The sequence below is a fragment of the Artibeus jamaicensis genome, unplaced genomic scaffold (genome assembly GCF_021234435.1).
Source record: "Artibeus jamaicensis isolate MK-2021 breed Jamaican fruit bat unplaced genomic scaffold, CSHL_Jam_final contig_519, whole genome shotgun sequence".
NCBI lineage: Eukaryota > Metazoa > Chordata > Mammalia > Chiroptera > Phyllostomidae > Artibeus > Artibeus jamaicensis.
The window spans coordinates 57,250,115-57,318,175 of NW_026521871.1; the positions used below are offsets into that span (position 1 = coordinate 57,250,115).

At 57.2% G+C, this 68,061-nt stretch overlaps 3 protein-coding genes and 1 long non-coding RNA gene across 10 annotated transcripts in view; 2 read left to right on the forward strand and 2 right to left on the reverse strand.

The window, feature by feature from the left end:
* The first annotated feature begins 12,544 nt into the window (after positions 1–12,544).
* On the forward strand, positions 12,545–38,961 carry CRBN (cereblon). 3 transcript variants are annotated; one of them, XM_053669204.1, is made up of 11 exons: positions 12,545–12,596; positions 28,152–28,264; positions 29,022–29,224; positions 29,901–30,050; positions 30,719–30,878; positions 34,995–35,057; positions 36,140–36,224; positions 36,791–36,906; positions 37,256–37,320; positions 37,794–37,925; positions 38,781–38,961. In XM_053669204.1, the coding sequence occupies exons 1-11, from the start codon at positions 12,560–12,562 to the stop codon at positions 38,959–38,961; spliced, it is 1,305 nt and encodes a 434-aa protein (XP_053525179.1). In that variant the 5' UTR covers positions 12,545–12,559. The 3 variants fall into 3 exon arrangements, with proteins under 3 accessions (XP_053525179.1, XP_036984299.2, XP_036984300.2); XM_037128404.2 differs by lacking the exon at positions 12,545–12,596 and adding an exon at positions 24,911–24,998 and having other exon boundaries at positions 28,149–28,264; XM_037128405.2 differs by lacking the exon at positions 12,545–12,596 and adding an exon at positions 24,911–24,998.
* Positions 38,962–39,453: 492 nt separating this feature from the next.
* On the reverse strand, positions 39,454–51,518 carry TRNT1 (tRNA nucleotidyl transferase 1). Of its 5 annotated transcripts, XM_053669206.1 has the most exons (9): positions 50,806–51,436; positions 50,493–50,634; positions 48,146–48,339; positions 45,757–45,895; positions 44,081–44,207; positions 42,379–42,572; positions 41,375–41,628; positions 40,903–41,175; positions 39,454–39,595 (listed from the first exon to the last, which is right to left on the reverse strand). In XM_053669206.1, exons 2-8 carry the CDS (start codon positions 50,632–50,634, stop codon positions 40,927–40,929), a joined length of 1,299 nt encoding a protein of 432 aa, XP_053525181.1. In that variant the 5' UTR covers positions 50,806–51,436; the 3' UTR covers positions 39,454–39,595; positions 40,903–40,926. The 5 variants fall into 5 exon arrangements, with proteins under 5 accessions (XP_053525181.1, XP_036984304.2, XP_036984305.2 ...); XM_037128409.2 differs by lacking the exons at positions 39,454–39,595; positions 50,806–51,436 and adding an exon at positions 51,465–51,518 and having other exon boundaries at positions 40,514–41,175; XM_037128410.2 differs by lacking the exon at positions 39,454–39,595 and having other exon boundaries at positions 40,514–41,175; positions 51,143–51,436.
* A 703-nt stretch (positions 51,519–52,221) lies between these two features.
* LOC128628017 (uncharacterized) lies at positions 52,222–57,271 on the reverse strand. Its single transcript, XR_008392329.1, has 3 exons — positions 57,121–57,271; positions 56,682–56,836; positions 52,222–55,763 (listed from the first exon to the last, which is right to left on the reverse strand). It is a non-coding gene; the product is annotated as an uncharacterized LOC128628017 (long non-coding RNA).
* Positions 57,272–60,037: 2,766 nt separating this feature from the next.
* The window catches only part of IL5RA (interleukin 5 receptor subunit alpha), a 25,491-nt gene continuing 17,467 nt past the window's right edge, over positions 60,038–68,061 (forward strand). Inside the window, exons 1-5 of the mRNA XM_053669290.1 lie at positions 60,038–60,371; positions 61,288–61,409; positions 64,832–64,911; positions 66,629–66,774; positions 67,701–67,839. Of these exons, the coding sequence (XP_053525265.1) occupies positions 64,842–64,911; positions 66,629–66,774; positions 67,701–67,839 (355 nt within the window). The 5' untranslated portion in view covers positions 60,038–60,371; positions 61,288–61,409; positions 64,832–64,841. The remainder of the gene's footprint in view (positions 60,372–61,287; positions 61,410–64,831; positions 64,912–66,628; positions 66,775–67,700; positions 67,840–68,061) is intronic.

Sequence of the window (68,061 nt, forward strand, 5' to 3'; positions counted from 1 at the left end):
GCCAAAGACTGGGACGTGACGGCACCTGACATCCCCGAGTGCCGTCTGGTCCAGGAGAGCCCAGCCACGCTGGGCCTTCACAGCTTTGGGAAACGGGAGGGCCAGGTGGGGCAGGGCGACCCTGACCACCAACACCTGTGCGAGCCCACACGGCCCTGACCAAAGCGCCCCACACCCCTCTTACAGGTAAAACTAAACCTTCAGAGATGACACGGAGCACCAGGCTCCGGGCAAATCCGAGGTCGGCGGCGTTGTGCAATCTGAGGGGTCCTCCGGCCTTTCCCCTCCACCTTGGCGCTGGTCTCTGGCCCTGGCCTGCACTTCCCCTTCTCCCTCATTTGGTCGTGGTCAAGTCTGGCTGCATCTCTGTTCCCATTGCCCCTTCCTTGGCTGGGGCCCCTGTCTCGGCCGCCCGGATGAGGACCTCCTCGGTCTCGTCCCCCATCCTTCACCTGGCGACCGGAACTACCTTCTCAAACCCGGAACCTGACGGGGCAGCCGGTCCGCCCTGCCCTTTGGATCAAGTGTGAACCCCTCGAGCTCTGGACCTGGCAGACTCCCCCCAACCCCCGGCCCAAGCCCATTCCCCACGCGGCCAAACTGAACCCCACTCCGCCATCCCCACACGCCACCTGCCACAGCACATCACTCGTGTTGTCCCCACTGGTTTTGATGTCCCCTTCCCGCACCCGCTTTCTCCCGGCCCCGTGACCCTCTGTGGACCCCTCACCGTGGTCCCGCTCCCCCACCCGCCTCGGCCCCCCTCGCTTCATACCGCATATCACACTCTGCTGAATTTCTCTTTTGTTTCGGGAAAGTAAGTCTCAGCGTCTGTGACAGACACACCAGGGTGCCCAGGGCCATCCGAGTGCTCGTTAGCCTGGCTCACACCAGTGCGCTGAACCCCAGGCAGCCGGGGGCTGCCATCTGCCTCGATAGCTTGAGAGTAGGGGCTGCGTTCCTGTCTCTATCTCCTGGTCCACACTTATGAGACAGAGAAACAGACAAGAGGGAACCCCCCAAGTCCCCAGAACTGCGTTCCGGAGGGTGGGCTCCTGGCAGTACAGGTTTACCCCTCTAGGTGAGTGTCCTAGGAACCCATCTGTGGCAGTGACCAGCTGGCGTTGTTGGGAGAGGATGCATTCGGCTTCAGTGACCTTTTTTTAAGACTCTTTCACACATTTGCCTTGCCTGGGAGGGACTGGACACCCTGACGCCCCAGGGTGACGAGGTCCCAGCGGAAGGGGCAGGTGGGCCCCATCTGCCCTCCGGCGAAGCGCCGTGTCCCAGCGCTTAGAGGTCATTGAATCTCGCCGTTCACCAACTCAGGAGGTGATGCTGATTTTTTATGTTCTTCCTCCTTAAAGAACAAAGCCATTTGTTTATGAATTAAATCTTCATGGCAAATTTTCTCTCTGTATTGTGATTATAACACCTAATTTCGTAATGGACATGCTAATTGTCAGTTACCTGACTTTACTGCAAAGCAAGCACAGGAGTATAATCTGTAACAAAAAGCGTTTACGAAACTTCTGTGGGGAAGAGGACGGATTCCACCACTGAGGGGAGACCTGTGCCTCCTCAGAGCCCCTGAGTCCCAGCCCCCGAGTCCCCGAGTCCCCGAGTCCCCGTGGGGAACAGTTTGGGCAGCTCCACCTGGGGATCCCTCAGGGGTTAAGTCGGAGAGAGCCTCTTTCTGCCCCTGAGGGCGCAGCGACCAAGCACCCCCTGGTGGAGAAGGGGGAACCTCTCTAGGGACAAAGGGTTCTGCCCTTCAGGGGAGTCAGGAGCCCAAACCCCCCTGCATGCGGTGCCTTCCTACCCCTGGGGGACTGTGCCAGGGCCCCTCCCATCCCCCACCCCCATCCACCCACTGGCCCAGCAGAGCCTTCCCGACTCCAGTCCCCTCACCTGGCCCAAAACCAACTCCCGAGCGAGCTGCAGACCGGGGAGGACCACAGGCAGCAGGAGAGCGAGGCGGCGTGATGGACGCCAGGCAGGGAAGGAGCGGCAGTGGAAAAAAGGCCAGGGGCCGACTGGGGAGGCTTGGCGACTGGGGGTGAGTGGGAGCTGGGACGTGCAGAAGGGGCTTGGGAGGGCTGCTGAGGGCCGCTGAGAAGTTCTTTAGGGGGCACACATGCGGACTGGGATTTGTTACTTTTTCTTCTGAGCTTTATGTATTGACTTAGAGAGAGAAGCATGGGTTCATTGTTCCACTTAGCGATGCGCTCATTGGTTGGTTCTTGAGTGTTCCCTGGCCGGAGTTCCCTGGTTCTTGTGTGTTCCCGGGTTCCCTGAACCCGCAACCTCGGTGCATGGGGAGGCCCTCTAACTGGAAGGCAGATTTGTGTCGACACCGGACCACGTGAGGCTCAGTGGTGCACTCAGGTCACGTACGGTCACCTCACCCTCACTCGTTCCCGGGAAGTCAACGCATTAAATCCCCCCATTCTCTGCCTCCCCGAGCGTGGCCCACTCACCCTCGGTCTCTGCAGGTGCACCTTGTCTCTCAGGGGACTCCCAGGCCACGCCGAGCCGCCACGTGAGTCTCCGGTCAGTGACAGTTCCTTCATCTTTCCCTGTCCTGCACACTTTTGAATCCTGCTCGTCGGGTGTTTTGCAGGAAGTCCCGTGATCTGCACCTGTCCAGCATTTGTCACTCTGACCTGGGACCTGTGCACTGTTGGAACGCAGACCCCGGAGGGGACGGCCCTTCTCTGTCAGGTCGGGGGACCTGACCACCCATGGGTGTCCTGGGTGCCAGAACCCTGGCCGCTGGTCCGCGGTGGGCCTCTGCCAGGGTCTCCGCTGTGGTCACTGTGCCCCCTTTGGGGTGTCTCAATACTCGGGGGAGACTCTTTGAAGCGACGCATTCATTCTGCTCCTGCGGGAACTTTCACCACCGAGTGCAGAGCCCGTGCGTGATCTCGTGGGCGACGATTCTCGCTGTGCCGTTCCCACGGGGACGCCGCTCCATCCGCACAGTTTGTGAGTTTCCCGGGGACTCTTCTGTGAAGGGCAGCGGCCACCTCTCCCTCTCGATGCGTTCAGTTCCTCATTGGCTCTTGGGCGTCTGTTCGGTCCCTTGGGTTGGCGTCCAACAGTGTCATTCTTTTCGATGCTCCAGCTGACCCGCCTTCAGCCACGCGGCGCTCCCGGGGGTCGCCGTGCGCCCTCTTCTCCGGTTGTCTCCGCGGTGCGTCCCCACCACCCGGCCCCCGACGGGCTCCGGCTCTGGCACCAGCCGGTTCACGGAAGAGCCCCTGGTTGCCTTCATTAGTGAGTGGCGTTCAGGGCAGTGCTATCAAAGGTCCCAAGTTCACGGGGGTCGGTGCCCCTGGCAGCCGACGTGGTGGGGTGCATGTTGTGCCCCCCCCGGAGCCGTGTGTCAACGCCCTAACCCCCCCTGTGAGGGTGTTGGGGGGGGGCCTTGTGGAGGCCCTGTGGCCTGGACGGCTGCACCTTCCCCGACCTTCGCCCGGGCCGCCCTGGAGGACAGGCCATGACCGCCCTTGGTCGCCAGGTGTTGAGGAGGGACGGGAAGGTGGAGGAGGAAGGGGGACCCCGCAGCGTGGGGACGGGCCAGGCACTCGGGCCCCAGGGCAGCTCGGTGCCCAACCAGCAGGGCGGTTCCTGCATTTCGTGATGAAAGCAGCCCTCATGATGCTGTGGTTTATAGTGAGAAATACAGATGTGGTCTTCCTCCTGTTTCCGGCACAGGATGCTGAACACCGTTCCGCGTTTTGTAAGTGACGAGAGCCGTAAAGCTGTCCTTTGTTGGTGAGGTGACTCTTGGAAAACCCCCAGGTAACCGAAGGAGGGGGGCTGGTTCCTGGGGGCCCAGCCACGTGGTAGAGACAGAGCCTTCAGCCCCCCACTCAGACCCTGGGAACAGGGAAAGGGCCAGGGGTCGAATCAGTCACTGACGGCCGGTGATGTGACCCACCACGCCTGTGTGACGAGGCCTCCAGAAAACCCAGAGGACAGGGGTCAGAGGGCATGGACACTCCGCGACCCTTCCCCGGGCCCCACCCCACGCGCCTCTCCCATCTGCCTGTCCCTCGTGTGGCGACAGCCGTGGGTGATAAATGGGTCGTTTAGGAAGGACCCGTTCCCCTGCCTTCGGTCAGCTTTTTGAGCCAGTGGATGGAGGCCAAGGGGGAGGCTGTCGGGGCCCCATCGCAGCCCGTCGGTCAGATGCCCAGCTGACCACATGGACTCCCAGTGGGGTGGACGTGCACTCGGCTCCTGCAGCGGGCAGGGCGCCCCGGCAGGACCGAGACCTTAGCCTGTGGGTTCCGACGCTGCCTCCAGGTAGGCGGTGTCAGAACGGAGTTGCCCTCCCTGTAGGACACCTTGCTGGTTTTAGAGAATCGATTGGATGTATGGGGACCACTCCACCCCAGTCGGAATTGGATGAAGAATCCTTAGCCATAAATACACATCGCACCTGGATGTCAGCTTCCCGTCAACACCGGATGGGGCCCTCCCTCCAGACGCTGGACACCAGCCCTGAGCAGAGCACTGCCTGCGAGTCCCGGGAACCGTCCGGCCCAGAGCCCGGACTCCGGAGTCGGCTTTTGGACCCCACTCGAATCCCATTTCTGGGGCGTCCTGGGTGCACATTGCTAGTTGGGTTAGTTGGCCTTCCTGAGCCTCGATTTCCTCGGAAGAAAGGGGTCATGCGGGTGCCCACATCACGCATCGCACATGTAATGGGACCCACGGGAAGCTCTCCGCACCGTGGCCGGCACGTGGCACCCGCTCAGCAGGTGTTCGCACCGCGGCGACGGCTGCTCCTGCCAGTGCGGAGCACGAGGCGTCCTGAGTAATCAGGACGATGATGTTAGCGGGTACCTCCTCTGCCGTGGGGAGTTAGTTATTCCTCCTGCCCCTCAGAGAGCCAGCAAACGCTCACAGAACTCACTGTGCGCCCTGGCCCGGGGCGGGGGATGCTACTTTGTCAAGGTGACGCAGCAAAAAGAGATGGACGGCTCGGCCGGTTAATAGTTACCCGGCTTGTTCCACAGAGTGGCTCAGCGTGGCGTGAAGCGGTGAGACAGTGAAATGCTGCTTTGCTTTGTCTTTCTGAAGCCAGAGTATGGATGGCACCGGGAGGCTCGGTCGCTGTGGCGTGATTCGGCGGGGAGTGAATCAGCTTTAACGCCGTGACTACCTCGGCCACAGTTCTGAGGTCTGCGGCCCCTGTAATTACACCCCACAACACTGGAGGCTAAAGCCATCGCGATGACAGTTGTTCGACAAACTCGTTTTGCTCAAAAGACAACCGCAACCCAGAAAGGTACAGTGGCTTCCCAAGGCCACAGGCAGAGCTGGGTGTCCAGCTCAGGGCCCTGCTCCCTTCTGACACCGGTGCCGCTCTGCCCGAGGCTCTGTCCCCAGCTGACCTGAGTGTTGTGCCGTGTGCGTTCCAGCCGGCAGCCTCTGACCAGGGGAGCAGAGAGAGATGCGTAACAGGGCAGTTTCCACAAAAGCGAAGTCGCCATCTCGCCAGCACAGCCGGCATCAGCACGCTGTGGTCGAGGAGACATGCGCCGCTGAGTCTGGAGTCTGGGATGGAGGACTCCTCGTGTGTCAATCAAGGAAGACTTCATGGAAGAGGGGGCATCCTAGCTTGGGCTGCTGTAACAGAATACCCCAGACTGGTGGTTCACACCACAGCCAATTGCGTCTCGCAGTTCTGGGGGCCGGAAGTCCAGGACCAGGGGCCATCGTGGTGGGGTACTCGAGGGTGGCCCTCCTCCTACGTGACAGGTGGCCTCACCCGACAGGGAGAGAGGAAGCCAGCGCTCTTGCCTCTTCCATACGGGCACTAACCTCCCTCAGGAGGGTCCTCCTCCTCCTGCCGATTACCTCCCAGAGGCCCCGCTCCCCACACCACCCCAGGGGGAGTTAGAACGCTCGCTGCGAGTCGGGGGGCGGCCCACCCAGCCTGGAACAGGTAAGCACTGGAGCTGGGCCTCGGAAGATAAGCAGAATTTTACTTCCTGGACCAGAGCAGAAAGGGGGAGACGCCGCAGGCAGCGGAAACGGGGTGCGCCCAACGCAAGCTGTGTTGGGGTGTTGGATCGCACACTCCCCCGGTGACCGACAACGTGTTAACTGCTGCGTGGCAGCCCCCAGAGAGGACCGCCTTCCCCATGGCTGTGGAACTTCAAGGGCTTGTCAAACGGTTAAGGAGCAAAGATTGTGTACATTTTGTGGTTACAACTTTAACTAATAGGCAGAAGGGGAATTTGAATTTTATCTTCCAATGTCCATAAAACAGAGTCATGGTATGTGATTATTAACATAATCATTATAAAACAGTTTGGTTAAATTGAAGAAAGCCGAGACACACGGAGACAGTGTCTTCTTCAAGGCAGCCCGGGTCCAGACAAAGGGAGCCTTCCGCGTGGACTCCGACGCTTTGAAATAAAATCCTTGGAGCGCCAATTACCGCGGTCTCCGAAAAGCAATTATTGCCGTGCCGCCGCTCTCCACCCTGCATTCTAATTTAATTACATCTTCTCTGTTTAAGATGCAGGGCCGTCCCGCAAGGTACCGCCCTGGAAGGGGAGCCCAGACCGCTGAACAAAAGTATTTTCTTCACCGAAGGTAATTAGTCTCGGTCCTCACGGCCTCCAGGAGAGACACGGGATGGTGAACTCATTAATTTCGAGTGGTCACGGCTGCGCAGGAATTTTAATCTTCAGTCAGTCTTGAAGGGAAGAGGCAGAGGGTGAGCTCCATCTGCCCCTCGCCCTGCTGGCTGCCTGCCGGGGCCTCTCCCCGCCAGGATGCCTTCTCCAAGCAACATCAAGTCCATGGACCTACTGTATCGACCGTGAATATCTAACCATTGTGCTTGGCCTCCGACTGCCACTGGTGAGACAGCCACTCACACGCCGTGCGGCGTGGCCTCTCGTGGTTCTGTCACCGGGCCCAAGAGTGGCTGTGGCGGCCCTGGTGTGGACATCTCCTGTAAAGGTGCGTCCGTCACTCTCATGGATCACCTCATACCTGGCGGCATGAAAACCCTCCTCTTTCTAAATTTGCCGCCACCCTGGACAGTGGTGAAGAACCACTGCATTTTGGGGGTGGGAAGTGTTATTTTGATGACAAGCCCACTGATTTATGCAGATGAGGTGACAGAGGGATACGGCCATTAAATGCACTCCTTGAGGTCACCAAGGTGCTGGAGGAGGGACTCCTTCCAGGTCACCTGCCTTTCAGTGCATTGAGGAGGGAGGGAAGGAGGTCGGCCTTTGGCCTTGACTTGCATGGCGGAGAGAAGCTTCGCCCCTCCACCACTTTTTCTTAACCTTGACCAGTCCCTGCTCCATGGAGTCTCTGAAACAGTATTTGAAGCCCCCTGTGTACATGTCCCTTTAGGAAAGGACGGTTAACTGCACATTCCTGGACCTTCCCCAGACCTAGTGGGTCAGAAGCTTCTCACTGAAGCTTCAAAGCGCTGCTCTGCCCCCGCCTCTCCCTGTGGGGGGAGGTGCCCCTGCGAACCTCACCCACCGAGTAGCCCCCTGTCCTCACCCCCGAGGTCACACACCCGAGTGGACTGTAAAGAGTATGTTCCCCAGAATGAAAACCAGTGACCTAAAGGGCATCAGGAACCAAGGTATAGCAGGTTACATATTCAAAAAATAGAATGAAAGTACTTGCTTTTAGCTACTTACAGTGAAAGACACAGCTGTGCTAGAGTGATTAAAAACAAAGAAAAAAGAGCAAAATCAATGTAATCGAGATGTCCTTGCAGAGAACAACATCTACAGAAAACCAAGGTCAATGAAACCCAGTAAGACAGCCAACGGCCACTCCTGAGCTCCCTGGCGGCCAGTGCAGAAAGGGAAAGTGCACTGCACTGCGGTGTTCTCCCCACCTGACAGCAGCGCAGAGGCGTGCGGCGTTTTTCTAAGCACGACCTGCGGCGAGCATTGAATGGGGTGAAAAGTGGAGCCAGGGGCGTCCTCACAGCTTTGGAAAGATACAGAACAGAGGCGGGCTCGGCTGTTCCAGCTCCTGCCCCCCACACAGGACAAAGCAGGAGGTCTCTGGCCCCTGCGTGTCCCTCAACCTCATCGCCTTCTGCAGAGAAGGGCAACTCGGAGGAGAGGCACCGCAGACCTGGGCATTCCTGCACCATGCAGGTAAAGGTTGCCAGGTGGCCCAGTTGCCAGGCACAAGGACCGAGGCAGCAGCCATGTCAGCCTCCAGGGCGGTGATGCCAGGAGGGTCCAGTCAGGGCGGCTTCCATCAGACGCCTTGCAGTTCACTGTGCTGTGCCCCGCGGATGGGGACATCAGAGCCTCCGACACCAGCCTGGCCTCCGCGATGGAGCATCCGGGCTGCAGGCCACTGGCCGCAGAAACCCTCACTTCACAGCTCCGGCGTGTCCACAGAAAGGCCGCTGAAAAAATATTTGACAGACAGAACTACACAACCTGGCCTCCGGCCTTCCCCTGCTCCTTCCCACCTGTGTGAGGGGACCTTAAAACGAGGCGAGACTACCCTCCGGGGACAGAGGCGACTGAGTGGAATCCAGGCCGTCCGCGTTAGTGATGGTTTGGTGCAGGGCCTGCCCGACCTCTCCCTGCCAGCCGGGAGCTGCCGCGTGTTTTAATTTCGTGTTTCAGCCCAGGGCCTGTCGGGCCACACGCTCTCGTGCGGCACATGGAGCAGCCCCTCCCAGGAGGGGGCCTCCTCAGAGGTGGCCGGCAGTTGGTGTGAGATGCCAAGTGCTCTGGGAAAGAGGGGTGTCGCTCCCCGACCAAGGGACTCTCCTCAGGACCATGACTCCTCCCATGAACTGCTCTCAGGTGGATTCTCGGGGCGTGCTTGAAATCACCCCAATTCGTTGGGGAGCTCCTGAGAGGTTTTTCACGTCGCAGCTCTGACGCTCAGTTAAGATGAAGGTACGAGTCCCCATCCCCTCCTCTCTTTACGGTCTTTGCGATGTCCTCAGGGACCTCTGGCAATCCGGACACACTTTGGTTGTCACAGTTTGGGGGTTGGGACTGAGAGCTTTACTAGTAGCATTGAGTGTGTGGAGACCAGGACCAGGGACGTCACCAATCCCCCTTCAGCACCTAGGACCCTCCCTGCTCAAAGCTCCACCCACCCCGCACACAGCTGTCAGGGGGCGAATGCCTCCTTCCTCGGCCTCAGCAGCTTGGAGGATGCCCACCCACACTGGAGACAGCCACCGGTTCACCACACGCCCCCCTTCAAGGCTCCCCTCACCTGGACACACCCTCAGAGACACCCCCAGCTACCTGGGCACCGAGGGGCCAATACGATTGCCCATCCTGGGGTTCTTGCTGTGGGGACGAAGCGTGTGACTCCGTACATGAGTGATGGCCGAAGAGGAGTGTGGGTGGCTTCATGGACCGAGGGAGCTGCCAGAGGGGATATCCCACCAGCATCTGGGAGCCCACTCCCCGACTCTTAACGCTGAGAACTCTCCTGCAGGACCACCAGAAACACGAGTGTCAGAGTGTTTCCTCCCAGTCCTAGACCTTTCCCAGGGAGGTGCGGGTTCCGCCAGGAGCGTGCGTGGGGAGGGGACGAGGCAGGCCGAGCAGCGCCCTCCTGTTCAGTGCTCAGAGCCCTGGGGAGTTTATTGACGCTTTCTCCGCCGACTTCCTGCCTCCTCCTCGTGCTTGCTCCTCCTAAGGAGGCCTCGCGCTATCGCAAACTGATTTCGCTTAAATGGAAAAGCGCACCTGCTTGTCGTGATAAGAGCAGACTAATGTCTTTTTCCCCTTCCCAAACAGAGAAATCTCGAGACTCGGCGGAACCGTTGATAGCGGCCTCCTGCTCCCAGCAGATGTGCTGGATGTCTGCCTGGCACCCTGCCTTTGGGGGCGGCACGGAGGAGCTGCAAGGTCGAGTCCCTAATCAACGCTCTGGCGGCATGATTTTAAATCCAGCCAGTCACCTTTGGGATGCTGGCCGTGGAGGAGAGTTAAAAGCTCTCTGGCATGTTTATATCTGACCTTCATCTATTAACCTCCAGGAATGGTAATGAAACTTGCCCTCCAGAGAGATGATATTATCTACTTCAGGGGAAATCTATATAATGAATAAGTAATAAGCACATTTTTAAATAAAATGAAAGTCCTGGGGGCTCTTTGGGAAAAAAAATTAAAATCGCAGTTTGGGGATGTGTTTACCCTGTAACTGTGTAAGTGGCAATTAGCTCACAACTTCTGAGGCAGAACATTCCTTTGCGACTAAATAATGCAACTGGGAAGCAGGCGCGTGGCCACTTTGGAAATCTGCCGTGGCCGCCACCGACCGGCCATGGATGTCTAGAATCTTCTTGCAGCCAGCTGCATTAAAGGGCCCTTGTAATGACACCAAACCGCTGTGTGGACACTTGGAAAGAGGGCGGAATAGATCAAAGTGCAGCCTCTGTGATCGAAACCTCTTTGTCCTGAGTCATCCGTGGGGCCGGGGAAGGGACAGGCAGTAATTCACGGCGTTGAGGGGGACCCATAAGACAAATGGAGTGAGTGAGCTTATTAATGTCTTCCTCGGCCCGGTGAGGGCCCCCACCCCCACCCTTGCAGGAAATCTGAGACTCCTCCTGCATTCAAGGCCCACCCCCCACCTACCTGGCTTGTGCTTCTGTTTTAAACCGAATCCACACCACTCCCCCAAGGAAGAGCTCGGCAGAGGCTCTGGGTTCCCTGGGCTGCGATTGCTCATTCGTCCCAGCCTGGAGGTCTCTGATCGTAAAGGGAGGGGGGTCACTCATGGTGGGCTCAGAGGAGGGCTGAGGGAGACAACCTGTGTCATGAGATGACTTTCCCCTTGACCTCAGGAGGCAAACCCAAAATGTGGGCCATCGGGGAGGTGACTGTCCCTTCCCTCGGTTCCCCTGGAGCTCTTCTCTGAGTTGGTCCGTCCCCGCCTCTTCAAGTGCCCCTCCGCCCTGCAGGTCCCTCTCCATACGGCTCCTGGCCTCCTCGTGTTTCCCGGAAGAGGCACCCTGGGCAGTGGAATGCAGCTTCCTGGGGCAGAAACCAGGCCCCGGTCATCTCTGTTGTGGTCCCTGTGCCAGCCCGGTGTCCAGAGTGCTGCCTCGGCGCTAGGTGATGGGACACAGAGAGAAGGAAGGGGAAAATGAGGGGCAGGAGTGAGAGCCGGTGGCGGAGGGGCCTGGGAGGTGGGAGCGTGCACAGCCACAAGCAGCCAGGCAGCGAGGAAGGGCTGGTGAGCACGGGGCTGGGGCGTGGGGGGCTCTGTTGTCCCCTGCTGGCTGCTGCCGGCCCTGCGGAGGGGGCTCTGCGGGAACAAAGACTCTCTGTGCAAACAGCATCCCTGCGTGGCCACGGGGAACGTGCAGTGGACCCTCCAGTGCAGGCAAGAGCAAGCCGCCGGAGGAGGCGGGCGCGCGCCCCCTGGCGGTGCGCTGCTCTCATGAACTTCAGTTTGCTTCCACGCCAGGCCTCTGGGACCCTGGGGCGGGGGGATGGTGGGGTGGGGGGACCGTCTGCAAGGCTCCTGGCTTCTAAACGCGACCCCTCGGCTTCCACCCTGCCTGCAGCCAGCCTTGGTCCACGGCCACCATTGTCATCCTGATGCTGGTTCCCCCTCACATTTGCACTCCGGCATAGTCGCGGCCGCTACTTCCTTAAAGGGTGGATTTGAGGGAGTTTATCTGTTTGGAGCCATTCTGTTCAAGTTCGGTGATGCTCTTGCAGGGGTGGCTCTGCCTGAGCTGTTTATTGCTTGGTGTTCCCACCCGCCCAGGAGGGGTCCTGAGGACAGAGGGGAGGCTGGGCGTGGCCGGGCGTGGCTGGGGCGGAGCGCAGCCAGCCCTCCCGCGGGTGGTGGGGCGGCTGTGCCCTCCCACAGCTGCGGCTCAGGAGCCAGGACCCTTGAGCTCTGCTCCCCCGTTTGCCCCTCACTGAGAACAGCAACAGATCCTGCCCTCGTCGGGGGTCTACTTCACTCATGGTAAGAGGTCAAAGTGAATTTAAAAACTGTTACTTGTGGAGGGGCGCGGTTTCTCAGAGTCTTACCGAGGGTGCAGACCAGACAAATGAGTGCACACAGGGAAGATTCTGGGGTTCAGCTGCTTCAGACCACAGTTCCAGAAAATGGTGCAAAATTAGGCCTCTCCTGACCTTGGCACTGGATGACTCAACTGGATCACACCCCACTGTGCTATCCTCCGGGTGGGGACCCCCCCAGGACCCCCAGAGACTTCAGTGGAGTAGAAGACAGTCCAGAAGTCTCTTGAGGGACGTTATTAGCACCTAACATTCTCGCACAGTGGTGGGCATGCTGAGTTCAAAGTCAGGCCTGGCTGGGGAGAAAAAGTTTTCACAGACGTGTTTTAGCCGAAACCTTCTGTCATTCGCCAGAGCGTCTCCAGGCACCACTTCCCGCGGCAAAAGCACCGGAGGGGGAGCCTTATCAGGGCCTCCCTCCTCCCTGGGCCTGGCCACCAGCCTGACTCAGCTCGTTGTGATGGGACCGTCCAAATTCGTCTTTCCAGTGGAGTTGCTGAGGCCAGGAGGAGAGAGAGACCATGTGGGGAATAACAGAAAATAAAGCGTTTCGCTCAGGTAACAGGAAGTAGGGGTGGGGGAAGGGTGGCGGGGAATCACAAGAGCAGTAACGTACATCTGCACGAATTCACGAGAATCCATCCAAGGTCCTTTGCCTGGAGAAATGTCTCAGGTTTTGGGGCAGGCACGGGGGTGAAGGGGAGAGAACAGAGAACTTTCAGCTGGAGGGAAGTCACTTTTAACCTCGGACGCAATGATGAAGAATGTAATAACCTTCTGCAGCACCACCTACGGCCCATCTGCAGCCGCCAACCCTACGTCCCCCATGGAGACAGCTGGCTGCTTCTTCAGCGTGGCAGCCAGCGGCTCTCCTCTCTGAGCCTTAGGTGCATGACCTCTTGGTTCGTCCAGGCAGCCAGCTACCTGGGGCTCCTAAGATGTGCAAGACCCAGCCCTACCTCCGACAGTTCCCAGTCTGCAAGCCGCCAGGTCCCAGACACCTGTCCCCGAGCTCCTGGCGGCCTCGTCTGCATCCTCTCTCATTTGTCGCTGCTCTTGTGAAATAATGTGGCATCTGGGGTGGGAACCATTCGGGTGGGCCACCCAGTGCGAGGTGGGGGACAGAATCCGCCCCGGTCCAGTTGTGTGCTTTTATTAACAAACCCTAAAAGCCCCCCGGCTCTCAGAGAGTGTGCGGTCGTGTCCAGCTCTCCGGTCTAGATGCCCATTGTGCATTGGTGTGGTTCACTCCCCTGCACCTCAGTGAAAGGCTAGTCCATCAAGACACCTGAATGGGCTTGTTGGCATCAGAAATGGCCGAATCTGTAAGAATGTCTATGGGTTTATTTGAGCCAAACTGACGACAACGGCCAGGAAGGGAACTCTCAAGGGACGGAGATGATGCCCCAGAGAAGGCAGGTTTGCAGCTTGTTTTACACGTTAGAGTCAGAGGAGGCGGCGTGAGGGGTTACGTTCACCGGTGGGGGGAGAAGGGGGCCGGAGGAAGCAGAGCGGGAAACCCCCGGGTTGGACGCCGAGTGGAGTGGAGAGACGTGCGCCCCCTTCGCGTTGGTCGGGCACTGACCGGTTAACGGTGAACGTTCACGGCACCTGGAGATGGTGCGGGGACAGGACGATGACGACCAGGGGCTCTGGGGCCTGTGTCCTGGTGCCTGGCTGTCCTGCAGGGGCCTGGGCACGGGGTCCCTCTGGCGTCCCGGAGGCGTGTTATCAGATGCACTGAGACTGGGCACAGGCTCAGTCGGGGCGAAGGCCGACCTTGGTCAAGGGCGACACCTGCAGGCCTAGGTCGTGACCCCACCCTGACCCCCTCGGAGTGCGGAAGTGTTCCTTTCAGACCGTCCTGGGTGGTCACTCTGGTCTCCGAGTCCCTGAGGCGCCGTGCAGGCCTCCCCTGAGCTTGTCGGGCTCAGTGTGTGGCCCCTTTTTGTCCATCATCTGGACTCTTGCTTTGCGGTTTGTTAGTAACGAAATTAGCTCCAGATGTTAGACCCAAGTCCCTTTCTACGCGGAGCGCACTCCCCTGGCCAGAGGAGCATTAATGCCCCGTGAGCAAGAAGTCTCAGACCCCTCCCTGCCTGCGAGGCTTCAGGAAAGGTGAGGGCGGAGTCGGGGTTCAACGAAGGAAAGAGGGTGTGCTGCAGCCTCTGCCTCGGAGGGCAAGAGGGGGCGCCCTCTGTGAAGAATTTGCATGTTCACCTGTTTCACAGACAGAAATCTAAATCCCCCTGATGGGGCCCGGTGTCCAGCAGGAGGGCCCCAGGCCGACTTGCCTGTAGCTGCGCCCGTGGGCACCCGGCCGGCTGGAAGGCAGTGGCACTTCCTGGAGCCCTGGCTCGGAATTCGGGGCTCCCCCAGGAGCCATATTTCTCAGGGCTCCCAAGCTCCCCCTGAGGTGCTATAAAAAAGGAAGCTTGCCTCACTAGCTCCCGGGAAGTGGAATTTTTAAAAGCCTGATTTACGTCCGATTTGTATAGTAAAGCATTCTGATCGGCCCCACGCGGCTCAGAGAAACAACAAGGCTAGAAATCACGGCACGGAAATTATTTTCCAAAAATTGTTTCCTGCCTCCATCAGGATGCGGTTCAGTAACACGCAGATGAGGAGGCGCCAGTGCGGTGATGATGTTTGTTGATGTCTTCACGACAGCTCGGCGTGCCCGGCCTCGGTGCTGCCTCGGCTCGGTGGTCACTGCGGAGGGCTGAGTGACCGCTGGACCTCCGGCCAGAGCCCTTGGAAAAGCCGGTTAAGATCATGCAAAGCATCTACTTTCCATTGCTAATTGGTTTTATAGTTATTTTTGCAAGGGAGAAAAATAGCATTCTCTCGGGGACAAAAAATTGGATCAAATGCAAATGAATCCATTAGAAACATCCTGATGAGGTACAGATGCCCTCAGATTCTAACCCCGCCCTCGCCACCCTTCCCAGACCCGCTGGGCACAGTGGGTGGGTGCACCTGGGTGTGACCACAGGTCATCAAAGGCTCCAGCCCTGGGTGAGGCTCACAAACACTGTCGTGTGTCAGTAAGTTTGCAAAATGCATCGGATTAAGCAAAGGCAGCAAGTCCATCCCTGGAAGATGCTCTTGAACCTGGACGTCTGACTCAAGGGCTGCCTCCCAAAGGCAGGTAACATGTGCAGAACCCCCAAACTACCTGGAAGTGGAACCCCGTTTTCACGGACGGTCAGGAGATCGATGTGCTGCGAAACACTCTTTGGGGCTCATCAGCTGCACTGACTCCTGATGTTGCAAAAATACACCTGAAGATGCTCTTCTGAGAGGCCCCGGAAGGCGATGTGGGTAGAACCGGAAATAAAATTTCTGGGCAGCTGACCCTCACAACAGCCCTCTGTCCCCCCACCTGCCCACTGCTGGACGATGGCAGGCACCCCTCTGATGCTGACCAGCGCACTTATAAACGTCCACTTTTAGAAGATCCCATCGAATCCTGGTGTGCGCTTTTCATATCCTAAAGGAATTTTACAGTTTGGGAAAAAGAAGCATTTCTACTCCTAAGTAATTGTTTCCATAGCTGCGCCCCTCTGTAACAGGGAGCCAGACGCCCCGGCCCCAGGCCCGGAGGGTTCTGCCCGGGGACCTGCTGCGACGTGGCCAACTCCAGCGTCGCGGGAATCTGAGCCCTTGGGGACCAGGTCCGCTTCTGGGGAAAACCAAAAGTAAAAGTTGTTATATGACACTTGTCGACGTTAAATGTTAGCAAATAGTTCCAATTGAAACCTAGAACAGACCGCTGGCCGCGCGTTGGGATTGCGTTCGCTCCCTCCCTGGGCCCTGAGCGGAGGGCAGGCGCGGGGGAGGGAGAGGAAGTCCAGTGGCCTCGGTTCAGAGTCACGCTGCTCCACGGGCCGGGCTCTCGCCAGCTGTCCTCCTCCATGACAACCGAGTGTCGCCCAAGAAGGGAGAGAAACAGAGTCAGAAAGTCGGAGATAAAGAGGGGGGGCAGAGCAGGTAAGATCCCAGTCCACAGTCACACTGTTTTTTAAAAATTTAAATGCATTTTAATAGGCTTTATTTTTTCAGAGGAGTTTTAGGTTCACAGCAAATTTGTGTGGACAGTGAGAGAATCCCCAAGGCACTGACACAGCCCCCTCCAAGTTCAAGGTCCAGCGGGTGGTATAGGCGACAGTCCCGCACGGCTGCACCACTGAGCCACAGCTTACAGTTGGGGTCCCTCCTGTGTCGAGCGTCCTCAGTGGCGCCTGTCCGCCATTTCCACATCACAGAGAGGGTCTTCACTGCCCTACAAACCCTCGGGGCGCCCCCGTCCATCCCTCCTGCCCCCCTGCCCTGGCCACCACCGGCCGCTGGGTGGACTCTGCAGTTTCTCCTCCTCCAGACCAGCAGTCAGACTGGCTTCTTTTGCTTGGCAACTACTATTTAAGGTTCTTTTGTGTCTGGGTTCCCTTTCCTTCCACCCAGAAGATGAAAAGGATGGTGCTTTAACCAGGAAGGCAAAGCACACAGATTTGCAGGCGGGGGCAGGGAGAGGAGGGGGCGGTGGCCCAGCGGAGAAGGTGGAGATCAGTGCAGACATCCGTGGTCACCCAGGGTCGACCCATAGAAAACTACGTGCCCCAGACAAACCGCGGGGCTCTGGGAACAGCCACGAGGGCACTCGCCCTGCAGAAAGTTTGCTTTCTCCTTTTTCTCCTTTTGTCTCGCCGAGAGGGCGTGAGGTGACCCCGGCAGTAAGTGGGTGCGAGGGATGGATGCGTGCACACAGCATCGGCGTGATTATGTAGGTCAGCCGAGCCCAAAGCCGTTTTTGCAAATAAGGTTGGGGGGCATCTTCCTCTTTGAAAACTTAGTCGAGCATCTTGGTAATGCCTTTCGTTCCTCACCTGCTTTCCGTTCCTTATTCGTTACCTGCAGAGAAGTGTGTGTGTGTGTGTGTGTGTGTGTGTGTGTGTGTGAGAGAGAGAGAGAGAGAGAGAGGTCAGCCACCCACAGGCTCTGTGAACGCCAACCCTGCCATCTGGTGGACAGTGGGTGTTTACGCACCTGGCTGACGTCCCACCAAAAAACGGACATCGAATTGGGAAAATACCTACACTGGGACCTACACTGGGACTTCTCGGTACCGCCAACCGTTACATAACTCGGGTACTCCGATGCCTTAAATGTTAGCTGGAAACAAGGTATAAAAGAACAAGATGCTTGTTGTAAGTTATGTGTTATGGGATGAAGGGCAATGAAAATGTCAGTCCTTTCCCAGACTCTGCCCCAGAACCCGAAACTGCAGGTTTCCCCTCCCCCCAAAGCCGGCCCCCCACCCTTCTCTCCTTCAGCCCCTTATCATTTCGCTGGACTTTTGCATTAGAAATTCCTGCTTTATCTGCCAGTTTCTTCCAGAACGCAGCCCATTTCAGCAGCTTGGCGACTGCGGGATTCACCCCATGCTCAGTGTCGTTCCTGGCGTGTAGTGAACACCCCATGAAAGCTTCTCAAGGGCATTGGACTGAATTAAAAATACTTAAGCCAACTCTTAAATTTAAAACAGCAATTCTGTGAAACTAGTACAAGATAATTCTGAACGCAAACCGTAACTGAAAGTAACACTTAAAACATCCATGGGCAGTTCTAGGAACACAGATGAGAAGGGGACTCGGGTTCCTCCAGAAATCCGGGCAGCTGGTCTCCACGCTCACCTCCCACACCTGCAGACACAGCCTGTCTGGGGTCCCACCGAGGGCAGGGAACGGCCAGAACGTGTCCCTATTCAGCAAGATGTCATCAGCGGAGGGAAGCCCTCCTGTCCGGCCTGGGGTCTTGCCTTTCAGAACCAACGGTCAACCTCAAAGCCCGCCGGGACACTCGCGTTCCGTGTTTGGCAGATAGTGAGGGTCAGTAAGACACGTTTAAATACGCGATTTTAGCCCCAGCGCTAGGTAGGAGCTTCGTGACTGGCTGTGCTCAGGTGTCCGGGCACTGGAAGCCAAGTGTGGCGCTGTGACTTCTTGGCCACGAGCTGAACCATGTCCTATAAAACGTCCTTTAGATCATAGCTCCTCATCTGCAGCTTCTGACGCACTTTCCTGTCCTGGGCGGAGTTGCGGCGACACCGGAAGAAGTGGCGGAAGGGTGGGAACCGGAATGGCGTGTGGATTTGAATTTGCGCTCTCAACTTGGGGGTTAGTTGGCTCCATTCAACTCAGAGGGCAAGTGTGTGGGTTCCCAAAGTTTCCTCCAGGGGATTATTCAGTTGGAGGACCTCCCCAAGGAAAGTGGGGTGCAGAGGAATCGATGATGGTAGTGAACATATTTAGGGGAGCGGACGTGCTCTGCCCAGCTCGTCCTTCTCCCCCCCCCCCCCCGGAGCTCCAGGAGAGCTTCGGAGAGGGCACCGAAGTGGGCTCCCCTGCTGGATTGTGCTGCTGCCCAAGGTCCCGTCCGAACTGTAATGTGTATCAGGACCACCTGGGATGAGTCCTACACGGCAGAGCCCCAGGCCGGCCCCTCTGCCCCCCGGGAATGTGGGAGCCAGAATTGGTCACCAGGTGACACCCAGGACGCACCTGGGGAAGCCCTCCATTTAGAACTTGCAGCCCTGCGAGTGGGGGACCGTGACCTTCACTGCGGCATCCGAGGGCCCCCGATGCTGGGACAGAATGCACCGGCAGACCTGTAGGGTGGGGACGATGGAAAGTGGGTGGGTGGAGTGACTGATTTGGGGACCGGAAGAAAGGGTGAGCGAGAGCAGAGGAGACACCGGTCAAGTGTCCAAGGTCCGAAACCCTCTGAACTTATGCTCACGTGTCCGACGCGCCATATATCCCGGTCACTCCCCGATTTGGCGTGACCTTTATTGAAATACCAGCCGCCTTTGACAAGAGTAATTTTGACACTTGGGATTAAAAATGATATTTTTATAAAATGGCAAACTGTCTTGACATTTCATTACAAGCCTTTGACAAATTTCTGTTCTCCCTCAAAGCTATTTGTCCAAGTAGAACAGAGGTCCCCCTCAAGGTTTTGTAAAAACAAAGTGCTCTTTCCTGTGGCAAGAGCCGGCTCAGAGGGGTGCAGGGACTGCTGGGAAGGGGGGGGTGGGAGCCGGGGCCTGGACCGTGCGACCTCGAGCAGGTCACGTGCCTGTCTGGCCCCGGTCTCCTCACCTGTAAAGGACAGCTTACCCAGCTGGTCCCCTTGGCCCTCTGGGCTCATTTTGAGGCTCCGTGTTTCTGCACCGCCTCATCCATGGGTGCGAAACAAGAGACTTTCTGGGGGGTCTTCGCCGATTGTGCTGTGGGCGGCAGGATCAGGACTCCGCCCAGGGTGGCCCAGGCGCAGTCCCCAGAACCTGTGACTGCGAGAGCTTCCGAGGCAAAGAATCTCTGTGGGTGTGACTAAGGTTAAGGACCTTGGCAGGGACAGGTGAGCCCGGTCATCCGGGTGGGCCCAGTGCCATCATGGCTCGTCCTTCAAATCGGAGAGCCCTTCCTGGCTGTGGTCAGAGAGAGGTGTGGTGTCGGGAGACAAGGGTCCAAGGGGACATCGGCGGCTTCGAGGGTGGCAGGAGGGCCCTGAGCCAGGGCCCCTGCCCAGCCTCGGAAGCTGGAAAAGGCCGGAAGAGTCCCCGGTGGGGCCTCCGGGAAGGAGTGCAGCCCTTCGGACCCTGGGCTTCAGCCGGTCAGCGGTGGGCCTCTGGCCTGTGGGACTGTGGGGGCCGGATCTGCGCTCCCTCACTGGGGCAGCAGCTGTAGAAAATAACAAACACGCCCTCATGCGGTGATACTGGGCTGGCACTTGGCACCGTCAGCAGGGGTCGGCTTGCTTTCTGGCTTGAGCAACATTCAGTGAGAGCTGTCCTCTGAGGAGGGGCTTGTTCTAAGCACCACCCCCCCGCCCCCTGTCACACAGCCGGCCCATGACACCCTTTAAGGGCAACAGCTTCCCGATTCCCCTTGAAGGGAGAGAAGATAAAGCAACCTGCCCCAGGTCGCACAGCCCGAACACGCCAGGCAGAGCAGGGAGCGGTCAGAGCGACCGGATTCATCTGGACCCTCACGCTCCAATTCAGAAGTGCAGAGGGGCATGCAGGAACGCCCTACGGGGTCCTGGTGAGTGGGACGGGCACCGAGGGCAGGTCTGCAGACTGCAGGGGACCTTTACGGGAACCCACAGTTCCCGGTCACGGCAGCCCACGGGCATGTGGCAGGTGGCGTCAGACACACCCTCCGGGACCTGCTAGGCAGCCTCCGTCTTTTTTTACCTGGTGTTTCAGGAATGCACGGTGCGGTGGTAAAACACACAAACAAGCCCCACAGATTCCGTGGATCCATCGATGCAGGGGGTGGAACCGCAGTTACTGGTGTGGCCCCCATGGCGGCCCTTCGCTCTCACAGGCCACGACTCCCTTTGTGGGAGTCGCAGCCCTTTCCTCCTTAGGGTCTGAACGGGGCCCAAGCTGCTCTCGAAGCCGGGCCAGAAGGAAAGCCCCAGTCTACCCCACCGGCGAGGGATCGTCCAGATGCCGCGGCACTGCCTCGGGGCAGAGTCACCTCCCTTTCCTGCCCCTCCGGCAGATGCCGCCTGGACACGCCAGCCTGCCTGAGGGTCTCGGAAACTTCGAGAATGCCTGCAAGCATTTATCTCCGGCTGAAGTGCGGGGCGAGCTGAGGGCCTGACTTCCTGTAAAAGCCCAGCCCGTGAGGCCGGCTTGTGGAATCGGAAGTGGGAGCTGGGACTCAGTGGGCACCTCGGGACCTCAGGCACCCTGGCCACTGCCACTGCCCCTAACGGGTGTCTCATCTCCTATCCGCCCCTTGGCTCCGAGACCGCTCCTCCGCCTGCAGCCCAAGGCTAGTTGCCAAATGCAAACTCATTGCTTTGGGGAAGGCACAGTCCCCAGCAAGTTGACCGGCCTGCTTTCCGTGGCCGCCTCTCAGCAGGTCCGGCCTTCACCCCGACCTCCAGCCTGCCTCGGGCTCTCTCACACTCTGTTCCTGCGGCACGCGCCCCTCCCCCCACACACCCCCTTCCCAGAGACGACTCTTCCTGAGGCTTCCCGGTCAGTTCCTGGGGGAGGTCAGCCCCCCAGCCTTTGCTCTGCAGCAGCCCCCGACGCCAGGCGCCCCCGTGCGTGCTTGCCCACGTCTGGTCTGTTCCCCTCACGCCTCCGTGGGATCTGGGAAGCGCGAGCCTGTCCTGTTCCCCAGCTGATACAGCCCTGGAACACGGTCACCCTTCATGAAAGGTGTCACAAGGGGTGACTAAACCCCACGATCAGACCTGGCCTGACCTTCCCCCACAGAGGCTCAGTTCTGTCACACTGGTCACTGTCATTTATCTGCCTGCACAGGCTGTAATTGACTGTCACTCTCGGGTCACAGCAGCACAAGGGAGGCCGTGGGGGTCACTGAGTGAGCAGTTGGATTGGGAAGTTACAAGCGGGGCCCAGGGATCTGCACTTGAACAGGCTCCCCAGGCCCAGACCAGCCGACCTGGAGTCTCCTCTCTGGGTCAAGACCTCTGGCTCTGCACGTTCTGCCTGCCCTGAATTCACTTCCTGTCGCTATTGTGACAAATCGCCACAAACCAGTGGCTTAAAAAGACATGGATTTATTATCTTGCAGTTCTGAGGTCAGAAGTCCGGAGTCCATGTCCCTTACGAGGTGTGGCAGGGCCACGTCCCTCTGGGGCTCGAAGGGAGCTTCCTGTCCTCCCTGCCCCCCCTGCGCTCACTGGCCCCGCCTCTCTGGCCCTCTGTCACAGGTGTGTCTATTCTGACGATGACCCTCCCACCCGGTGCACAGTCACAGGTCCCGGGGTGAGGACGTGGACATCCTGATGGAGGATGAGGGCCTCTATTAGGAAGCAGGGCCATTATGGACAGGGAGGGACCCAGCCCCTCCCCCAGCCCCTCCCCCAGCCCCTCCCCACCTTGCCCTGCCCGCTCAGCTCCCGCCCCTCCCACACTGCCTGCCCCACCCGGAGTCTGAAAGCCCCTCATTTTCAACTGTGGCGATCAAGTTGGGGACAGACGGGATTTGAATCCCGGCCGTTTGGCTCCTGAGCCCTGCGGCCTCGGTCCTGGAACTTCAGCTTTGGTTCCTCCCATTCCCCGCGCCCCCATCCTGCCCAGCTTTCTGATGCTGACCCTGGGGCTCTGGGAGGGTGGACTGAAGCCCTGGGTTTGAAGGCTCCCTTCCAGGGCCCATGGGTGGATGGCATGCAGCTAAGGGGGGGCTACGCAGTCTTTATGTTCAAGGCCCCCCATTGTCTGCCCTGCTTTGGGGCCTGGAGGCCTGCCTGGTTTTCAATGTGGCGGGTTCCCCCTGCAATGGCTCTAGGAGCACAGGCCAGGACCCAGGACAGGACAGACAGAGGCTGGGTTTCTCTGCTGAGTGCTCTTCTGAGTCGGTCAATCCAAGGACCATTTAGCCACCCCCTCTCCCCACTCCCCCCACGCCCGAGCACGCAGAGGGGAGGGAGGCAGGACTCCGCCGGCTCTCAGACGCTCCACAGAGCTGGGCAATGGGGCCAGGAAAATAACACTTCTGGCCGATGTGGCAAATGCCGCGGTCCCTTAGAGAGATGAGTAAGGAGTTCTGGCTGAAGGGAGGTACACCGAGTGAGGCAGGATGTACTTTCTGCAGGGAGCAGGCAGGTGATGGCTCTTTGTAGCCATCGATTGTATCACTGCCCCAGGCACTGAGCCAAACTCTACCATCAGCAAGATTGCTGCTTGAAAGGTTCAGAACAGTAAGGGCTTCACCCTCGTTCTTTCAGGCCTGAGCCTAGCACTGGCAGCTGATGGATCCCAGGACGCCCGCTGTTCCAGGGTCGAGCCTGGTGCGAATTTAAACCTGCACCCTCCGTGTGCCTGATTGGGGTAGGGTGGGGGCTGTCTGAGCGCCTGTGTCAGGCACAGAGCCCCCTGCCCACAGGAAAGTGGCCGTGTGACAAAGCACAGAGGCCATCATCAGTTGGGTCATGCTGGTGGCTCTTTCACTTTTGAGATCTTCACTCATCACAGCCAAGCCGAGCCCCGTGTCCCTCTGTGCACCCGGCTTTCTGGAGCAGCAGCGAGGCAGGAGACAGGCAGGAGAGAGAAAACTCCGGAGGTGCCCCAGGACTAAGACAAAGGACATCGAGACAGGTCAGAGACCCTGTTCTAAGACAGTTGCCCCTGCTTTCTGGAAAAGTGCTGGATCCTGGTGACTCATGACCGCACCTACGCAGAAGATGCAACGTGACTCTCGCTTCATTACAGCAGTATTATAATAAATTAACATTGTGCGACCTCCTTCCCCGGTGGCCAATCAAGGAAAATCATGGGAGACCACATGCGCAGTAGCTTTAAAGTGAGACAACTACTTGTACATGCACAGTAAAAGCCCACCAAAACCAGCCAGGGAATATCCACCCTGTAAGAACAGAAACCTTCTCCCCTTTCCGCCCCAGGTCTATCTCTGCTGGGAGCTGGCTCCTCCCATGTTCTGTGGAGTGGTCTACCCCTTAATAAATCTGCTCTCTCTCTTTCTGCCATAAATTCTCGGTGTGTTCAGTTCAATTCACTGTCCGTGATCACCAAGCACCTGGTTGCCTGTGCCCACCTTCGACGACGGGAGCCCCAGACAGCCAAGCACCAGAATGAGCACAGAGACAATACAATCGAAAATGCACCCCCCAGCCAGCGTTCTGAGCAACAAAAGCAAATGCGAATGAAAGAAACAGTGTCTCTGCGGTATTAATTCACGCCACAGTAGGAGCAACGACCCCAAACCCAGGCTGACTAAAGGCTGCCGGACCCTGTAGGGAAGCACAGGGCCTTCCGGAAAGCCGGGGGGGCGTGGCTCCCCAAGTGCGCACGCTCAGTGGCAGCCTGGCAGTATTGCCCAAGTCCCGCACAGAATGTAGCGTTCCAGCCTTCTGCAAACTCAGATATTAATTGTAGTTTATGCAAACCAAGTTTTGGCCGTATTTTTAACTTCATTAGTACATTGTTCTTGGTCGTGCATCGGAATGAAAATCCATGGCTTTGTGTTTACTGTTTTCAAAGAAAGACTTGGTTTTGGGATTCATTCACCAGCCCTGGGAAGAACGAGCAGGGCTCTGAGTGAAGCCCACCTCCCTTCCTCGTCTGCAGCCCACAGGCCTGGTCCCCTTCGTGTGAGCCTCAGGGAAGCCAAGGAGTGTCACTCGGGGATGGGAGAAACAAGTCGGGGCGGGAGGGGGGGACCCTGGAGGGCGGGTGGCCTGACCGAGGCCACGGGTGATGCCGGGTCACAGCCCCACTGCTACTAGGCCCGAACTGCGTGCACTGCCACCGCGTTCGGGCTGCTCATGCTGCCCGGGTCTCGGGTCCACGGGGGCTGTTTTAACTGGCGATCGGTGTCTACTCTGTGGAACCAGCATCTCGGCTCTCTGTTTCTGATTTACACATGTTAACTGCGGAATATGCATGGACGCTGCTGAAGATGGTTGGTAGGAAAGTCAGTGACAGTCCTGCCGCCGGGGAATAATGACACACTCTTCCAGTCTTCCTGGCAGGCATCTTAAGAGACTGGAGCTCATGCTTTGTAAGCGGGCTGTGTCGGCTGCAGGCCGCCTCTGGCAGGAGCGAGGTGGGAGCAAAACTCTGAACCTCTGTTTCCCAAGGCGAGTGCTCTGAACGCCCAGCGGGCAGGAAGTCGAGGGTGGCCGGGACAGCCCTGGGTCCCCGCAGCACCTCCTGCTTGCAGCCCCGCGCCCCCAGCGGCAGGGCCCGCGGGAGCCGCCAGGGGGCGCTGTGGCGCATAGCCGCGCCCCGCCCGCTAGGGCTGCCCGGGAGCGCCAGGGCGCGTGCGCGGCGGCGAGGAGGGCGGGCACCGCCCCGTCCCAGCATGCTGTGCGGGTAAACAGACATGGCGGGCGAGGGCGACCCGCAGGACGCTGCGCACGACATGGGCAACCACCTGCCGCTGCTACCTGGTAACGGCCGGGGCGGGGCAGGGCGGCGGGCGCGCGTCCGAAGGCCGCGGGCTGCGCGCGGGATGGGTGGGGGTCCGAGACGTGGGGGCGCCGGGGGCTCGGCCGGGGCCCGTGCTGCGGCCAGAACCTCCCGGACGCGGTCCCTGGGCGGTGACAGCCCGCGCGCCCCGAGCGCGCACGTCCCGCCAAGCCCCCAGCATTGCTGCCACTCCGTCCTCGCGACCTGGCGGCTTAGTTCAGTCAGAGTCGGCCCAGGCACGAAGGGCGCACAGCCAGGGCCCCGCCCTGTGTCTGTCCGTGTCTGCCTGTCCGTGTGGTCTCTGTCTCTTGACCCCCTCGCCGTCGAGACACCGAGTGATTACTGTGCACGGCCTGACCTCCAGGCGCCTCCGCGCCTCGGAGACGTTAGCTCGGCCCCGCGGGTCGGCCTGGTCCTGGAGCGGGTCTCCGGGGTGCAGCCCCCACGGGTGTGGCTGCGACCCGGACCGGTGCTGTGCGGTCTTCGGAGGGGCGGGGTGCGTCTGGAGGCCGCTGCAAGCAGAGGGAGCGGTGGTTGGGCAGCTTGCTTTTCATGCCGCTGACTTCGGGGTTTTCTCTCCAAGACACGATTGTGGGTCCATGCAGTTGCCTAGGGAAAGCTGTGCTTGGCGGGTCACTGGTGCCCCGCGACCTGCGTGGGTTGGAGGAGCGGGAGGCAGCGTGCACGCACCCCATGCAGGAGTGGCCTACTTTGCACAAATGAACCGGGGTCGGAGGCTGTTCTGAAGCCGGCAGCGGAGCCGACAAAAAGCTGAGCGTGTCAGTCCTGCCGTCGGCCCCTCGCATCAGACTTCACTGTGGTGGTTCTCCGCAGGCAGTCGGTGGGGTTGTCCTCAAAGTCCAGAGGGCGACAGGCTGTAGATGCGAAACCAGTGTGTTTCTGAGTCACCCGGGAGTTACTGGTGAAGACGCACTGGGTTGCCCTTCCATCAACCCGTGCGGTGCGCGCTGTTTACGAGAGTGCCCCTCTTTAGGTGTCAGGGGAACCAGCTCCAGTTCAGATGCAGAGCATCCGTCTGGGGGCCAGGGAAGCACAGGTGAACAGCTGAGCGGGAGAAGAAGGCTGCTGGGCATAAGGAGCTCCTTTAGCGACCAGCAGGCAGGACAGTTAAAACGTGTTTTAAAACGAAGGGTTCCAGCCTGTGAGCTAGCAGCCAGCCATTCAGCCTTCTCCCCAGGAAGCCTTCAGGGCTGCCCACCGGCCGGCCAGGGGACTGCCTGTGGTCGGGGCTGTAAATACAAAGAGTTGACTCAGTATTTGTACTGGCAACTTGTGTTTTTCAGTAACTCCCTCAAGTGAAACGTCTGTGTTCTCAGGACAGCTTCCTACCCACCCGCAGTGCTAGGCCAGGGCCATGTGAACATGAGATGGAGTGACCGGTTCACTTTGACAGAGCTTTGTGTCTGGGAGCCCCTAAGAATTAGCAGGAAGCCCAGCACAATTACCGTGTTGAAAGACATTTGTATTTTCTTGTCAGGGACCTGGCTGGAGGGAGTTTCAAACGATGGCACAGAGGAAAGGAAATGACTCTGCTGTGGTGACCCTTTATGTACTTTAAAGATTATTTGGGGTGTTTAGAGACACATGAAATATGGGGTGAAAATGAGGCTCCCACATCTCTGTGGCTATTCTAGCCCAGGGTCTCTCGGTCACAGCACCTCTGCCATGGGGGCGGGGAGCTCTCTGCCGCCGGGCCTGTGAGCAGCATCCCCGGCCGCGCCCTCTCCACACCGGCAGGACTGCCCTGGTCCTGGCACCCACCGACATTTCCAGACATTCCCCACAGCCCTTGAGGGGCACAGTCCCCGCAGCTGAGCACCAGCAGTGTAGGGTAGGGTCCCCCATAGCTGGCATGGGAAGGACAGACCCCACCAGACAGAGCAGCATCTGTCAGTGACATCAGGTTTTACAGTAGATCAGCTTAGTTTTCATAGTTTTAAACTGTGTGTGGAGAAAACTTTCTAAGACACTTCTTTGCAAATGTTTTATATTTCATGTAAACTTTTTTGTTGACTTTTTTTACAGCAGGAGAGAGGGAAGGGAGAGAAACACTGATTTGTTGTTCCTGTTATTTGTGCGTTCGCTGGCTGCTTCTTATATGTGCCCTGACTGGGGATCGACCCCACAACCTTGGCGGGTGGGGACGACGCTCCCACCCACTGAGATACTGGCCAGGGCCTCACGCAAGCTTTATAAAGTTCCAAAGCACACTGATGGGAACGATGGCCGATGTTTCAATTTCAAATGGCAGTCACAGCAGGAAGTGATGTCACTGCCAGGAACTCAGCCTGCCAGGCCATACCTCCCTCAGGTCCCCCTCCTTCCTGTCTTCTGTGGGGACTTCTTACAGGGGAGTTTGAAAGACCCTTAGAGATCGTCTCGGTCATGCCCGTCCCTGTGCCGTGGAGGAGACTCGGGTGCAGCCGGGTGTCAGAACTCCTGACAGGGAGGGGAGTCCATGGCTCACACAGGACAAAGTCCGCTGGGTCCCCGCATGCCTTCCGCACAGGAGCCCCTCGGGCACACCCTTCCCACCCTCAGCTGGGTGGTCGGGGTCGGCTCCGCAGGGACCAGCAGGGCCGGTGGCAGCCTTTCGCCTCTGGGGTCCTCCTCCCAGGAACATGGAGGCCCAACCCGACCTCGAGAACTCACAGGACGGAACGCCCGCCCAGGGCCCTCACAGCCGGGCAGTGCGAGCCCGCAGCCCCGAGGAGGCCAAGGAGAGGGGAAGCACAGCGGGGTCTCCTGGGTGGGGTCCTGGGGCCCAGAGGCGCGTTGGGCACAAGTGGAGGAGACCCAGACACAAGGCGGGATGAGCCAGCACTGACGCCTTAGTGCAGCAGGCGTGAGCTGCTGGGAGACAGGGAGGCCACACAGGCCGCAGGGCTCCCGCGACGCTGAGCCAGTCGACTGCAAACACCGGGCCAAGGAAGGGGCTGGTGCCAGAGCCGGCGCCGACCCAGGCCCCCGGGGCCTCGGTCCGATGGCGGCGGTGTCTGCAGCCCCACACTCCTCCGGGGCTCAGGGCCTGCAGGGGGGGCCGTGCCTTCAAATGGGAGCGCGGCTCTGACGGCCACACACCTGGTTTGCTCTCCCACTGTCATTCACAGCAGAGAGTGAGGAGGAAGAGGATGGGGTCGAAATGGAAGTGGAAGACCAGGACGGCAGAGAGGCCAAGAAACCCAACATCATAAATTTTGACACCAGTCTGCCAACGTCACACACGGTACGTCACTGCCTAACAGACAGACCTAAGGACACCTGTCTGGTCGGCCACAGGGTTCTCGGTTGTGTCCTCACGCCGGCTCCGGCAGCGCTTCCTCGTCTTTCCCTGCATTTGAGACAGTTTCGTTCGGTCGTGTGGTGACGGCTGTCCTGTCAATGTGCTTTAACAGAAAAACACAGGGGTGGTGAGTGTTCGTGTGGCCATCTTAGTATTGAAGGTGGAGGAGAACCGGCGACATCTTCAGTACATGAACTTTGTTGTTTCGAGAGAGGCCGCCCAGCTGAACGCAGCTGGGCCTCAAGGGTGTGAGCAGCGTGTGGAGAGCGTGCGGGGATTGAGTGAGCGTGGCCGAGGGGTTTGTGCACTTGGGCCCTGGAGTGTCTCGCTGACGGTGCCCCAGGGGCAGGTAGATGAGTTGAACTTGACAGCGATCAAATCGAGACATTAATTGAGAACAATCCGTGTTCTACCGGGTGGGAGATAGTGGACATACTCAAAATATCCAGCTCGATAAGGTTATTTGTGAAAATGAAACATGCACATTTTATGGAAAAGACTATGCAAACTTTTTGGCCAACCCAACATTTCAAACTAAAAACTGGTCTTGAGTGTGTACGTGGGAGATTCTTACAAAGTGTTCGAAATCCTTCTGAGAGTGGAAGCCAGCGCTTCCAGTTTGTGTGCACGCATGCGCTCTGAGCACCGAGCCTGCGCACCGCCCCCCGCCCGAGGTGACCGCGCTCATGTCCACCCGCAGTACCTGGGCGCCGACATGGAGGAGTTCCACGGCCGGACGCTGCACGATGACGACAGCTGCCAGGTGCTGCCGGTGCTGCCGCAGGTGGCGCTGGTGCTGATCCCGGGGCAGACCCTGCCGCTGCAGCTCTTCCGCCCGCAGGAGGTCAGCATGGTGCGCACGCTGATCCAGAGGGACCGGACCTTCGCGGTCCTCGCCTACAGGTGGGTGCACGCAGGGCGGGCTCTTCCGCCTGCCTTCGGGCCCCTGACAGTCACTGCGCATGCCCGGGAGACTGGCTGGGTGGGGCGCGTGGGGAACGGCCCGGGGAATGCTGGGGTGTTTTCGTACTTACTCTGCCTTCGCGCACCCTCGGGCTTCCTGGCGTGCACGGCCTGTCGGTGTTTAAAGAGGAGCAGGGCCTTCACGTTGTGACGTAAAGGGTGCCTGGCACGGAAGAGTGGCTGTCGGCTGTGCGCTGTCCCTTACAGACTGTGCGGTAGACCGCGGCCGAGTCTCAGGAGCCCTGGTGGGAATGGGCCGCAGGGGGGCAGGAAGTCCCGGCACAGCTAGGCACAGCTAGCGGATGCCTGCGCAGCAGGAGTGAGGGGCTCCCGGCACACGAGTGGTCCCCGAGGGCGGGGAGAGTTGCCCGGCGCGGTAGAGCGTTTCAGCGACTAGAGGTGTTTTCCTAAAAGCGCGCTCACTGTTCTCCTGGAGGCCTCTCCTCCACCAGAATCCCGCCCCCGCCCCTCCCCCCCATGACAGTAAGGGGCAGCAGCTTTGTGGTGGGGGGGGGGGTCGTCGCTGTGTTCTTGTGTCGCAGCCACCAGCTTCACATATGTAGACATGAAATATGAAATGCTCAGCACTGTCTCCTTTTCGGAATCGTCCGGGCAGTAACGTGCAGGAGCGGGAAGCCCAGTTCGGAACCACGGCTGAGATCTATGCCTACCGCGAGGAGCAGGACTTCGGGATCGAGGTGGTGAAGGTGAAGGCCGTGGGGCGGCAGCGGTTCCGTGTGCTGGAGCTGAGGACGCAGGCGGACGGGTGAGGAGCGCATCTCTCCGGGCCACACGGGCATCTCAGAGGGACTCCGGTTCTGGCGTGATGGCTGGGGGAGGGGCTGCAGCCCGGTCCAGGATTTCCTGGTGTTTTGTGTCCCTGTTGACCGGAGGGCCCTCGGGCAAGCCCAGAGGACATCCTGGGGGGTCACGTAAAAGGATCGTGTGCATTTTGAGTGTTTGCATGTTCAAGTTAAATGTTTGGGAGTGAGGAGGGAAACACAGAATTTGGGGTTGCAAGTAATGCCCTCATGTCATTTAACTCATACCTGTGGGCGGTGTCTTGAGTTTCTCTTTCTTGCTCCCCAGGGTGGGTGACAGAGAGAGCGGCGTGGGGGTCAGGCCGCAGGGAGTCGGGGCAATGGGTGATGGGACAGGTGGGTGGCTGAGAAACTGATTTTCAGATACGAAGATGAGCAGTAGTGGTTGGCTATATGTTGATTTTAAAACTTAGTTTCATATGTAGACTGTGTATTTATTCATCTGAGCTTTGAAAACCTTCCTTTCCATTCCGAAGTGAGATCGAAGATCCGTCCCTTAGGTTAGATTTGGTTTTAACTTCGGCTTACGAAACCCGGTCGTTTTGAAAGCCTTGCGGTTGAAAACGAGCCCGTGTGAGAGACTCAGGAGGCTGGGTGGGCCGTCCCGTTTCAGGATCCAGCAGGCGAAGGTACGGATCCTGCCCGAGTGCGTGCTGCCCTCCACCATGTCCGCCGTCCAGCTGGAGTCCCTCCGCAGGCGCCAGCTCGTCCCCGCCCCGGCCGGCTCCCGGGAGGACCGCCGCTCCTGCACGTGGTGGCAGAAGTACCAGAAGGTGGGCGCTGCTCTCCTGGGGCCTCCAGGGGTGGAGGCCACCTGCTGCTTCTCCTGTTTGTGAGAAGGAAACACCAGGAGCTGCCGGGGGGCGGGGGGGGGGGCGGGGGGGGTGCAGTTCCGAGACACCTGCACGGTCCTGCCGACCATGGCCGGGGCGCCTGACCACGCTGTGTTCCCATCAGCCGTAAGCTGCACGGGGCGGTGAGGTCTTCTCACTGTTGTGTGTAAACAGTTTGTAGTTTCTTTTCTTTCTTTCTTTTTTTTTAATTTAAAGGTTTATTTATTTTATTGTTAGAGAATGGGGAAGGGAGAAACATCAATGTGTGGCTGCCTCTCGTGCGCCCCCTACTGGGGACCTGGTCTGCAACCCAGGCGTGTGCCCTGACTGGGAATCAAACTGGCGCAATTGAATTGACCCTTTGGTTCCCAGGTGGGTACTCAGTGCACTGAGCCACACAGGCCAGGGCAACAGCTTGTGGTTTCGACCCTGCAGGGTCTTCTCCTCAGACTGGAGTCACGTCAGATGTTTGGCTCGAGTCGTAAGCCCAGGACCTGAGAGGAGGAAGAGTGAGTCTGACTCCCTCTGGTTTCTGGAAGCAAGGCTTCCGCTCTCTCCGCACAGCCCCGGGGGCTGCGCAGAGCTGGCCGGGGACCTCGTGCTCGGTGGGACGCCCGGCGTTAACTCCCACGCGTGTCCTCTGGGTGAAGTGGCTTTCTTTTGGGAAGAAGCTCTCAGGCCTGTCTCTCTGCACTGGAGGGACATGTTGGTTTCGAGTACAGAGCGGTAGCTTTACGGTAGCTGCCTAAAGGAGAGGATCGCTCGTCCCTGAATTTAGCACGCGTTGGCTTCGCGAGATTCATCCTCTGAAAGTGGACAGACAGCTGCCCTGCGGCGGACAGACCCCACGCTGACCGTTCCTTCCTCGTCCAGCAGGGCAGCGGGGGTCGGACTGGGTGGGGGTCGGCGCAGACCGCCGTGGGGGCCGACTGCTGCAGACCGGGGGTCTCGCTGCCCCACGTCTCGGCCCCGGCGTGTCCGGGAGGAGGCTGCCGTTTACTGCCTCACCATCCGTTTCCGCCTTGGTTCCCACCTTGGTCCAGTGGTCACCGCAGCAGAGGGGGCAGTGACCTCTGTTGTCGCCTTCCTTTTTTTTTTTAACTTAGTTTTCTGAAACTTTTTAATTTAATTTTATTTATCTTTAGAAGGGAATCGAAGGAGAGAGGGAGAGAAATATCAATGTATGGTTGCCTCTTGTGCATCCCCTGCTGGGAACTGGCCTGCAACCCAGGCGTGTGCCGTGACTGGGGATCGAACCGCAGTCATCTGGTTCACAGGCCTGTGCTCAATCCACTGAGCTACACCAGCAAGGGCTATTGTCGCCTTTTTTATTGAACTAGAAGAGTCTGGACCTCAGCTCTGTCGTCTGGTGCTTCCCCCTGCACTCACCCTGGGCCTGCAGCTGTGTGTCTGTGACGTTTGTCCATCACTTCGCTCCAGTTCCTGGGAACCAGGAGGAGTCTGGGGGACGAAGGGACAAAACTGGGAGCTGTGGGGTCACCTGCAGAAGCTGCGGCTGCTGTGTGCTCTGCCAGCCGGGACAGGGCTCGGTGCAGTGACCTCCTCTGGTGGCCGTGCCAACCCGGAGCAGTGGTTCACTTGGTGTGCTGTTAGCCTGTGATGCCGTCCCGGGAAGTTCACTGCCCCTTGAAGAGCTACACGCATGTGCTTCACATGTTTCCAACACTCGGTTGGGATACAAAGCTGAGGCTCTAGTTTTGAGGCTTAAAAGCAAAACGATATGATGGCTGACCTTGGGCCACAGAGAGGTTCCTCCAAGGGCCTGCCTGCTCTCGACTTCCTGTGGACAGTGTCCTTTGGGGGCCGCGCCCTCACTGCAGAGTCTGCCTGGCCAGGCCGCGCCCGTGGCACCGACGGCTCTGGGGAACACTGTGAGCCGCAGGGCCTCGTCCCTGGGAGACGGGGGCCCTCCGCAGTGCTGGGTCGAAGCGGGACACCGAGGGTCTGTGCGGCGGCCCCAATTGCCAACCTCCCATGGCACATGTCCCTGGCCGTGGGCCACACGGAGCAGGTCCACAGCAGGAGGTGCGGTGGCAGGTTTAACCGGCGTGTAGGTGGAGCTTCAGGACCCGTCGGGCCTGTGCTGGCCCCAGTGTGCTCTTGCGCCCTGTTCCTGCCCCCGTGTCATCTGGGAAGGGACATTCGTGCAGGGAGAAGGCTTCTGTGTTACAAGAGGCCCCCCCCGCCCCGTGTGGTGCCAGGTCACCCGTGTGACCCTGAGTCACTCCGGGAGGCCAGCATCTCCCCAGTGACTTGGAAGCGCCACAGCCCAGTGTCGGTCATGCCCGGCGGTGGGACCGCTGGGACACCGCAGACGCAGAAAAGCAGGACCGACAGTCCTGGGCCTTCAGGGTTGGTGGCGCGTGGCTGGTGATTGGAGTCTGGTTCCCATCCCGTCTGTGACCTTGGGCCACCACCCTCCCGAGTCTGCCTCTGAGAGCTCAGGGAGCTCTTGTGGGGCGGGGGAGGCGGCTGCCGTCGCCGTCACTGCGTGTCCCGTTGCCTCTGGGCTGTTGGCAGCATTTTTAATTCTGTGCCTAAACTGTGACAAAAGTCCTTACTGTTCGTTTTGGTCCTAAAAGTAAAAAGCTGGTTGGAGAGCCCTTCAGGGTCTTACTGGCCGACCCCTCAGGGTCAGAGTCGCCGTGGGAGCGTGCACGTGGTGGCCCGGCCGTCTCTGGGGGGCCTCCCGGGCCCGAGGGGCCCCGCTGAGCTGGAGGCTCCTCTGTTTCAGGGCCCAGGGGCAGGTCTGGAGCAAGTGTGTGCTCACCAGTAGCGGCTCCTGAAATGGGTGCGATCGGCACACCCGGGAGCCACGTCTCCGAACCGTGCGCGCCTGGCCTCAGCTCACACCTCCTCTCCGGACCCTGGTGCGACAGAGTCCTCGTCTGTGACCGTCACAGAGAGTGAGGTTCTGCTTTTCCTTCAGCTGCTCACTGAGGACGTGCTCATTGGTTTGAGAGGGAGGAGCAGGGACAGAAACTGCCATGCGACAAACTTCCACCGGTTGCCTCGTGCAGCCTGACTGTGTGTTACCCGACTTGGACTTGACCCCATGACCTTTCGGTCTCTGGGTGACTTTCTCGTCTCTACCTCGGCTGTAGCTGGGCGGGACTGCAGGCAGGCCAGCCCAGCGCTTCCCAGTGCACTGCTGTCCCCGTCTCACTTGTCTGGCCCCACCCTGCCCCGTTCCCACACAGGCTCCTGTGTGTCTGCATGTGGGCAGTGGTTCTCTCTGCTCCCATACTCTGTCCTGGGATCGGACACTCTGGCCTGCAGGTACTGAGGACAGACCCATGGTCAGGTCGCTGCCGGTTCATGGCCTTAGCAGCTCCTCTGCCCGCGTCAACTTCCACGCATCCTGGACTTGAAATCAGGCTTCCGAGCCCCCGTCTCGTGGGTGCTGCATGAAGTGGGCACTTTGGGGACCGACACTGTACTGAGCCTTCCCGTCTGGCGTGGGGACCCTGCAGGGACGGAAGCACAGCCTGCGTCTTCGTAAGAGTCGGGTGTCCTCCCTCTCAGCCCGGAAACACCGCTGGGTCCCGTGGGTCCCTGACGCTGTTGGAGTGGGGCGCGGTCAGGACCTCCCCCGTGGGCATGCACGCCAGGCCGGGGTCGCCTCGCTGTCCGCCTCTGTGGCGGCCCAGTCGGCAGCCACTAAGCTCTCACACAAGGACAGTTCGGCCACGGGTCTGGGATTCCACCGCAGACACTGCACAGGGCCTCTCAGTGTAAAGGCAGGTGACGTGCTCGGGGGGCAGAGGCTGGCCCCCCCCTTCAGCTTGTGTGAGTTTGGTGCTCGGAGTTTTTCAGGAGAATCAAGATTCCAGTTGCAATATGTATTCGAAGGCTACAAAAACATGATTGTCCAACTTAACAGATAAACATCTATTATGAAATCATCTACAACATTTTTCCTTTTGAAATTAGAAGTCTTTCCTGGGCCAAAGGAACTTTCCAAAGCAGCTCTTTCTACGTTAAAAATCTTTATTGTGTGAGGCCACTTTATTAAGTGACTTTTTCTGTTTTCAGAGGAAGTTTCATTGTGCAAATCTGACCTCGTGGCCTCGCTGGCTGTATTCCTTATATGACGCTGTAAGTAACCAACCCACCTTCGGCTGCCTGCTTCCGGGGTAGCAGGGTCGTCACCGAGGGCTGTTAGAGCAGAGTGTGGGCTTTCATGCCCAGTGGTGTTTCACACTCAAAACCAGTGTCATTTGTTACATTTAAGGAGAGCAGCAGGGATTGAAGAGACTCCTAGGTAGACTTTGCCTTCAATGTACCGAGTTTTTGGTTTTCCCAGTTCCTTATGCCTGATAACTTCAGGACAAGGAAATGTTTTAGGATTTATCAAGCATTTGAAACTCTTTCGGGTCAAGTGGTAGTCATACTAGAAACTTAATCCTTTCACAGTGCTTTGTACTTTTATGAGTAAAAATAACGACTGTGCCTCCTGCTTGCTGGTTAGGTCACGAGTGGGCACACCCACCGGGGGTTTCACTGAACCTCTCACTCCGGGTGGCATCACCCCCCACGCAGAACCCAGGGAGACAGGCTGCCGGAGCAGGTCAGCAGTCTGCACTTCCGGACAGACTGTCCACAGCCTGATTTCTGTCCCTTGTGTGGTTTGGGGTGAATTACTTGAGCACCTGTACAGTGAGAGGACTGGCGGCTGTGGCCCTTGGCCCAGAGCACAGTCAGCTCATCACTCGCTCCCCTTTGGGGGTCAGGCCACCCTGGGTTTCACGTCCTGGGAAAGTGACCCCAGGGGGCTCTGCGCACTCACCGGTGCACGGCACCGCAGGGACCATAGCTCACCGCCGCCGCCCGACAGAGTGGGGGCGCTTCTGCACACGCTTGTTGAAAGAGGAAGCTCTCGGGCGGTGAACAGGAAGCGCCTGTGCAGTTGGCAGGGGCCTCAGTTTGGCCCAGAGGCAGAAGCTTCCTGGGGGAGTGGGGGGGCCGCGCCAGGTAGCCGAGAGCAGGGCACCTGCCAGGCCTCACGGGGGCTTTGATCACGTCCCTGTGAGAAGACAGGTGTTTGAACGGAACTCAGATTTTAGTGATGGCTTCCCCTGCTGCTCATGTGTTTTTAGTTTCATTGAAGGGAGTTGAAAAAGGGTCGGTGAGCCGTAAAGTCTGTGTACATCATCATGGCTACTTTTCTCTTGAACAAGGAGACTTTGATGGACAGAATCAAGAAGCAGCTCCGTGAGTGGGACGAGAATCTGAAAGACGAGTCTCTGCCTTCTAATCCGATAGGTACGAACGGGCGGTTCCTTCCTGAGGCCCAAGGTGTCTCACCAATGGAAACAATTTTGTGTTTTCTAACAAGTATTTTTATTAGTTTTGAAAAGCCTACACATTTCTTTTACTTTGAGCAGTTTTAAAAAAACAAGCACACTCAGTTGAGCGTATGAGTTGTCAATTCTGTCAAAGCCCTGGTTTCGGCACAGTTTCCCTAACAAGCTCCGTGGGGACCACTGGCCCGGTTCCCAGTGCTCCCCGAGAGCAGCTGCGCCTCGCCCGCCTGCACCGTGCACCCGGAAAGGCTCCGATGCGCCCCCCTTCCCCACGCCACATGTCCCAGGTCCTTCTGACCGAGTCAGGTTGTGTGCGGGACGGTGACGGAGGCACTTAGGGAACCAGCACAGGAAAGGTTCCATCCCAGAACCTCCCGAGAGCGCCCGCTCGGTAGTGGGCACATTCCCACAGCGTCGGGGTCGGGTGAGGCGCGACCCTGGGAGGGAGCCCTAGAGAAGGGCTTCGAGAGGAGGGTGTCTGCCGTGCACGTTCAAAACTTGAACCCCGCCCCCACGTCTCTGAAGACTTTTCCTACAGAGTCGCGGCTTGTCTCCCCATCGACGACGTGCTGAGGGTCCAGCTCCTCCGGATCGGCAGCGCCGTCCAGCGCCTGCGCTGTGAGCTGGACATCATGAACAAGGTGAGCAGTGGGGTCCTGGGACATGTGTCTGGTGCGTCCGGGTGGTGCCAGCGCGCTCTGTGGGGACCCTGCAGGGCCTGTCAGTCCTGCTGCCAGGGAACCAGAAGATGGAAAGGACAATGGAAGCATGTCACTCGGGACCGTAGACGGAAGCTGGAATTGTTAGGCATTCACCAACCCTGGGTCCCTTTGCCTAATCAGCTTCACCCAGACGTGTGCACTGTTGTGGCTGGGTCAGCAGCTGTGTCTTTGGCCAGCGGTGGTCAGTTCTGTGAGTGTGTGCGCCCTGCCAGGTTACGTCACTGTGCGCGTGCGGCTTTCCCCACCGACTTCCTCTCGTGTGTTTCAGTGCACGTCTCTCTGCTGCAAACAGTGCCAGGAAACAGAGATAACCACCAAAAATGAGATATTCAGGTGAGATGCTCCGCGTTCTGTAACCTGGAGTCACTCTCCCAGCCTCGCTCCCAGAATTTCCCCCCTGGTCAGTTACACTCAGCAAGTGGACGGTGAGGGGTGGGGGTCCCCCGGGGCAGGTCACCCGGGGCTGGGCGGCCACCTCGAAGCTCTGAGTCCGTACGGCAGCACTGCCGTCCACAGTGCGGGGGGCTGCACGCCCCCCAGACCCCACTGAGCTGGGGGCTCCACACCATACCTCTGTGGGGGGGCTGAGAACCGGTGTTCCCATTGCCTCTGGGCACCAGGGAGCATTTAGACTGAGCAGAACTGCTGACTGCAGCTTCCTGCTCACAGTCTGGGGCTCGGACGTTACATAAAAGTGGCCAAGAGGTCAGAACTGACCGCTCCCCTCACCTTAGGCCTCAGTCTGCTTGTAAAAGCTGGTTTGGCCTAACCCCCTCCCCCTGACACCCTGTGCTGTTCTGTCGCAGCCTGTCCCTGTGTGGGCCGATGGCAGCCTACGTGAACCCCCACGGCTACGTGCACGAGACGCTGACTGTGTACAAGGCCTCCAACCTGAGCCTCGTCGGCCGGCCATCCACGGAGCACAGCTGGTTTCCCGGGTAATGGCCTGCGGGCGGCTTTTCTCTCGGTGGCTTTGCCTTAATTGGAAAGAAAAGCAGATTCCTAAGCAATGTGGCCAGTTTGGTAACTCGAAGCGGACCGTGCCCTTGGAGGCACAGGGGCCCCCGCGGGAAGCCTCAGCTCACGCACCAGGAGCTCCAGCCTGGGGCCCCAGCTTCCATCCCCCGCCCCTCTGCCCCATCAGCTTGGGAACCCTGTTTGTCTTTCCATCTGAATGCTGGGCCTGTTTTGGTTTTTTTAAGAGAGAAAATGAGCCGAGCAGGAACTAGCATTTTACTCACTGTTCCACACCAGAACCGTGTCGTTTGGCTCATCCAGTCCTGACACCCCTTTTAGTCCAAGAACTCAATCTGGAATTGACTTACTACTGTAAATGCGAAATGTGGGCAGTGCCTGGGGGAAGTAGGAAGTGGCTGCAAGGCCACGGTTTGGTTTATTTTCCTTAGAAACTGGAACGCTGTGGCTCGTACTTCTGACCAGATCATCCTCGTTTTAGGGGCAGTGTCTTCAACCGTGGTGCTGTCGCACACGGGAAACATGCCCTTGTCCCCACACCCCCAGCGCGTCCCTTTCTCCTGGGGCGCGGTGGGCCGGGCCCCTACCCGGCAGGGCCGCCTTTCCCGCAGAGCCCCGCCTCCCGGGCCCTGAGCTCCGCCAGGGCAGCAGGACCAGCGCACACGGAAGCCCTTTCCGCGGCAGTGGCTCCGGAAGCTGGAAAATCAAAGCCGAGCATTCGCTCCTCTGAGCGCAGCTCTGGGGGGTCTTCAGAGGTTTCTAGTGCTAGCTGGGGGCGTGGACGGTTTCCTGGGCTCATTCTGTCCCTGAACTTGTAGGTTTGCCTGGACGGTGGCCCAGTGCAAGATCTGTGCGAGCCACGTTGGATGGAAATTCACTGCCACCAAAAAAGACATGTCACCTCAGAAATTTTGGGGGCTGACGCGGTCTGCTCTGCTGCCCACGATCCCCGACACTGAGGACGACATGGGCCCAGACAAAGTGGTGCTGTGCTTGTGAGCCTGCTCCGAAAGCCGCCCCTGCTGCTGCAGACCCGGGTCAAAGGGCACGTGGGGGAGGGGCAGCCTCTTCCCCGATGGTTGTGAAGACTTAAGACTGAACCGCCGTGAAAGAGGACACAACACAGTCTCGGCCACTCGGTGCTCAGGGGCACTCACTCAGTAGCTTGGAGTCCGTGCCCCGTGGACTGTGACGTTGGGCAGCACGTGACCAGGAGGACACCGCTTCCCGCACCAGTGTGGAACGAGCAGTGGGGCAGCGTGCGGGGGCGGCGCGTCCACTCCCTGCCCCAGGCGCAGGGTCCACAGCCAGCGGCACACGCGAGCGCGTGCTTCTTCCCGAGAGCGGGTGCTTCTTCCCGAGAGCGGCCAGGCAGCGGTAGCAGTTAAAGCCCGAAGGGTTTTATTCTTTCAGCTGTTAATTTCTGTGATATACTGACTTGTAAACTTCGAAAATATTAGAGTTAAAACATGCAGTTTGAGCCCCAAACTACGGTTCTCGTTTTCTTCAGTGTCTGATGGTAAGAGACCCCGCACGTTGTGCATTCGCTGGGCGTGCACGCGCCGTCCCCAGCCACTGGGGTGCAGGCGCAGTGGGAGCCCAGGGCGTCCCACGGCGATGGTCTTAGGCTGTTCTGTTCAGCGTCGGTTGAAGAAAAAAAGCAAAATGTAAGGACAGAGCCAAGTTAACCACGTTCTCTGTTGCAGTGCCGTACACCACGTGCTCGCGCAGACAACACAGGTGCGACAGTAACGTTGGGGTCAGGGCCTCCCGACAGGCAGAGCCGCCTGCTGGCCACTCACTAGCTGCGGGCGCAGCCCCGGGAAGGCTGTAGGGCCTTCGGCAGGCACCCGCCTCACCCTGGACGCCACGGCTGTCACCGTCCCTGAGGACTGTGACCGCCGGGTGCCTGCCCCTGGCACTAGCTGCTGCATGGGGACCCAATGTCCTCTAGAGGAAGAGCGCAGCCGCACCCCGAGGCGGCGCTGGCGGGGAGGGTGGGACACATCTGAGTCCACAGCACGAATAGAACACAGATAAAACTCACACGCAAACCTGTGTGACGCACCGTCCTAAACCACAGCGCACACGACTCCCAGACCTCCCAGCAGCCCCCGCCCAGGAAAGTAGCATCCGGGGCGGGGCCGGGGTCTGTGTTTCTGTGTCCAGTACACTGCTGACCTGTGCCAGTGGCTTTGAGACGCTCTCTCTGGAGGAAACCAGGGTGACCTTGAGGGCCTTCACCCGCCCCCTCCGCTGGGCTCTGCCGGAAGCACTGAGTCTCCTGGGGCGGAGCGCACTGCCCAGACCCGAGAGGTAGCTACAGGGTGTCGGAGCCCAGCAGTGGAAATGCAGTGCTCGCAGCGGTCCGCCCACTTCCCACGGGCAACATGGGGGGCTCGGACCCTCAGGGGCAAAAGCACAGGCCTGCTCACGGAGACCGGAACGGAGGCCACGTCCTCCCAACCGGGCGTTCGACCACACACCGACCCGCACGTCCCGGTGCCTGGGGCACGGCGGGCCGTGTGTTCTAGAGGACATTTTGTGCATATCCGGGAGCTACGTTCAAGTTTATTCTGCAATTCAGATAAGAACCGACACTTATCGTAGACAGTCGTAAAATAACCTGGTTATTTCAATCCCAACAACCGGGAAACTTCCTCAACGCGCCGATCTCAGCAGAGCCCTGTGCGAGAGAACCTGAAGCCAAGACAGGCTGAGCCAGGCCGGACCGGCCACACCTCTGGGTGAGAACCGTCCACGGACCAAGAGGGCTCAGTGCAGAGTCGGGGCTGGAGGCAGCCGGCCCGGTGCAGGCCCGGGGTGGGGCGCGCTCACGAGCGTGCAATTCTGCCTTCTCCCGAGGAGCCCTTGGCCATCTTCCCTCCTATGCGCGTGTCTCTCAGACCTCACCGAGGGGAGCAGAGGGAAGGGCCTCACCCAGTCGCCCGGCGGCCCGCGGGCTCAGGGCCTCTTTACGAAGCTCAGCAGCTCCTCCTTCTCCATCCGGTAGCCACTCTTCTTCCACTGGTCTCGCAGCTGCTGCAGCAGCGCCCCGATCTCCTTTCCGGAGGAGACGCCCGCCCGCCGGAGGTCATGGCCGCTCACGGGGAACGGGGGCACGGACCAGCGCTGCAGCTCCCGCAGGAGGGCGTGCTGGCCCTGGTACTTCAGCAGCTCGGACACGCGGGTGGCGGCGTCGGGCTCCCTGCACTGAGGCCACATCAGAGTGTCAGCGCTCCTGCGAGAGCCTGCTGTGGCCTACCCCACAGGGACGTCCTAAATGTGTGAGGGGACACTCCCACTTAAAGTGAGTGACACCCACAGACTACAGGGGGGTCTCGGTGTTAAAAAACGGGCTTTGCTGTTAGTGTGGAGGAGCTAGTTCTGCCCACGCCGGGCACATACTTACGTCTATGAGGAAGTCTTGGTAGGGCTTCAGGGGCTCTGAGCTGTCTGTCGCTTTAACTAAATCTGTCCTATACTTGACGATAAACAAGCCAAGGTTTTTCTCTTCTTTCGAAATCTTTAACCTCAAATCCAACTTTGTAACATCATCCTGTGCTTTGAATAACGAGGCCAAGAGTGTCATTGGCTTGGGTGAAAAACCTTCCACATTTTTACTGACTTTGTCAAATTCTTCTAAACTTGTATTGGCAGGTAAGCCTGTAGTGGGGACAAAGGCGTGTTTCACCATTTTCACAGGAAATGAATTTAACGAGAAACCCCCAGATGCTAAGCCAACCACGGGTCTGCTCTGCAGAGACACCCCTCATGAGGGGTCAGCATCCACCCGACCTGGTGCTCCCCCGTCCCACAGGGCCCCCCGCCCCTCACCCTGCAAACTGAGGGGCGTCCTGAAGTGTTGGTGTCCATGAGCCAGCGCCAGCAGCAGGGCGGGGAGAGGTGGTCACACCGGGGGCCACAATCCAACCGAGGGCTCCCGCCCACTCTCTGCTGGACACCAGTGGTCGCCCGCCCCCTCCAGCGAGTCCGTCTGAAATGTACCGAGTTTCCCAGCGTGGGGTGCACCAGACACCCCTCTGTTCCCTGCTCACCGGCTGTGACGGTCCCCAGACGGCGCCTGCACCTGTCGCCCCCCCTACGCGCTCCAGTCCCCCTCACCCACCGCCGCTCCCAGCCCTGCACAGACTCGCTGGCATCGTCGCTCCATGTTTCAGTTCGGGACCCTACCTTTGCTCCCGAGCCGCTCGGAGGCCACTCTGTGCCACTAGCCTGCACTGAGTTGTCCCCACCTGTGACAAACGGTTCTACCCTGGCCTCAGAGTTCACTCTAAAATGTCTCATGTCTCCTTTGAGAAACCTTACACCACTCTAAACACACTTCCCTGGTGCAGTTTTAAACCACACGTGTCCCAGTCCCGGGGAAGCAGGCAGGCCGCCCCCAGGCCTCACCGATGTGGGGAGCCACGTCCAGGTCGTAGATGAGGTGGATCAGGTGGTTCACGTGGCTCCCGACGAGAATCTTCTTCAGCTCCACCCAGATCCTCTCCCCCGACACCCCGGCCAGGCCTTTGGCGTTTTCTGCAATTGCTTCCAGAGTCTCGGGGTCGTGGGCATCGGGCGTGTCCACAATTCTCCCGTAAAACCTACGAAACAAAATCCGCCCAGTGCGGCGCCCGTGCCGGCACACCCACCAGCAAAGTCGCCTTTTCAAGCTAACGGCGCTGCGCATACCTACTCAACGACACACAGCAACTGGTCAGGACCAGCAGGGACCCTGCAGAGCACACAGTCCATTCCCCACCTTCTCTCCTTTCCCAGTGAGAAAACACCAGCCGGCGAAATGCAAGCTCCTGCTGGGAGCTGGCAAGGACTAGGCCTCCCTCCCGCCTCACTGCCACCTCCCGTCACAGGCCGGCGCTGGGAGTGGCCCTCAAACGCAGGCCGAGGTGGTGCCACAGGGACCCATGAGGAGGGGCACCCTGCAAGGCGCCCCACCGAGACTGCGTGCTGCCCGGCCGCCTCCCCGGGGCTCGCGGGGCGTCTCAGACAGGACACAGTATCGCTGACACTGAGCTTCAGGGGACCTCAGGGTCAAAGCCTTCAAGTGCAGGTGTTCAGTTCATTAACATCTGAATTAAAGGGCTAACTGGCAAGTCTCAGTCTATTTCTATTATTTCTAAAAGGAGACTTGGCAAATACTCAAGTGTGGAGGAATACTACTGACAAAAGATAAGATGTTAGGGAGTGTTTTGGGAGTCATCCAAAATTACTACTACTAGACACAAAGCAGCCATTAGCAAAGTTTCTGAAAAGGTCGTTGCAGGTAGAGGTTAAGGCAGCGGCACCCACGCCACCATCCAAACCCACTTCCCCTCACCAAGCTCACGCAGGAGGGTTCCCACGAACCCAGACGCAACCATGGGCCCCCCATTCCCCCCTCTGTGTTTGGGCACCTCGCACAGGGCGGGCCTGCGGGCGCCCACGCAGCTGTGTAAAGAACGGTCGGCCCAGGGAACGCTCCACCAAAGCAATGGACGCTCCAAAATGACTTAAAGCCGAAGGCTGTAAAGATCACAACACAGCGGGATGAATGTGGGCGTGTTTTGGGAATGAGAATAAGAAGTTACTACGTGATACCTCACAGAGCAGCCCCGCTCATCTTCGGGGACACACCTAACCCCCAGCAGGTTCCCGCCACCTCGGGTACTGCTGACCTGCCGCGCTTCTTTCACCCTCGCCCCCCGACAGAGGCGGATTCACGGGTCAGGCACAACGAGGTAACCAAGACCCCACAGAGCGACTACGGGGCGGGGCCGTCTGCAGCAGAGACACTGGGGAGGGCACCAGTCCTGTCTCACGGGGACGGAGCAGCTCGGCTCGCCGTGCTGTCAGGCCAGGCAGAGCTGGCACACAATTTAAAGCCCATGAATCATTTCTGGAATTTTCCATGTAACTTTCCTGGTGCGGGTGAACACAGAAAACTGGGACTGGGGAAAGCGAGGCTGTGGGTGGGGGACCCCGCAGCCTCCCTGCAGACAGACACTTGGGGGGCCACCGCCTCGCACACCGGCCTGCTGAGAACTGCACCCCACAGAACTGTGGTCTGGTAGTAACTGTAGGAATGGAATCACTAATTGTCAAAAATTCTTACCGAAAATATCTTAAAATTCTAAGGTAATCTTCTTGTATCCTCTTCTTAGCATGTCCCACAAATCTCACTTTCTTGTTTTTTAAATCTTCATAACCATTAAAGTAGTCATACAACGTGCCGTCAAAGCCTGTTTGTGGGGAGAGGAGAGAAAAGTGACCGTTAGCTAATAGGAACTGGACAGTGACACGGCGCCCGCCTGCACTGGGGTCCGACTCGGCTGTGGAGGAGGACAAACTCCTGCCGCTCGTGGGGGGCGTGACCCCGAGGCACCGGCTCAGCCCGGCCAGTCGGACAGTGAAGGACAAGACCGTGCGACCTCACTCGAGGTGGACGCTGAGGAGAAACACAAAACCGAGCTCACAGAACGAGCAGACTGGTGGTCGCAGGAGACGAGCAGGCTGGACGAGGTGGGGGGGGTCACAGGCACCGTCCCCTGGCTGTTTCGGTCCACGCGGCATTCTGGTGTGCATGGAAAACTGGAAAGGCTCCAGAATAAGCAAGAAAAGAAAAGAAAAAATCCGCAGAGGCAAATAAAAACAAAAATCTGATTAAAAAGTGACAGATGGGGCGCCTCTCTGTCTTATTTTTCTTCACAAAGAGACTCAACCCTCTCTGGTGAGTATGGAGGTATTCGGTCTTTTTCAAAAAGGATCAAAAGTTGGAGGAAAAACATAGGATATTTAGCAAAAATAAGAGAAACACTCTAACCAGAAGTGTCAGAACCAGGAAAGCTTCGTCCAGTTGTTGGAGAAAAGCCTGAACAAAAACTGGCTGAGATCAGCGAGGATCGCACTGGTGAGCACATGTCCTGCTCTGAACATCCTTCTTCCACAAACACGGTGAGTGAATGTGCACCGGGCGGAGCCGGCAGGGGCAGCGAGCAGGTGGGAGGGGCCCCTGGGCCGGGCATCCTGACGGGGCCATGGGCTGGCTGCACGGCTCTGAGCTGTGCAGCACGGGGGACGCAGCACCTGCTCCGTAGGGGTGGCAGGGAGAGTCCGGCACGGGCTGGGCCTGCGACAGCGCTCGGCGCATTCTGGGGGGTCAGCCGACGCCAGCCAACACGGTACCAGCCAGGCTGCTCGATCTCCACAAAGCAGGGTCTTGGAGGGAGAGCACGTCCATTTCTGTTCTGGTTACAGAAGGCCGTACAGACTGCGAGCTGACCTCCGGGAGGATGGCTGAGGACAACCAGGCCCTGGGAGTCTGACGCTTCAGGGAGAGGGACAGGGACCCCCAGGGGCTCCGGACCGGGGGCACAGGCCTGGCCTCCTTCGGCCTGAGCTGCAGCCCTCAGCATCTCTGAGCCTCCCACCTGCCGGGGGCGCCACCCACCCGCGAGCTCCGCCGAGAGCCCAGAAACACAGCAGAGAGCAGCGGGTGCGTCAGAGCCTGCCTGTTCATAACGTGGTGAGCTGGTGGTCCCCACCGCAGGAGGCGAATCCGTCACCTCACCGTTTCCCTGTGACCGTCACAGTGTGGGTTACGATATTGGATGTTTTGCCTCTTTTCTAACCCGAAGTCTGAAATGTGAAGGGCTTCCCTGAAGCGTCAAGTACATACAGTGACGCTTCAGTCCTGGACCAGACACGCCTGTTCCCACTGGGCGGCCACCTCCCGCACACGGCCCTCCCGGAGGACGGCGCTCGCGCGGACCCACTCGTCGCCGGCCTCACCCAGAAACATGGAGTTGACGGTGAGGTCCCTGCGCTCGGCGTCCTTCTGCCAGTCGGTTGTGAACTCCACCTCAGCGTGTCTTCCATCCGTGACGACGTCGATCCGCAGGGTGGTGATCTCAAAATTCTCACTGTGAAGCTGGAATTAAATGTTTTCAAACGTGAGTTTTTGGTGTCCCTGGGTGGACAGGGAAGACACACGAGTCCTGACAGGACTTCCCACCTCCCGGTTCAAGTCAGCGAGTGCGCACAGGCCTCGAACAGGAGGGCACCCCAGTGCTCAGAGACGGAGCCAAGCAGCTTGTTTAAAAATCGTAAACCCTTCCCAGCTGAAGAGGGGGAGTCTGACCTACAAACCAGCCCTCGTTGGAGGAGCCCTTCGATGGCGCCTGTCTGACTCTTCCCTTTCCATTCAAGCTCCTGTTTGCAACACAGCTCCGCAGACCCAGCGTCAGCGTGCAAGGCCTAGGGCTTGGTTTACCGACCATACACTGTGGGGCGGGGGGGGGGGGGGGGGGGGGGGGCCCTGCCTGCAGCCATGAGAAGTGGTGCGGCCCCGAGGGGAGGCGCATGCTGAGCCGTGACGTGCAGGGCTGTGCACACAGGTGCACACATGAGCATCAACGGTGGAGAGAGGGACAAGTGTAAGGGACGGTACGCCCGACAGGCAGCACACACTCGCACGAGGAGGGCAAGGGCGCAGGGCCTCCCAGGCCCAGCAGGAGTCGGGGGCCTGAAAGCCAGGGGCCAGCCCGGAAGTCTGCTCCAGAATTCCTGTCCATCTCCTGCACGTGCTTCCCTGGAGACTGGCGGGGCCACACCACCGAGTCCCAGAACTCGGGGACCTGGGGCACCGTTCCCTCTGCGGGCGGACGGGGCAGGGAACGCGAAGGCAGTCCTTTCAGAAAACAGATGCCCAGAGCGTCCGCTCACCCGGGTAGGAACCACCTGAAAACGGGGGCAGCTTGGAGTGGCAGCTGCGGAGGGTGGTGGGTGTGAGCACCACGGCCACAACAAGACGGATAAACAACATGCCCGACCCCAGCCTGTCCCCCACGCGGTCTTCACCATGCAAACCTGTGCTAACCCGGGCCCCTGGGGGGCTCTGGGACCTCTCCCAATGACGAGGCCCACAGCAGCGACGCCGGACCCCCAGCCTGCGGGCGGGCACTGCCCACACACGACAGTGGAGCTCGCCGGGCACCTGCTGCACGGACACTGCAGCCCGGACACGAGTGGAGCCCAGGAAGGGCCCCTTTCAGGAAGCCGGGGAGAGACAGCAACAGGCCAGAAAACTGTCCAGGGAACTCCAACTGGTGTCCTGGGGGAAGGAAGTGAGGGGGGCCTTTCCCAACACTGCTGGCAGGACGCCGCACGCTTTGCAAGAGAGCGGAGCGTGCGGAAGGAGCAGGACGCCGGGGTGAGCAGGTTAAGGTGACCCCACAGGAAGGAAAGGGATGAGAGTGTCAGAGAGAGGGGACAGAAGGTGGAACCGGGTCCACCCCTGTCGTGCATGGTGCACAGCCAACAGCCATCACGGAATTTCCAGCGAGAAGACGTTTCAAAAGGGGCGGAGTCAGGAGGCGCGGCCACTGAGCACCCCAGACAGACAACTAGAAATGGATGCAAAGCAAGGCACACCGTCCTGAAATCAGACACAGCAGCAGCACTTGGCCGGGAAGCTCCCAGAGGGCCGGCCATCAGGTCTCGGGCAGCAGAGCCTGGCTGGGCTGAGCCAGGGCAGCCACCACGGGGCCAGGAGAGGCGGGGCCCCACTTCGCCTCCATGGCCAACAGTCAGTGCTCAGCCCCAAGTGAGGGGAGGGACCCCACGTCTGACAGGTGGTGGGCAGAGAGGGTGCTCCGGGAGCCGCGCAGGGGCCCCAGGAGCGCTGGTGGCAGGCCGATGGCAGGCCTGGACTGTCGGGGAGGGCCTGACCCAGGAACTGAGACACGCCTGCTGGGGTTCTCCAAGGGGACCGCGACAGCCCCGGATGAGCTGCGGACACACACTCACAGAAAGTGTGATCCAAGAAACGCTGTCCACTGCGAGGCGCACCAGAAAGGCGGTCACCCCAACGCTGACTTCACCCAGCACTGGGGTGACGCCCCGAGACGCCGCTGCGGTGGGTGTGGCAGAGGTCACAGCCCGCCCCCTCCCAGCTGAAGGTCCAGGGAGAGATACGGTCTGACAAAACAACGGGAAATTGACAGAAACGAGCACCTGCACACACAGGCGTCTCAGGAAGCCCATGGGGAACACGCAGGCCTGCGAGGATGAGCTGGCCAGCAATGCCGCTTCTGTTCCTCGCTGCTGCTTTAACTAGAAACAGGGGTGCAAGCTGCTGTGCCCTGCAGAGGCCGCGCGGCGACTGCGGATGCCCGCTCACCCTGGCCGTGATGGTCCCGTGCTTCTCCCCCTTGTTGTTGACCATGCGGACACCGGCCGCCTGGAACAGCCCCTTCATCTGCTCGGGCGTGGCGGTGGTGGCGAAGTCGATGTCCTGCGGCTTCACCCCACTCAGCAGGTCCCGCACGGCGCCGCCTGCTATCCGCAACTCGTGGTTTTCCTTGGCAAATAATTCTGATGAGAGAGACACTTTCATTTCAACGTGTTTCTGTGAAGCAGGACAGGGGGCGTGGCTGTCCAGCCCCTGAGAGCCAGCAATGGTCCCTACAGGAGTCTCCCCTGGGGCTCCGGCCGAGCCTGCAGGAGGGATGCAAAGGCCTCCACGGGAGCCCACCTGAGCCACACGGGGAAGCCCCTGGTCGGTGTGGGGGGGGTTCAGGGAGTTTAAGCTGCAGGACCAGCCAACACCAGAACTACCTGTGTCCTCCCCCACCCCCGCTCAGGCAGGACCTGTCATTCCTTCCCGAGAGCTTGGCTCACACAGGAGCTGAACTGCGGTACCCCAGCTTAATGGAAACGGGGCTTTATTGGAAAAAATTAAAAAAAAATATTTCCCTTCTTTGAGACGGGGGTATGTGGCAGAACAAGGGCAACTGAGGACGGCTACAGAAACGGAGTAGGAAGACCCCCCACGCCACCAGAATCTCGGCATCGCTGCGCCGCTCTGGAAGGAGTTGTCTGGGGTAACATGTTAAATACACTGCGACACATCATCACAGAAAAAACTCTCCTAATGTTTGAGGTAAATTCACAATTTTGTGTTGGACCACGTTCACACACTTGTGAATGTTCTAAGCCAGGCTGGACGGACACACCTGGCTTAGAACCTGCGGAGACCAGCTGCATCCAGTAAGGTGCCTAACCTCACCTAACTCACCCCCGAGCCTCATTAGCAGGCAATCCACACACCTGAGCCACCCCGATTGGCACGGGAGAGCCCATAAAAGGTCAGGAAACGGCCACAGCTCTCCCAAGAAATCTGCACCCTGGTCTTGGAAAGTCCTGAACATCCTGCCCCACAACTGAATGCCACCCCGCCGATGAATGAGCCTCAGCAGAAGCAGCAGCGGGTCCTCCGTCTCACTGCCTCACTAATGTAAACTCTTCCCCTTTAAACTCTGTGCCACCTCATGTGGGAATTCCTTCCTGCGTGGGGCCAAGAACTCCCAGTGGGTCGTGCACCTTCGGGGCCCTGACCTGGGAATGCCTGTACCACCTCCCAACTAAACAGAATCTAAAAAACTTTAGGAATGCAAAAAGTAGACATGTTTCCTTTCCACGCGAACCTGCTCTCACAGGATGGGTGGTGGCCGCTGAACGCGCAGTTAACCAGCATCAAGGCCCTCGGACCGGCCTCACCGCTCTCCAGCTATGAGGTCAGAGTTGCCCAGTAAGCTCATGGGGACTCGTAAAAGCCATAAAACTCACGGTACCAACACTGTCATACCGCGCAGGAGGCATCCGCATGTGCCTGTGTGGGCGGACAGGACACTCCGGAACTGTGAGAGCGGCACCATTGTACACCGACCTGAAGTCATCTGACTCAAGAACAGGAGAGCGGCTCTAGGGGCAGGTCTTCTCTGCGTTGGGAGTAACGGAGCAGCTTCCTTCAAACTCTCTAGCCGCCCCCCTTCCCCAGAGCTTCCAGTTCAGGAGATCGGGTGGGACCCAGCGCCGGGTGCTTCCAAAGCTCCCCCGGCGGGTCTGGTGGAGGACAGGGCTGCATAGCACAGCATAAGTCACGTGTTCACACATGAATACCTAACATGCTGCTGAAGATGCCACCAAAACGCCGCTGGCTTCCACAGGCAGCGGGGTGGCTGCTCCAGCAAGAGGAGCAGCGACCCTGAGGACAATGGAAGGAGCACAGGCTGGGGAGTGGATGGGGCTGCTTCCTGACACCTTCCCAGTAAGGTCTGCACACACCCTGGCCAGGTGACGCAGGTCTCTCCTGGCCTTCAAGTTCTAGAGGGCACCTGGTCCCACGGAAGGGACGGGCGGTGTGTGAGTCAGAGCCCAGCTTCGCAGGTGTTCCTGTCTGAACACTGCTGGCGCCTTTCACACCCTCACCCTCCTGCCCAGGGAACCTCGTGCCTGCTCCCTAAGGTAGTGGCCCAATACTGGATGGAAGCACTTAGCACACCGAGAACGGCACGCTTTTAACTGGTCACTTTCTGCCTCTTCCTGTAATTTGGCTATAGCTCTGGATTGCCCATAGCAGGGCAGGCCTCTTTCTTAAACAACATGCCCCCATGTGGTTGAAATGAGTGACCCATCTCCTGCCACAGGTACCCAGGCTTCTCAAGCAGAAGGCAGCGGAGTCTCACCGGTGAGGGCCTTCAGCCCTTCCGTGAACAGGGACTGGAACTCCAGGGACTGCAGCTTCATGGTGAACAGGTATCGTCGCTCCGGCAGGCGCAGTCCAGTACTGGCACTGATCGGCCACCAGCGGCGCAGGCACCTCAGCATCTGTGACACAGGCGTGGGCACACAGAGACTGGGTTTAAAAGTGGCAGGAAAGAAAGGGGCGCTACGGGATTTTCTGTATTGCCCAGGAACGTGTTCGTAGGGAAAGAGTAGGGGCCGGTCGGAGGGCTACGTCTCCCGGTGCAGGGCCTGGGCTCCCAGAGGTCCGCTCACCGTCACCAGACCCTTCGAAGGCGGCCGCCGGCTCAGTGACTCGCCCTGCCAGGAACAGTTCTTCTCCCAGGGGTCAGCCAGGGCACGTCAGCCTCGCTCCTCACCCCACTGACATCTCTGGCCCAGGGGGCTTCCCAGGACTTGTGAACCAGGTTGAGTGTACCGCCGGTCGTGCAGTTAGTTCCCCGTCCCCACCCCGCCCGCGCCTCGCCAGCAGCGCAGCTTTTCCCTCGCCAGGTGGCCTCCCGCGGCTGCTGCAGCGGGAACTGCCGGAGAACGGCTCCTGTCGGTGGAAAGCAGGTGTCGGGGGCGGCGACCAGGGACCGTCCCAGCCCACCGTAGGACAACGCTCGGCTCCGCCTCTCCTCGGACAATCCGCGGGGACCGTGCCCGAAGCGGCGTCAACCACGCCAGGTGGCGAACGGAGAGGCTCCGCGCCACCGCAGGGGCCCAGCTGCGCGCGGGGCGGAGGGTGTCTGTGGACGCCCGGTACGCTCTGTCGGGTTCCGGTCCCCAGGGCGGACGAGTCCGTCGCTACCCTCGCCTGTCTGTCCAGAGGGCTGGCTCTGCGCAAGACCCGCGGGCTGTTCCCGGGCCCGCTCCCAGCGCCCCCTCCCAGCGCCCCCTCCCGGCAGCGCGCACGCCCCACTCTCGCTCACCCGCCTTGCGGCCGCCGTCGCCCAGGACGCACTTCCGGGCGGCAGTCTTGGAGACGTCACTTACACGCGCCGGCCAACTACCAATGGGAAGTGCCAGAGGGTGTGGGCGGGGCCTTGAGGACTCATCGACTCGGAGCCTCGCAGGTGCGCACGCGCATCAAGAGGCTCCGTTTCGGTTCTGGTCTCCGCGCTTGTGGTCCGGGAGGTGGTCAGGCGCTCGCCTGGGTGACTTTCTGCGTAACGTTTGTCCGCTGTGAGATACGACTCTTCACACCCCTCCAGCACTTACCACTGCTCGGTAAATGCTAGCTTGCACTTGCCCGCTCCCGGAGTCGCACTGGACTCTGCACGGGAGGGGCGCAGTTTTAAAAGTGATCCGAAGTTAAGATACAGCGTCTAGACTGAAGCAAGACCTTCGAGACGCACTCGCTCTCGAGAGTCGAGCCCTCCAATCCCTTGAAATTACTGGGCCTATTTTACGTTCCCACCTGGTTTGTGAAACCATTCCGTCTCCTGGTCTGCGGGCTTTTGCAGATGTAGAGTGAAGAACTTGCCTTTGACTCAGCTCTCATTTTTTTCCGAAGCAGAGAACAGTGAAAAAAGTGGCAAAGGGGTGTGAGTGCAGCCCTAAATCCTCAAGTGGGAAGCTTCCGAGACATCCTACCAATTATCTAAAGAAATAAAAGAGCTCTGCATCTTATAAAGTTTAAGTGTTTTTAAAGTCGTTTCAATAAAACTTTACCTAATTTCCCTAAAATTTTCCTTAAAAATTTGCATGCCACAGTATTTCTGTGGCTTTCAATGATGGGCCCCTTGTCTTCAGCTGTGTTTAGTATTCCACTTTGAGAAGCCATACAGAGAGAGACAGCGTTGATCCCAGTAAAGATGACATACATCCCGCAGTATACCAACCAGATGGACCAAGGAAAATACAGAGGATTCATTTTAAAAGAATGTATCAGCACAGATATTAACAGAATAAAGGGAGGTAGCATGGACCATTTTACACCAACCAATCCGACATTGTTGGCGAAAGGCACACATTCTTAGAAAAATTCAACTTCAGAACTGAAGCAAGCTGAAATTTTAAAATCTGAATAGCGCTTTACTATTAAAGAAATTGAATTTTATTCCACAAATTTCCCACAAAGATAATTCCAGGCCCAGATGGTTTCAGTGGTCAAATTTATCAACCACTTAAGGAAGAAATAACACTAATCTTGCACAATTTTTGTTCAGAGAATAGAAGAGGGAACATGTCTCCTCTCATTTGAGGTCGGCATGAAACTGATTACAACACTGAAATGAGTATTATCAAAAACGTACAGAGCAATATCCACATGAACATAAAAACAAGTATCTTTCGTAAAATATTAGCAAATTGAATCCAGCAAGTCGGGTTAATCAAGTTGAATTCATTTTAAGAATGCAAGATGGATTTAACGTTTGAAAACCAATCAGTTATTCACCATATTAATAGACCAAAGAGGGAAGAAAACTCTGTGATCATCCCAATAGATGCAAAAGAGAAGCATTTAAAATTCAACACCCATTCACGATAAAAACTCTCAGAAAATTAAGATGAGAGGAATTCCTCAATTTGGTAGAGAGCATCTCTAAAAATGCATGGCTAACAGGCTCAGTGGTAAAGTACCGACTCTTCCCCCAACATTGGCGGTGAGACAAGGGTGCCCAGCTTCAGTGCTTCTTGTGCAGCGTTCGTAACCGTTGACACGAGGCAAGGAAAAAAAATAGGTGTAACAGGAAGGAAGCAAAAGTGTCTTTGTTTTATAGGACAACAGTCTACATAGAAATCACAGGAATCAAACAACTGTTTGAACTAAGAAGTGAATTTTGCAAGGTCATACATAGGATTCAAGGTTAATAGATAAAAATCAATTATATATTTTTATAGCAGCGGCAAATGGTTATAAGTTCTAGTAACTAAAATTACATAGAGATATATAGATACAGAATATAATGTAGGAATAAATGTCACAAAAGCAGCTGTATGGTTGGTAATCAAGCCTCTGTAAAAATATTCGATATCATCAGTCATTAGGGACATGTCACTCCATACTCATTAGTATGTTTCAGTAAGAAACGAGGTGGGGCCAAGGGTGTGCACGAAGGGAAGGCTGTGCACCACGGGTGGGCTTGTGGCCACTGCGGAAAGAGTGTGGAGAATCCTCCAAAAATTAAAATACAGCTTATAGCCCTGGCTGGTGTGGCTCAGTGGATGGAGTACTGGCCTGTTAACCAAAGACTCGCCAGTTCAATTCCCAGTAGGGCACGTGCCTGGGTTGTAGGCCAGGTCCCCCGTGGGGGGGGCGTGTGAGAGGCAACCACACAGTGATGTTTCTCTCTCTTTCTTTTCCTCTCCCTTCTCCTCTCTCTGAAAATAAATAAATAAAATCTTTTTTTTTAAAAACAGAGCTTACACACAATTCAGCAATTCCACTTCTGGGTACTTATCCAAGGACAACAAACTGTTGGGTTGGCCGAAAAGTTTCTTTGTTTGTTTTCCTGTAAGGTGGTTCTAGTGGCGCCAAACTGTCTTTGACTTCACTCGGAGCAATTTTGTCAGACTGTGTTGTGACAGCTGTCATGTCAGCGTGCATTTTTAAAAAAACATCAAAATTGTTGAATTTTTGTGTAGCAATTTTAATATTGAAGATGGAAGAAGATAGGCAACAGTTTCAACATATTATGCTTTATTGTTTCAGGAAAAGTAAAAAAATGCAACTGAAATGCAAAAAAAAAAAAGACACTTGCGCAGTGTGTGGAGAAGGTGCTGTGACTGATCGAACATGTCAAAGTGGTTTGCGAAGTTTCCTGCTGGAGATTCCTCGCTGGACGGTGCTCCAGGGTTGGACAGACCAGTCGAAGTCGACAACGATGAAGTTGAGAGATTAATTGAGAACAATCAACGTTCTACCATGGGGGAGATAGACATACTCAAAATATCCAAATCCATAAAACTATCGGTGAAACTGAAAAATGTGTCTTTTATTTTACAGGAAAAATGAAACGTTTCTGCCAACCCAATATTTATCCAAGAGAGACAAAATTACGTTCACACACAAAAAAAGTATGTGAATGGTTATAATAGCTTCATTAATAACCATCTAAACCTGGAAATAAAACAAATGTCCTCCAGCAGGCGAGTGGACAAGTGGATGGCAGTGCATTCGGACAGTGGAACAGCACCCAGCACCGTGTGGGAAAGGACACACAGCCACATGTCCGCACTCCAGTCGAGGAAGCCACACCCGAGGGGCTGCACACAGAACGTTGCATTTATACGACCTCCCGGGAGAGGCGGAACGGAAGAGGCCGAACGGTCAGTTGTTGGCAGTGACTGGAGACAGCGAGGGACATCCACGGAGAGGCGCAGGGGGACTCGGGGGATGTGTGGGAATCTGTACCTTGTTATGGTGGTTATGACACGAGTGTGTATGTTTGTCGAACCCGCAGAACAGCACCCTCGAAAAGGGTACACTTTCCTGCATGTAAATCATACCTCGACAAACTTGAGTGAGATGTTTCTTTCTATGCATTACTGAAAAAAAACTGGAACGTGAAAAAAAATTTAAATATAGATTTTAATCCTGGCTGGGCAGCTCAGTGGGTTACAGTGTCATCCCGATATACCAAGGTTGCAAGTTTGATTCCCAGTCAGGGCACAAATGACTGCCAACTCCCCAGTTTTGATAAGTTTTTTTTTTAATGCACGCTGAAATGACAGCTGTCATAACACAACCTAACAAGATTGTTTCCAACGAAGTTAAAGGCAACCAAGCCAGAGCCGTCGCATGAAAGAAACTACGCAAACTTTTTGGCCGACCGGGTATTTTCCGAGCAGACCCCAGGCCCAGAGGTAAATAACACCATGAACAGAGGTGCGTGAGGGCCGGCGGGAGTCTGCTCTGCCGTGGAAACCCCCAGCCCGGGCACCATTCTAAGGTTAGAAGGCCACGTATTGTGGAAAAGGACAGTCAAGAAGATGAGATAGATCCAGGTTAGAGACTCGCGTGGACACTCACCGCGTGCACCTGCCGTGGGCCCGACCGGTTTCCGGTGCCGGTTTGGATCCCGTTCACTGCTGATCGGAGGAGATGCTCTCAGGAGGGGACGGCTTTTGTCACAGTGAAAGTCGCATTCACTTCTTCCCAGTGAATAAGCCCTTTGGTGTTGGCGTTTACATGCATCTCGTGGCCAAAATGTGGCTCCCGAAATGTCCTGTCATCTCTCTGTTCGTCTGAGTTTCGGTGGTGCTCCTCTGAAGCCCGTTCACTTCTGCAAACCAGAGAGAGCAGTGCCGGCCTGTGCCCCATGGAGGTGGCCGGAGTGCCATTCTGTGTCCCACCCCCCGCCCTGTCCCTTCAGCAGGTGTTTGCCTGGTGTCCGCTGCGTGCCCCTGGCGTCCACTGCGTGCCCCTGGCGTGTGGAAACTCTGGCACCCGGCCAGCTCCCACCAAGCCCCGTGCGCCTGGAGCAGTGCGGGCACTGCAGAGCTCCTTGGGCCTCGCAAACACAGTGAGGAAACTGAGGCACCGGGAGGCCCAAGGGTCTAAGGTCGCGCAGGCAGTCAGCGCAGCAGCAGGACCCACGCCCCGACGTTCTGACTCACTCCACTGCCCGCAGCAGATGCTGGAGAAGGGCAGGGAGTGTCCCGCAGGGCCCACACGCCGCGGGGCGGCATTCGGGTTCCATTTTCACGGTAATGCCGAGACACGGAGGGCGTCTCAGCGGGGGTTTCACGAGTCCCTTTGTGTCTCCTGCTGTTAGCCTGGCAACGGCGTGGAACCACCAGGACACACCTGGCACGTGGCTCCCCTTCCGCCTCGTCACAGTGCGGGGTTGGAAGTCTCCCCTGGGTCCACGGGGCTGCAAACTTCTGCAGGCACCGGGAGGGTCTGTCCTTTCGTCTTTTCCAGCTTCTAGAACGCCCTTCCTCCACCCTCAAAGCCCTCCCCGCGTACCCCACTCCTCCGAGAACCCTGATCATCTTCCCATCGCGGGCCCCTCTACTTCATCACAGCCACAGAGACGTGTTCACGGGCTCTGGGAATCCGGGGGCCACGGTGGGGCTGCTGCCCCCCCCCAAGGCTGCATGTTAGTGATGGGGGGCTGGGAGGGAGGAGACACGGGGACACGGAGGGCTGTGAGTTACAGAACAACTGATCAGCCACGTGGGCCATCAGCTACGCTCACCCCGATGAGTTGGACTTTCTGCATGGTGGTTCACAGCAGGGGTTTCGGCGGTTTGATTGCAGGTAAAAACGGTGTGTGTCCCCGGTCCCCGGCCAGGACCTCACTCCCGGCACCTGCAGCATCCACGGCCCTGATACACCACTGCTCCCAGCAGCCTTTGCAAATAGGACAGAGAAGGGAGAGATGCTCAACGAAAGGAGACAAACTTACGGCGATAGCGTCAGGCCTCTTGGGAAAGGCAGTCGAGGCAACATTCAGACAAGTCAGAGAGAAACATGTGTGACCTAATTTTGGTGTTCTGCGTGTGTGCAGGGCGGAGGCCTCTCCTCGAACCCTGCCCCCCCGCCCTGTTTTTGTTCTTTGTGAGACTGACTAATTTGTTTAAAAGAACGCGTCCTGTTTCAAGAATGTGTTCTTTGTGTGAAACAACAAAAAGTACCTGTTTGAAGAAAAAGCCATTCACGCGTTTTGCTCTCACAGAAGTTTAACAGGAGCCCACTACAGCTGGAGGTCTCGGGCAGGGCACGCAAGGTGCTTCCCAGCACAGGCGGGGCGGCGGTGCTCCTCGGTGCCCGGGGACCGCGCACATAAACGCAACCTTATTTTACATTTCAGAGAGGAAAGTACACGGACAGATCAATTCTAGGTGTTCTGAACTTTCATACTGGGTCATTAATTTTAAAAGATGGGCCTTCAATACTAGTTAGAAGAACAGCGGCCCAAGGGTAAAGACAGAATAAATAATCACCTTCAAAACTGTGACTTGTCAGCAGCCCCTGGTCAGGACCACAGGGGTCAAAATGGATTCCTCCTGGTGGGTGGTCGCCCTGCTGGGCTGTCCTTCAGACCCAGGTGTGTGTGGAAGTCCCCATCAGTACCACGCAAAGCCTCTTCCATCTTCAAACTGCATCGTCCCAGGGGTTCTGACAAAGCCCAGCTGAGTAAAATGAAGATCCGCCCTCACACCTGGTGGTGGGCAGAGACAGACAATGTTTGGTGCGGCATAAAAATAAAATACAGACAAGTCTGTGCTGCAGTGCAATGAGGGAGCGGGGGAGAGAGAGATCTAACCATGGAAGGTGATGTTCGGGCTCCATCTGAAATAATTTTGAGTTTCTTAAGAGGAACCCCACCCCCACCCACCAAATAAGTTGTTTAGTCCCCATTTAGTACTTGTCAGATTGTTTCCTTTGAAACATTGTAACAGTTAGTTACAGATTCCACGCTTCCCCACAGTTGGGCAACAGCGAAGATCACAAAGTAGCTGAACTGGATTCCAGGGAACAGTTACCTCCTGCAGAGCTGCTGGTTCCAAATGAATGACAGACGTTTGGAATGAACTTGAACCTGGCCTGCAATCTGCAGCCCAGCCAAGTTTAGCCCCAGCCTCAGTCAAAACTCAGACACTTGAGCAAGGAATAAACGCTTATCACTGTTCACCACACCGGTGCCTGTGGTTGGGTGTTGTGTGGCAATAGGGAACTAATACACCTACCTCTTAGAGATGGCCAGGCTGATCGGTTTGGCCACTTGACAGGAAAGTGAGATTATGAAAAATTATATACAGAGACTCCTGTTTTCACTTAACATTTTCCCAAAATACCCAGTGTTTTCCAGTTATTGGAAAACACTTATATATGGATAAACACTTATTATCCATATATTTAAACCTTTAAATTATACATTTCTCTTAACCATGTTTATTTTACTTTTACTACTACAGGTAGAAACACAATGAACTCACGCTCTCTGCGTCTCGCGCATCAGCTTCGTTCTACATTTCTCGCTATTTCCGCGGAGTGGATTTCTAGACGCAAAGACCTTCGTGAGCTTCTTACCTGGAGGACTCACCGGGCGGACCATCTGCACGTCTCTCCCCTCGGATTTCCGTCTCCGTGGTTCAGCCACATCCAGGTTGCCGCACTTCTTAAGAGACACAATCACACTGGCTTTCCCTTAATAGAAAACCATTGTGTGTGTGTGTGTGTGTGTGTGTGTGTATTCTTGCAGCTTGTTCCGAAACTGTCTTTGGACACTCGCAGTTTATTCTGAAGAAGAAAAGAGCTGCCACACACACAAAGCCCCTGCCCTCGCCTTCCTTGTGCTCTAGGGAAACAGGGCGCGGGGCGGCGAGCGCCTGCCTTCCTCCTGACGCTGGAGCTGCTGATGGCGCGTCAGCGCCCACCCGCATGGAGGACCAAAGTCAGGTCCTTCCCTCCCCCCGGCAGGGACAGCAGCGGGCCCGGGGCCAGGTGCGCTTGGCAAGCACCTGCCGAGGCAGAGAATGTTGGAAAGCTCCGGCCTGCTTCGCTGCCCTCACTATGATCACAAACTATTTTTGAGCGTCTACAGTGGCCAACATGTGACATCTGAAATGAGACCTGTGGGACTTTGAAGAGGAGGCCAGGTGGCTGACGCCGCGTCTCAACTTTCCGACTGCTTGGTAGGCAGTGGTGCCTCTCTCTCCGTTCCTCCTTTCACGTCCCCTTTCCCCAAGGAACCTCACCTTTTCGGGGCATCCGGGCACGGTGGCTTGGGCTTCATTTTGGCAACTGCGAACAGTCTCCTCGGGGAGCCGGGAACACGCGCCTGATGCACACTCGGCCTTTCGGGAAGCCCCCTCCAGGGTGCCTACGGTTTGCTGCCTTGCAAACAGGCCCAAGATCCCAGATGACAACACGCTCTCCCGGCTGCTCTCTAGGGCCCCCGGGGCCCCCTCCCACTTCTCAGCACTGGGGGAGGGGTGTCATCACTCAAGCCTGGGCTGAGGCTGGGGAGCCCCTCCTACGAGCAGCGGCTTCCCCCAGCCTCTGAGGCTTCCTCCGCCAAGCGGGTCCTTGTCCACTCGCACCCAGGCCCCGTTGTTCGATGAGTCACCTTTGCTAGTCCATCCCCTTGAGATCCCCCAGACAGAGATGGGGCAAAGGACAGGAGGAGCCAGCCAGGTTTACTTAAACTGAAACACACCGAGGGCCGCAGAGGGGCTCCCTCTGGAACAGGAGGGAAGGTCCTGGGCAGGGGACCCAAGCCCCCTGCTGCCACTGTCACTGTGTATCTGGGGCAAGTCCAGGCCTCGGAGGCTGCCCTGCATCCCTGCGCAGGCCCGGGGACAGGCAGGGGAGCCCTGGTGCTGGGTGGGGGCCCAGCAGTCACGCAGACTGGCTCGTGCTCCTCGGGGGTGGTCACCAGAGCCCAGGTGCCAGCCCATCTCGAAGGAAGCCGCTGGCCGTTCTCCACATCACAGCTACGATGATGTAACCATGAAGAACTGCCTCTAAGTCAAAACCTGCCCCGAGATAAGGTCCCTGGTCAGTTCCCTGTGGCTGCTTCGGAGGCGCAGCCACCACCCTGCTCTGTAAGTGGGGTCCGGGCAGGTGCAGGGCGCAGGGAGCCCTGCCTTACTCTGGAACCAGGCCCGGGGCTCCCTCCGAGTAATCCCTGGCATGGGGGAGGGGGAGAAAAGTGAGATTTGTGAGTTCACAACTTGTGAATACACGGCCAGCTCTTAAAGCAAAAGGGGAAATAAAACCCATGAGTGTTCGTCGGGACGGGGCTGATAGTGACAGTGCCATAAAAGGCAACCAGACTGGTGACGTGGCTTCTGAGCAGGGCATTATCGCCCGTGGACAACACAGGACAACAACATTCTGTGGACTGGCTGAGTGGCTCAAGTGTGCAAATCCGTGCAAGGTGAGTCACGTGGAAATACCACCTGCGGCTTTGGGCGGGCTTGCAGAGGGGGCTCCTTTTCCGCCGCTCCAGACTCTTCGGGGGGCTAAACTGAGAGTGTGCTGTCTGCCAAGATTTCTTAAAAAGCACATGAGTTTAGAAAGCAGGGTGTAGGATACAATGTAATAGCCTGGCGAGGAAGTTTCAGAGTTAATTAGGAAAGCTGCAAATTAAGAAAGCACAACACGATGAAGATGGCATAGCATGTAACCGGAGTCTCTCCCTCCGACTTCTGTTCTCGGGATGGGGGCGGAGCGGCGGCCTGGAGGTCTTGGGATTGTCTGGTTTTATATGAAAGGCACAAAAATTTGCTGAGAGATCTCACTCGCTTTTCAGTTTACGGATTTAGTTATTTGTCCAAAGCAATGTAAACCTATTTCTGTGTACATAGAAGAAGTGGATGGAATGAGAAAGAAGACAGGAGACAGAAAGGGAGAGATCACAATCTCTCACGAGCCCCAAATTCATGAACACCTGGAACGGGGCAGCTTTTGCAGGCTCTGATTAACGTGTCTGAGGTTCAGTTCGACAAACCATCGTGTTGAGAATTTTATCACCTGATACAAGTTCTATTTCATGCGATGGAATGTGCCCTCTTTCATAGTTATTGAGAAACATATTAATGTATGCAGCTTTATGAAAGCTTGTTATTTCAAAACATGGTACAGTTTGGGGAATCAACCACCTCATTTGCCTTCATTACTTGAAGGGCCGTTGGGGGCGTCTCAGGGCCCAAAGCCTCACACCGCGTGCAGGCAGACGGTCGTTCCCCGCTCGCAGCCTGCCAGGCTCCCATCTCGCTCACCCCCTGCTGGGTGTCGCCCACACAGCCTGTCTTGGTGGGGAGCGTGCGCTGATTTGCCTGCTCTCTGCTCAGGGTCGGCCCCGTGTCTCACGCTGCACGGGGCGGCGGGCTGCAGCCACGGCTCGGCCAAGGGCATGCCGGACACCGCGCTGACCGTGTGCTCCCGCGTGCCGTCGGAGGACCGCTAGAGACAGGTACGTTCCGGAGCGGGGAGCGCGGCTGCGGGATGACATCTGAGCCCCGGGAGGACGCAGCAAACCCCCTCCCCCGGCCCAGCACACAGGGGCGGCCTCGTCTCTGCCTTGGCTGAAGTGTGTTTATGCCCCTGGCAACGCTTTGCACCCGGGGGTAGTATTGTAAGGGTATTTCAGAAAACTAATCAGAAGTCACGTAGAAACAAGAGAAATTGCATTCATTATCCAGTCCTCATCCACCACCGCTGTCTTCCGGAGTGTGCAGTGGTGTCAGCGGGTGGCGCCGTGCGCCTCGCTCACTGCGCGGTCCCTTCCCACTTTTCTACCTTGGCTTCTTTACTCGTTCTTCATTCTCCTGTCCCCCGCCCCCGCACCCCAGAGGTGCAGTTTATTGCTGATTCCACTGCGCAGGAAAAAATGAGGAAGTTCAAGTGAATGCTTCACGTCTGAGAGCCTAACAGAGCGTGAATCCTCTGAGCTTCTTTTCAAATCCTGTGCCTGGAGGTCAAATCTGGAGGTAGCTGTCACCACAGCTGACTCAAAAAGACCCTAAAATCGGTGCTGCGATGACACCTTTGGTTCCACAGCGAATTCCCCAGGGAGAACAATGAGCCAAAAAGACAAATAAGATGAGACAGTATTTATAAGTCTGAACTTCAGTAGAATTTGACCAATTCTCAGGAACATCGGGGAAATTCACTGCCAGCTGTCCAGACTTTGCCCAACCTTCTAGAAACACCTGTAGGGCAAGAGGTCTGCTCCTATTTTCTCCCGATTTTCAAAAAAGCCCATGTCACACCTGCCAGAAGCCGATTCTCAGAGGGCACTCGAGGAATCGGGGACCGAGTCGGTGACATGCGAGCAGGCACCGGAGCCGGCGGCTCGCCGTCTAAGAAACGGAGCGTGTGTTTCAGACAGAGCGGCAGGCGGCCTGTGTCTGCCCCCTTCAGCTTCGTTCCAATCTCGTTTTAACAATTTAGTGGGTGTCTGCTGGGTATCAGCGGGTAGCTGTGAGGAGAAGAGTGGCTTGAACACACTGTCCTTTCAATACCACTTTAAGCTGGTCAAGTAGTTCTCTTCTTGCACAACGAAATATCGGCCCATTGACATCTATGAGGAAGTGTACCGAAGACAGTCCGGGTTATTTTAGCACAGCCTGGGACCCGACTCCAAAGGGGCCATGGGCAAATGCTAGAGGCGTTTTCAGGGAGCAGAGCAGAGAGGGGCCAGAACCACAGAACACAGGTGGCGGGTCGCTGAACCCTAGCAACCCCGGCCCTGCGTGGGGCGCATCCCTCTCCCACTGAGGTGTCACTCCCGGTGGCATTTACACTCCTATTCGGGTGTCTTGTATTGTCTACAGGACAACCAGCTTTCTTTCCAAGGTAACGGATTTTCCAAGACAAGATATCACGATGATACATGGGGGGGAAATCTAAGGTTGTTTTATGGCAAAACAGATTAATCATCAAAAAGATCTGAATGATAAAATTTGGAAAATAGTCCTATTTTCAGCATCAAAGATGTTTGATTGATACAATTTGGAAAGCACTCCATTTGCAGCAACCGTGAAATAAGAATACAGGATGAATTCTAGGAGCAGGTTCTGCCAACTATTCAGTTCTCTCCCTGCTGAGATATTTGACGGTCTCACTGCTTACTTCAACAATTTAATTGCCAAGAATGAACAGAAATGTATCCTTTTTACAAGCATGGTGGTAACAAAGTATGCATTTGCCGGTCAGTAAAAGCCACCAGGGAAAACTGATTTTGCATTTTTTCCTGACCTAGAATCCCCGTTAATGAAAACTTGGGCAAAGACAGAGCATATGTGATATCACTTGAGGAAATGCTGATATTTCCAAACATCACCTTCTTAACTTAAAGAGGAAGCTGTTCTTGTTGTTGTTTGTTAAGGGTTTTTCATCTTTGCTTCTCAGGCTTAGTAAATACTAATGCTTCCCTTTAACCCATTAACAATCTCGCTTTTTGAAAATTTAAAAAATATGAAAATATCTACCTTTATTGTCATTGTCATTGTTGATGTACAAATTCCTGTTCTACATAGCATGGAATCATTAGAGAGAAACAAGATTATTTTTGATCAAAAGTGGCATAACCTTGGTTAGCAACACTTAAATTTATTTCAAAACAGAATCGAGTAATTGATACGCTGCTTCTCTCTTCTTAATTGGGGTATTTCCTAGTTTCGCCAGTGACTTAAGCAGGGAGATAGGTGTAAGTTAGGATGTAATAAAGAAAGGGTGCTGTTCCGTGTTTCCTGAAGGTATCCAGTTAGCCAATGTGTAGCTTCTGTGGTTCCACCAGAACTTCATCGGGGAAATACTTTAAAGCACTGAAAATGTCAAACTGAAGATGGCGGTCATTTAAATTAGTGCAGAACATAGATCTTGCTGTTGGAAGGTCCCAGGTGGGGGTCCGACTTTTGTTCTGCACCAGCTGTTTGGTCTTTGCGAACGAGTCTTGCAAATTGGGTGATACCGGCCCCCCCATCAGGATCAGTGGGGGGCTGGGGAAAGCTGGGGGGCAGATCTGGAGAAGCTGGGGCACCACACGCCAGGCGGAAACCACACATGCACTGGATCCTTAAAGTTAGGTTCCTATGAAAACTGCTTTTCCAACTCTGCTGGGGAAACACTCAAGATTCCTAGTGCACAATTCCCAGCAAGAGACCCTCTGCTCCCCTCCCTGACATGGGAGAGCAGACGTGGAAGTGACTTGGCCAGGCTTTCACGCTTCCGGGGCGAGGTCTCTGCTCTCAGTTCGTCTTGATCGCCCAAGGGCTGAAGCAGGTAGAGACGGCTTGCACTTTGTGCGGGCCCACACCTGGGTCGGCCGACCCTCTGGTGGGTCTGCTCCCACTTGGGGGCTCAGCCGCCCCAGAGCTCGAAGCGTCGCCAGGTCTTCCACACTGACACACGTCACTTTCCCACAGTGAAGCTGTTTCAGGTTTCAGCTTCCTGTTCCATGGGCCTGTCTCTTAATTCTCACTAACAAGAACGGCCGTGGTGTTTATTTTCCACGTGGTGAACCTCGGCCAGCGCGGCTCCCGTTCATGGGGCGGCCCTGGGCTCCCTGGGACCGCTGTCCGCTCCTGCTTGTTCGCTCTCCCGGGCTGCCCCGTCGGCCACGGGAGCACCAGGAGGGGTCCATTCAGAAGTCTCTCCGCTCCTGCTGCGCCCTGTACACTCCGGTACCGGAGCAGCTACCAGCGCGGACGACCACGGGCCTTAACATGTCGTTCCGTGCCTGAGACAAGGTTTCTTAATATTCGTGTGTCCAGCACGTCATAGATCGCTCCTGACTGCTAATCGGCCAGGTGACTGCAGTTTACTTTAGGAAAAAGTTGCCGGTTTCTCCTAAAAATGTCCCCAGGAATCGTCTTCTTCTGTTCTCCGCAGGACCGATGGCATGGCGCCCGCGTTGCTGGTCCTTTTGGGGACCGTGGCGACCCTTCGAGCAGACACGCTTCCTGACGATTGTGAGTGCCATCTATCACATGCAATAGTGTCTCTTAAAAACCTGAGCACAGGACAAAGATGCTGGCATGGTTTTCTGCTCCGTGTGGCTTTTCTCTAAGGGGTGGAACAGTTGTCCTTGTCAGATACAAGCCTGCTGTGTCGTGAGAAAGCAGGGCTGCCAGAGCGCGGACTGGAGCTGCAGACGGAGATCGTTTGCCAGTGTGGGTGCACGGGCCCCCAGTGGTTAGGAGGCCACACGACCCAAGGACAACGATCTCCCACTGTGTTTGGCTCAGAAACGTGTCGATCTGTGGGTCTGGTGTGGGGACAGAGACTCAGAAAGCTCACACGTGGTGCCTACCCCGTGTCACCCGAGGGGACTTCCACCAGCAGTGCCAGTAGGTCCTGCCTGCACTGCCCCACTCAGGGGCCACAGCCAGTGGTGACTGCCACTGAGGCCACGAAAGTGTCATTTTTAAAATTGCACTTAGATTTAAATAGCCACCTGTGGTGGCTGGTGGCCGTGATGCGCAGTGTGGGGCGGACGGAGCCCCAGGAGTCCCTGTGTGCCGAGCGAGGACGGGCCGGTCACAGAGGCTGCGAAAGATTCAAGGCCAGTGGGAACATCCTGACCACGCAGTAGCCGAACCAAAGGAGGTTTCATAACTGTGCCTGTGGTACAATATTATCCTAATTTTTTTTAATGCAAAAAGGGATTGTTCACACATGCCCAGGGGTAAAGAAATATATCACATGCTAGTCCCATTCTCAGTGGTACGATTATAGGGGATTTTTCTTTCCTTTTTTTTTCTTCTCATCTGCGCTTTCCAAAATTTCTAAAATGGTTCTGGAATTGAAATGAAAGCTTTTCTTTTGAAGGCAAAATAAGAGAGTGGTTAACTTAGGAAAAGTTCAAAACAAAACAAAACAAAAATCTTTTGTTTGTACAGAAATGACTCTGTAAGTAGTCTTGTACAAAGTTGTGTGACTTTAAATCGTGATAAGAAATGCATTTTACATCATGAACCAGCACACGCACACACACACACACACACTTGTGAGTACATTTATAGAGTGGGAAGGAGAGGCTCGTGAAACAGAACCGTTGTAGAAAGTGTCTTATAACAATTCGGCGCAAGGCAGTACACTTTGATGTCTTTTCTGCTCAGTTTTCTTCTGAGTCAGTAAAGACCACGGTTGGCCACGGACCGACACATTATCCCAGCCAGTCAGTGGGTCACGGCCCCCAGTTTGAAAACTATGTTCTAAAAAAACAGATACAGTGAAATACTCATATGTCAACTAAAAATCCGTAGGTGTTATAGGTAAATACTTAGGCAAAGTGAAAATAACAAAAGACAATGAGTTAAAAACAGCTGTAGCCCTGGCCGGAGTGGCTCAGGTGTTTGGCTGTCGTCCCACAAACCGAAAGGTCCCGGTTTGATTCCCGGTCAGGGCACGTGCCTGGGTTGCGGACTTGGTCCCCGGTTGGGGGGCGTGTGAGAGGCAACAGATCGATATTTCTCTCTCACATCGATGGTTCTTTCCCTCCTTTTCTCCCTCTCTCTGGAATCAATAAAAACATTTAAAGCCGCCTTAGAAGAAACTCCCCTAAAATTGTGCCAGTATTTGTGCCTTCTCATAGCCAGGAGAGCGCGCCAGGAAGAACTGTACCACTTTGAAGGGTGCCGCCCGGGACCACTGACCCTGTGTGACCCCTTTCTCTTTCTCGCTCAGTTTTGCTTCTCCCGCCTGTCAATTTCACCATTAAAGTGACCAGTTTGGCCCAAGTCCTCCTACGCTGGAAACCGCACCCAGACCAGGAGCAAAGGGGCGCACGGCTGGGGTACCACCTGAGGATCCACGCCCCCCAGGACGATGACGTGAGTTCCTCCGGGCGCCCGTCCCTCCCCAGAGCGACCGTGAGCTCTGCCGCGATTTCCTTCCCGAGGGGGTTCCACTGACAAACCGGCCAAGATGGCCGAGCCTGCTCGTCCTCCACGGCCCGGGACGCCTTAACTCTGGGACCGTTCTGTCCCTTCGAAGAGCAAGTGTAGGGGTATCTGAGGTGCAGTAGATTAGAGGTGGGTTCTCTCTTCTCTAAAACAGCCAGAAAAACAAAACAAACACGAACACAAACAAACAAAACCCCAGGACAGGTGGCTGAGTAAAATGGGAGGAGGGCAGACAACCGGATCCCGGTTGCTACGCCTGCAGCCTTGACCCTGAACATGTCCATCTCGGGCTCTGGTCCCTTCGGGGTCCTGTTAAAGCACCTGGGACCTAGCAGGTGCCCCGTACAGTGAAACAAAGGGCGAAGCAGCTGCACAGCGTTCGGCGTTTTTCAGTCGGTGGGAATTCTAGAGACTTCCTGTCAGGAAGTTAGCCAGGTGGGGGGGGCACTGGAGGGGGAGCCAGTGGTCGGAAGGCGCAGGAGGCTCATTTGCAAACTTCTGCTGGTTCTTTTAAGAAGAACGTGTTTGCGTATCAGAGGAACAGATCATGATGTTTTCACTGTATCGTTTTCTTAAGAAACATGAATACACGCTAGAATTGGGTAATTTGTTCATCCGTTTTTAAAAACCCCGTTACGGAAGGGCGACCGCCGTGTGAAAGCTTGTACACATCCAACCCATACACCCGAGTAAGGTCAGGGCTACGCATGTGCTCCTGGCCGTGGGTCTAATCTCTTTGCAGGCCTAGCTCACTGCACTTCACGTGCCGTTTAAGAACCGGAAGGGTGTCTGTTGAAAGCAGTTCTCCAGGTCATTCCCTCGGATGTGTCACGACTCGTGGGCTTTGTTTTCAGTATGAAATCAAGTACACCGTACGCAAGTACGAGGCCGTCCTCCACCGCGGCTTCTCGGCCAGCGTGCGGACCATCCTGTGGGAGCGCCGCCCCTCCCCCGCCAGCCGCTGGGTCTCGGCCGAGCTGAAAGCCCCGCCAGGTGAGCCGGCCCCTGAAAGCCCCGCTGGACTCCGGACTCCGGACTCCACCGATGGGGGATGGGAACACTTAGCGACTCCCGTCTTCATGTCTCATTGCCATAGCCCCCCGACACCCGGCAGGCCCCCCACTGCCCTGTCAGAGCTCCAGGGCCATCAGGTCCCTCGTAGGTGGGGCCTAAGGGACCTGCGTGGATTCTCTGCTCTGCTCTGATGTGTGACCA

Bases quoted from the DNA above. Each gene is read 5' to 3' on its own strand.
- CRBN (XM_037128404.2), top strand. From the start codon at position 24,932: ATGGCGGGCGAGGGCGACCCGCAGGACGCTGCGCACGACATGGGCAAC. The intron at 29,225-29,900 runs GTGGGTGCACGC...TCGTCCGGGCAG, and splicing joins TTCGCGGTCCTCGCCTACAG to TAACGTGCAGGAGCGGGAAG. The intron at 36,907-37,255 runs GTGAGCAGTGGG...CGTGTGTTTCAG, and splicing joins AGCTGGACATCATGAACAAG to TGCACGTCTCTCTGCTGCAA.
- TRNT1 (XM_053669206.1), bottom strand. From the start codon at position 50,634: ATGCTGAGGTGCCTGCGCCGCTGGTGGCCGATCAGTGCCAGTACTGGA. The intron at 48,340-50,492 runs GTGAGACTCCGC...CTCTCTCATCAG, and splicing joins AGGGCTGAAGGCCCTCACCG to AATTATTTGCCAAGGAAAAC. The intron at 44,208-45,756 runs GTGAGGCCGGCG...CCCCACAAACAG, and splicing joins CGTCAACTCCATGTTTCTGG to GCTTTGACGGCACGTTGTAT.